The sequence below is a fragment of the Vigna umbellata genome, chromosome 11 (genome assembly GCF_029865625.1).
Source record: "Vigna umbellata cultivar VRB3 chromosome 11, Vumbellata_1.0, whole genome shotgun sequence".
NCBI lineage: Eukaryota > Viridiplantae > Streptophyta > Magnoliopsida > Fabales > Fabaceae > Vigna > Vigna umbellata.
Window position 1 is genome coordinate 9967281 of NC_142175.1, and position 64238 is coordinate 10031518.

The 64238-nt window shown below is 32.6% G+C and overlaps 2 protein-coding genes and 1 pseudogene across 9 annotated transcripts in view; 1 reads left to right on the plus strand and 2 right to left on the minus strand.

Annotated features, from left to right (window-relative positions):
• Nucleotides 1-2369, minus strand: part of LOC124824099 (uncharacterized) — a 4860-nt gene extending 2491 nt beyond the window's left edge. Inside the window, exons 1-3 of one of the 5 annotated variants that reach the window (XM_088101448.1) lie at nt 2095-2369; nt 1406-2014; nt 422-571 (exon numbers count right to left, since the gene is read on the minus strand). In XM_088101448.1, coding sequence (XP_087957574.1) covers nt 422-571; nt 1406-2014; nt 2095-2148 — 813 coding nt within the window. In that variant the 5' untranslated portion in view covers nt 2149-2369. Of the gene's footprint in view, nt 1-421; nt 572-1405; nt 2021-2094 lie in introns of all 5 variants that reach the window. The other 4 variants (XM_088101447.1, XM_088101449.1, XM_088101446.1 and 1 more) reach the window with 4 other exon arrangements.
• A 14105-nt stretch (nt 2370-16474) lies between these two features.
• LOC124824098 (Pentatricopeptide repeat (PPR) superfamily protein) lies at nt 16475-18916 on the minus strand. 3 transcript variants are annotated; one of them, XR_007027691.2, is made up of 3 exons: nt 18679-18783; nt 16936-18162; nt 16475-16852 (listed from the first exon to the last, which is right to left on the minus strand). XR_007027691.2 is itself a non-coding variant. In XM_047296469.2 (2 exons), the coding sequence occupies exons 1-2, from the start codon at nt 18766-18768 to the stop codon at nt 17005-17007; spliced, it is 1248 nt and encodes a 415-aa protein (XP_047152425.1). In that variant the 5' UTR covers nt 18769-18916; the 3' UTR covers nt 16475-17004. The 3 variants fall into 3 exon arrangements, 2 of the variants coding, with proteins under 2 accessions (XP_047152425.1, XP_087958588.1); XM_047296469.2 differs by having other exon boundaries at nt 16475-18162; nt 18679-18916; XM_088102462.1 differs by having other exon boundaries at nt 16475-18523; nt 18679-18864.
• Nucleotides 18917-48711: 29795 nt separating this feature from the next.
• LOC124820718 (serine/threonine-protein kinase PCRK1-like) lies at nt 48712-52755 on the plus strand (annotated as a pseudogene). The gene is made up of 5 exons (XR_015782806.1): nt 48712-48966; nt 49788-50674; nt 51153-51410; nt 51663-51782; nt 51939-52755. The product of XR_015782806.1 is annotated as a serine/threonine-protein kinase PCRK1-like (transcript).
• The last annotated feature ends 11483 nt before the right edge of the window (nt 52756-64238 follow it).

The following is a 64238-nucleotide window of genomic DNA, read 5'->3' on the forward strand; positions in this document are numbered from 1 at the left end:
ACCCGTTTTCTTTCCTCCACTTTTTTAATCAGGGCATCGATGATACAAATAGAACCAACGTCACTGTCTTCAATTCAAACACCAAAATCATGCATATTCATACTAAATCATAAATGACAGATGAAGAGAGATGCTCCAATATTTCAACCATTAACTGTGTGTTTGAATTGCTGTTACGAAGGACCAAACATCCATTTTCACTTTAATAAGCAACAACGTTAATGAATTGAAAACAAAAATGTAGGTTACTTTCAAAGGAACTATAACCCAAACACTCAACAAATAAACAAATAAGGACTTGATATAACTCAAAAATGACAGAGCGTCAAGACAGACGTAAGTTTTCTCAACCTTCTGTTATATAAGGAGTCGGTAATGAAACTCAACACTCAACAGATTTGTAAGCAAGTTTCTAAGTTACCTGATCATCATCCAGCTCTTTAAACCATGAAGTACCCTGTTGTCTTTGGTTAGATTTAATATTATCCCATCGACACATGCGAGGAAAGGTGATATCATGCTCTTGCAGTTGTGGCCTGGCTGCTACGTCAAAATGTTCATAGGACCATGTCTGCTAGCCATAGACCAAAAAAATTAAACTTGAATTCCATCAAATAAGCATACATAAATGAGATTTTACAAGTACTGATCTGGACATCTTTTCCAACCAAAAACTAATGCATACTCATGGTCTTAAAAGCTAGAAAAAAGATTGCGTCAATGGCCCATGATACATAAATTTTAAAATACATATAGCTTCTATGTACTATCTAAATATGAAAAGAAGAGAAGAAAACACTGAAATATGAAATCACCATATCTCCATTTTACTAACCTTCAACTATAATTCAGTTCTTTTTGGGACTAAATTGATACTAACTAAATACATGGAGGACTACAATTCCATCTCTCGAATGAAATTTTGCAAATATAGACGATCAAAATATCAATTACTCAATAAATTAAAAACTGAAAATTAGCCACACCTCATAGATATGATCAAAAGAAAAACATTTACAAATCATTATTTAAAGCATTTTATTGTTAACAAGATTTTAAATCGTGGTTGTAGTAGCAATTCTTTTTATTGTATAAAACTACATAAAATTGCAAACTCCCAAAAACATTGACTTTGCGACCGCAATTATAGTATGTTTATTACTTGCGTGTTTCTTTTCACATTTAACATGTAATTTTTAATTTATTTCACGTTTACTTAAAAGCTAATGGTTATAGCTTCTCAAGCAAAATTTCTTACTTTCAAACACGAAGTACTTCAAATCTCGAAAAACCAATTAGCTTGTCCACAAATATATCACATTTTAATGTTAAGTACCAACACGAACTAAATACCTTGTAGCTAATATTCTTCACATCAAATTATGACATTGTGAAACAAACTTACTTGAAGAAAGATAAGACAACCTCCCACATACTTGACATTCTGCTCCTTTCTCTTATCCAGCCACTGACACAAATCATCAATAACAGCAGCACCCCAAGCAAACCCTGAAACCTCCCCCAAATCCCCGAGAAACCGCAAGAACTGCGAATCCACCTTCCCGTCGTTCGAAGCAAGAAACGTTCCAATTGTGTAGAGCAAAAAGCTCCGCACAAAATCATCACTCACAGCATCCCCAATTGAATCGAGCCTATTCTCGAGAAAACTCATGGCCACCTTCCTCTTCACTTTCGTTGCTCCGTACGACTCTTCCAAATCGGAGAAGGGTTCCTGTTCTGTCAAGTTCACGGGGTTACCGGTCACCGGAAGGCCCAGGATCAGCGCTGCGTCCAGCAGCGTCATTCGGATTTCGCCGCCGGAGCGTAGCACGAACGCGCGGCTCCCGCTGCTCCACGCCTCCATTAGCTCTGTGAGAAACACCTTGTTCAGGCAGTGGTTTGGAACGGATAGAAGGTTCCCGAAGCCGGTTCGCGAAATAGCGGATCTCTGCTCCGGTGTGAGCAGCTGCACGCGCTTCGCGAACGACCTCAGCGAAAATCGAGTGCTGAAAGGCTTCTTCTGAAAGTGAGCGCGGAATTGAACATAAATTCAAATTCAAATTCAAATTGAAAGTGGAATTTGTCCGTTCTTACCGGCTCTGGAGCCTGTACGAGGCCGATGGCGGAAAGTCTGGTGGATTTTCTCATCGGAGAACCAATATTGGCAAAGCGACAGCCAAGGAGGCGGCGACGGTGACAGCGACGAAAATAACAATAGGGAGAGCGACAGCAAAAGCGACGGCGACGGAGAAGAGAAGTGCTGAAAAGAAATTATTGAAAATGAATGCATAGAGATAAGGGGGAAGAGCGAGCAGGCGAACTAGCCCAGCACTACTTGCAGTGACAAAGCTTCCCCAAGAAGCTTCAAAAATAAGATCAGGCGCCAAAATAAATATAAAAAATATATTAATATTTCTCTCTCTCCTTGCTGCTCCACCAAAATATTACTTTATTTTCATTTATAAAATTATCAATAAAAAAGGTTAGCAATGAATAATTTAAAAATTTACTCTAAAAGCTTGATACATTAATGTTTTTTCTCTCTTACTTGTTGTACAAATAAAGAGTTAAATGTTATCCTTTTTTTAAGTTTCTTAATTATCATATCATATATTATTGTATAAGTGTTAATTGTTATGTTTTTTAAGTTTCTTTAAAGATCTTATCCAATATTGTTGTAATATATGATAACCTGTAAGTATTGAGTTTTATTTAAATATAAATTTAAATAAATAGAAATTTAGATTTGCTTTATTTTTATTTTAATAAGGATTTTACTTTTTTTTTAGTGAATTCAAATTTTCCAAATTCTATAAGATTTGGAGAAAAAACAGATTATTAAAGTTTTATTAGTTCATGTTCCTCAAATATTCAATAAGAAGTATAGTTAGTGAATCATAATTGAAATTTTAGTAACTGATTCAATTTCTATTAAGGAGTGTGTATGACTTTCTTTCTTTTTCTTTCCCTTTTAGGCAATTGGTTAAGAAAGAGTCATGTTGATATGGGGTTTGATTTTCTAAATCTATTTAATTTTTCGTTGGTTTTTGGAAGTTTCAAGAGAAAGCTTAAACTTGTAGTCAGGGTGGTTGATGTTTATATCAGTATATTTTAAATGGTTGAAAAAAATGGTATTTTAGATTGTTATATGTATGAAAGAAATATATTTATAATTACTTTTATTATAACTTTGGTGTAGTTTTTATGTTGTGTATTTTTTTATTTTTTTTTTATTTTAATAAATTTTTATATAATAATAAATGATTGATGGTGATGAGTGTATATTTATGTCCATATTTATGCTTTAAAATTGAAAATTTTAATGAAATTTTTGTGCTTAGATGGTTGATTTAAAGTAAACTTGTGACAATTGGATTTATCGGGTTTAGTTGTATAAATTATTTTGGACATTCTAATGTTTATTTCTGCAACTGAACTTAGAATTTATTCATTTAAAGTGCAACTAGAGGAAATTTAAGGTGCTTTTCTACAATTTTGAAAAATTAAAAAGGACAAATAAAATTTTAGAGACAATTCAGTTCATATTTAAAGATAATTAATTTAATTTGAAAATATCAATAAGAAATATCTATTAAATATTCTTAAAAACTGATTAAATCTATTGAATATTTGAAAGATATAAAGATATAAGATAAAAGATCTTATCAACAGAAATCATAATTCATTTATTCACTCAGACTCCTCCAATGGAAGCAATCATCCACCACTCCTCTTACTTTTATTTTACCATGTATTTTACTCCATTCATGGGGGTTAAGCTGCTAGGACTATTCCAATGTAATTTCATTATGGATTCTGAGGTTAAGTTAAATTCATGTATTTATTTCTTTTGATTATTAATTTGAGTTATGCTTCTTTTATGTCTTTCATCTCTCAATCAAGTTACAAGTAATGATTTTTGCATCATAAGGTGTTTGAATCTACATGCATATTTATCATATGAGTTCAAGGGTTTCTAGGTATGATTGAGAATGTACTTTAATTGAATTTAAGAACTTTCATGTGATTAAACGTGTTTTTACTATTAATTGAGAATGTACTTTCTTTGGTGGTAAGAATTTCAACTATAATTAATTGAGAATTTACTTTGATTAATTAACTTATAATTTTGTTAGGAGATTTAAAGAATATACATGATTAAACACAGTAGAATTTGATTAAGAATGTACTTTAGTTGAATTCATTGTGAATAATCTAGAAAGGTCTTGCGAATTGAGAATCTACTTTGGTCAATTGTATGATCGCTCTCAAGTTAATTAAGAATGTACTTTAATTAATTTGAAACCTGGACAATAATAAATTAAACAATCTGTGCAAAACCAATGATGAACATATATTGAAAAAGCAGTGGAATTAGCCTATTTCATTATAATTGTTTCTAAGTTTCTCATTTGTTCTTCAATTAAACTCACGACATTCTTCAACATTAAATTCATTAGGATAGATTTTCATTCTTATTTTTAAGGCATTCCACAACATTTACTAACCTTTTGAGGGTCTTCATAAGAATCAAGTATTGAAAAGCAATTCCGTATTCGTTGGCAAACAACTTAGGGTTACTTTAACTCTATCTACTTTCTTGACTACTAACTTGATAATACTAAATTTGCCTTGTAAAGTAATATTAATTTGATAGCTTCAATGACAGCATATCAAATTTAGTGTCATTGCCAAGGAATACAATTTGTATTTTGAATATTTTATTCTTATTTTTATTTATTTTCTCCTAACACATATACATTTAATTTAGTTTGAGTTCTTTTGTAGTCTTTAGTTATTCTTATTGTTAGCAAAATCTTTGTTCTTGTTTTAATTAAGAATTCTTTTTAGAAGTATTTGAGGCTAGTTTGAAAATACTCTGGCTAGGAAAGACTTGGTAATTAAGTGGTCCATTGTGACGCATCTCTCTTTTCTAGGAGTGGACCTAACAAAGTCTTACTCCCTTCCTCTCTTTCCTAAGAGTGGACCTAACAAAGTCTTACTCCCTTCAACAATGAACAACTTAAATATCAAGTCCTTCCTAACTAAGGTATTTTCAAACTAGCCTCAAATACTTCTCAAGAAAAATTATTAATTAAAACAAGAACAAAGATTTTACTAACAATAAGAATAACTAAAGACTACAAAAGAACTCAAACTAAATTAAATGTATATGTGTTAGGAGAAAATAAATAAAAATAAGAATCAAAATATTCAAAATACTAACTGTATTCTCCGACAACGGTGCCAAATTTGATATGTTGTCGTTGAAGCTATCAAATTAATATTACTTTATAAGGCAACTTCGGTATTGCCAAGTTAGTATTCAAGAAAGTATATAGGGTTAAAGTTACCCTGAGTTGTTTCCCAACGAATACGAAATTGTTTTTCAATTCTTGACTCTTATGAAGACCCTCAAAAGGTTAGTAAATGTTGTGGAACGCTTTAAAAATAAGAATGAAAATTTATCCTAATGAATTTAATGTTGAAGAATGTCGTGAGTTTAATTAAAAAACAAATGAGAAACTTAGAAACAATTAGAATGAAATAGGCTAATTCCACTATTTTTTCAAGATAGATTCATCATCAGTTTTCCACAAATCATTGTTCAATTGATTATTGTTTGGGGTATCAAATTAATTAAAGTACATTCTTAATTAACTTGAGGGCGATCATACAATTAACCAAAGTAGATTCTCAATCAAATGCAAGACCTTTCTAGATTATTCATATTTAATTCAACCAAAGTACATTTTCAATTCATCCTATTGTGTTTAATCATGTATATTCTTAAATCTCTTAATCAAATGAAAAGTTAATTAATCAAAGTAAATTCTCAATTAAATTCTTACCACCCATCAAAGTACATTATTAATTAGTAGCAAAAACATGTTTAATCAAATGAAAGTTCCTAAATTCAATCAAACTACATTCTCAATCAAACATAGAAATCATTGAACTCATATGATCAATATGCATGTAGATTCAAACACCTTATGATGCAAAAATCATTATTTATAACTTGATTGAGAGATGAAAGGAATAGAAGAAACATAACTCAAATCAATAATCAAAAGAAACAAATACATTAATTCAACTTAACCTCAAGATCCATAGTGAAATTATAGTGGAATAGCCCTAGAAGCTTAGCCTTCCATGAATGGAGTAGAATACATGGTAAAATAAAAGTGAGAGGAGTGGTGGATGATTGCTTCCAGTGGAGGAATTTGAGCGAATGAATGAGTTATGATTTCTTCCTCCTCCAGGTCTCTTTATATAGGTTTGATTGGGTCTTGACTCTGAATATTCGGTTGATAAGATATTTTATCTTATATCATATATATTTCAAATATTTAACAGACTTAATCAATTTTTAAGAATATTTGATAGATATTTCCTGTTTATATTTTCAAATTAAATTAGTTATCTTTAAATATTAATTGAATTGTCTCTGAAATTTCATTTATGTTCTTCTTAATCTTTCAAAATTATAGAAAAATCCTTTAAATTTCCTCTAATTGCCCTTTAAATGAATAAAATTATATCTTTAACTGCACAAATAAACATTAAAATATTAAACATAATTTATGCACTTAAAAATTACATTTTAAGCATATTGATTTCTCAAACCCAATAAATCTAATTGTTACAAATTTACTTTGAATCAACCATTTAAGTATAGGAATCTCATCAAAAATTTAAATTTTAAAACATAAATATAGATATAAATATGCACTGATCAATTAGGTTTTGAAAGTTTAACATAATTAAAATGTTAAAGTTTATAATAATATTTAATATGATTTTAATAAGTTAATTGGAATGGTTTTAATAAGTTATTTGGAATTTACTTTTTGCTAAGACGAGGATTTAAATGATTTATAAGAAATGTTGTATAATTGGATTCATTGTAATTTCTTTTAAATTTTTTTAAAATAGGTGTTTTTCAAATTGAATATCAGTAACTTGCTTCCCAAAGAAGTTCTAAATTGTGTTTTATAGCTCAAATTTTATTCTAGTGGTGGTTAAATTTTTTTAAAGTTGCTAGAAAAATTTAACATTTTGAGATGCTTAATAGATTGATTAGGTATTAAGGATACAACTCAATATTACAATATATATTACAATATAGTAATATTATGTAAATTTACATGATTAGTTAGATACGTTGATATAAATATAATGTGTTTAAAGTTTTATTATATATATATGATTTGCTAATTTATGTAACCTCTTAAATTGTATTAAATTTTAGTTGACAAAAATACTCTCGTATATTAAGATTTCTAAGTTTTAAGATTAAGAGTATTTAAATAATTTCTTATTTTTTTATTTTAAATTAAAAATAAAATTTATTAAAATACTCCTCCGTTTAAAGTATGTCTTTTTTTTATGAATATGATTTTTTTTATTAACTAAAATTTGATATACTTTAATAGGTTAAAATAAGTTAACAAAACTCATATATATATATATATAGGGGTTTGCTAACGCGTGTACGTCTGTTTTTCAGTTGGTACATTTTAGCAATATGTATCGGATTTTAGTAGACAAAAATATCCTTATATATCATGTATTCTAAGTTTTAAGGTTAAGGGCATTTTAATAATTTTCATTCTCAAAACTAAAAAAAAAAAAAAACCCCATACCCTTACTCACCTCTCTTATTCCTCTCAACCCTTTCTTTTTTCTGTTAAACAATCTTACAAAAAAATGATTTTATAATGAGTTTTCATCTTATAATTTTTGTCTTATCTAATTTTATCCAATTTTCACAAGCATAAAGGAATTGGTAATTGACCTGGAAAAAATCAGAAATACTCGCTGTTAAACAATTTCTTACAAAAAATGATTTTATAATGAGTTTTTATTTTATAATTTTTGTCTTATCTAATTTTATCCAATTTTCACAAGCATAAAGGAATTGGTAATTGATCTGGAAAAAATCAGAAATACTCGCTGTTAAACAATTTCTTACAAAAAATGATTTTATAATGAGTTTTTATTTTATAATTTTTGTCTTATCTAATTTTATCTAATTTTCACAAGCATAATGACATCAAAGGAATTGGTAATTGGCTAAGAAAAAAATCAGAAACACTCAGTTGTTAAACAATTTCTTACAAAAAATGACTTTATAATAAGTTTTCATTTTATAATTTTTGTCGTATATAATTTTATCTAATTTTCAGAAGCATAATGACATCCCAAAGAATTGGTAATTGGCCTGGAGGATTATTTTAGAGATGATGATTCAACAAATACAGATGATGAAATTAGAGAGGTTAGTGAAGATGGTAAAATTGAAGAGATCTTGAATGAACCTTTGCCTTGAAGGTGAATATATCAATGACTCAACTCTTTGCAAAGGAAAATTTTTTAAAGGCATGTGTTTCTGATTTTTTTCAATTGGGACTACAGTAGGGATGACAGAGAAAAGGTTGGAGTGAGAGAGATGAAAGAGAAAGGATTGAGAGAATGAGAGAGGCGAGTAAGGGTTTGGGGTTTTTTTTTTTTTTTTTTAAGTTTTGAGAATTAAAATACCCTTAACCTTAAAACTTGGAATCCATAATATATAAGGATATTTTTGTCTACTAAAATCCGGTACACATTGCTAAAATGTACCAACTGAAAAACAGGCGTACGCGCGTTAGCAAACCCCATATATATATATATATATATATATATATATATATATATATATATATATATATATATATATATATAATAGGTATTTATTTATATATTAATATACTAGCTAATATACTCATAGTAAATTTGGGACGTTATAATATTATTATCTTGTCATTTATTATATTTTATTAATTTAATTTATTTTCTAGAGAAAGCTGAGTTAGGTTTAATATGAAAACAAATATTTCATTTTATATATATAATACTTACATATAAATAGAACAAAATTTTGTGTGTGTGTATATATATATATATATATATAATATGTATTATGTATATTGTAGTTTTTTATTTACCATATTTATATTTAAAATAATTTTGACACATAAATTTAAATTAAGTTATTTATTTTAATGTTAGATTAAACAATAACTATTTAATTATTTTTTAGGATATTAAAGATAATTTAAAATCTTATATAATTTTTTATAATATAAAATATACCTATATGAATAAAATATAAAAAATATTAATTTATTTAAAATTTACCTTTAACAATTTTCATAATCTATTAAGAAATAGAAGTTAAAGTTTAGAAAGTTATATATAATGTTGATGAAAAACGATAACATTCATTTTAGGAACGTAAAACTAATAAAGTAAAATATTTAATAATAATATTCAAAACAGATAATTCAAAATATAAAATATACTAATATAGTCTATTAAAATATGACATTTATATAATTATACTAAACTAACAAAGGCTTTATACCAAAACTAATCACTTATATTTCCAAAGTATTTTCCTAACTCTAACTGTTAGTTCATCATCCACTTTATTTATTCACACTGATAAGATTATTATTACTACATAAGAAGGAGACAAACACATACAAGACAGACAATACAAGAGGGTAATGTCAAGTTCTATTGCTAAATATTTATAATGTTTGTGGTTTAATTACATGGCTTAGTTTATTTTTATTTAAATAAACAATTGTATGTCACTATGAAACATATATACGTGAATATATAAAATGGTTTTGGCATAAATAATTAAAGTATAATATATATATATATATATATATATATATATATATATGCATTAAATTTGTTACTAAAATGAGAAACATTGATGCTTTAAAGAGATTTTTGATGATGATGTACTTGAAGACTTGAAGAAACATCTACATACATTGTTAAAAGTATTTTTGTAGAAACAATTGTATTAGGCTTTAACTTTTAATTGTAATCATTTAGATGTCATGTAACTTCTCTTAAGCATAGTTTTCTCTCGGCAATAATCGATTATCATAGGGATAATCGATTATCATTAGTAAAATTAAGAAAGGCTTTGTCTCAGCAATAATTGATTATCACTAAGGATAATCAATTATCACGTTTTTCAAAACCCATAATGGTCTAAAATAATCGATTATCACTCTTGATAATTGATTATATCTGGCAGTTAGGAGTTTCCTTTTCATTATGAATAGCAGTCTCCCAAACCTTTTGAAGGTTACCTAAACTATTGAGCGTACATAATTGGTTCTGAGGAAGCTCTTGTGTTTAAGTGATTGCTTGGTTAAGGTGTTGAAGAAGGAGACACTTGGTTTTAGTGTGTCTAAAGGTGCAAGCAGTTCTCTACCAAGTTTCTCTTCATTCCCTCGTGTGTTGAAAGAAGGTGTTTTCTTATTATTTAATTGTTCGTTCATCTTGTAACATCAAACTGAATTTAGTGAAAGGTTAATCACTTTTTTATAGTGATTAACAACTAGACGTATAATCTTTTGATTCAAACTAGTACAAAAATCCTCTGTGTGATTTTCTTCATCCCTTAATCTCTTTACTTTAATCTGTTCAAAGAAAATTTTAAAAGAGAATACGAGAATTTTTAATAGAACCAATTCACCCCTCCCCTCTTGGTTTTGTGTTTGTTTACATGTTCTTAAACATTTCACTGCGATATCAATTCCAACAAAATCATATTCATGCATAGTGTAGTTTTTTGTTCCTTTTGAGTTGCAGTGCAAGTCATTCATTCCCTTACTCTTTACATGGATGTATAGGGTAGGTGCATATTTATTTTATATTCGATGCAGGTTTATATTATAGTGTAGGCGTAGGTCTATTATATGTGGTGTAGTTCCGTCTATTTTCTTCATTAACGGTTCAGATTTTTCCCTATTATATGCGGTGCAGTTTTCAGTTTATATGTCTCTCATCATGTCCTTGTTATGTGCAATGCAGACATTGATTTTCTTTAAACTATTTTTGTGCAAGTGGTGCAATGGTTTTGTTATGTTTGCTTCCATTCTGTGATACTTAATGTTTTTTCTTTTAGGCAATTAGCAATTATCTATGGTTATGCAATGCATGTCTCTTGTCTCATGTTGGGCCCTCTCTTAATTGATCGTTATGTGTGTCTTTCTTTAGATATGCATGCTTGGTCCATGTGGGTTCTCATCCTATTGGACTCAATTCAATATTGTTTTGGTTTTTTTATACAATTAAGTTATTGTTTCTATTTTAAATTAAGTTGTCGTTGTTGTTTAATTCAGTGTGGTTCCATAATTTTGCTATTTTGTATGGGTGTGTTGTCATGCTTATTTTTTGTTGTGGCTGAATTGTTTATTTAAGTTATGAAGCTATTTTTTTTGTTTGTTGGTTGTTTTGTCTCACTGTCTCAATTGTTATCGGGAGACAAGTTTGATTCCTATGTATTTTTTCTGTAACTTACAAATCTGAGTTTTGTCTTTTTGCCTGAGGCTTTGGTAAGTCAGGAAAGAAAGAGGTTCAAGTCCTTTTCCTTTCCGCTTAAGACTTTGGTAAGTCGAGGGAAAGGGAGAAGTGTTTTGTTCGTAAGACTTTTGCTTGAGCTGAGTATAGTGCTCTGTTAATGAGTAATTGGTAAGCAAATAAAGGTTTCACTCGTAAGACTTTTGGGAAGTAGGAGAAACGGGTTATGGTCGGGATGCTTTGATAAATAGGCAGGATGACTCTAACTAGGCTTCTTTGGTAAGCATGACTACTTTGTTAAGCAGGTTGTGTGTCAGTAGGTTACGGGAGAATGACACATTGTTTGGTATCACTTGAAAGTGATGTAGTTTCGTGTGATGTTGTTTAGTATCACTTGGTGGTAATGCATTATTGTTTTTCATGAATGTGATGTGATTTCTTGGATTGGAATGAATGATTTAAATAGTGTAGGCAAGTGAGTACGGTTGTGGTTTATTATCTTGTATTATTTTATGGTTAACTCACTGTCAACACATAACTCGTGTTGTTATTATATTGTATTGTTTAGATATGCATGGAGAAAATCTCATGTGGATTCTTGAAATATATTTGAGACAATAATATAGTTTAATTTGGAAATTTTTTAACATTATCATAATATGTAATTGAATTATTTGTTATTTTTGCATGATTTTAATTATTTTCACGATAATAAATCAAACTTTTAATGTTTCATTATTTTGTGATGGTATCAGAAGTCACTTTTTTCTTAAGTTAATTTATTATACGTGACGTCTTGAAGAGAGTGTTATATTATGCAATTCCAATACTATTATAATTATAATATATAATACTTATGAAAGTTGCAATTTTGTTTTACAAAATATTATATATAAAATAACAATTTGGATACTCAAGACAACACTTGAAATTTGAAAGAAAAGTTTTTATATAGACTAGGTGAAATTAGACACTTTGATAGGAAGAATTAGATAAGTTTAGGAATTGAAAAGATATTAAAGAGCTATAATATAACATAGTGGTATGATTATTAGGGTAGGTGAAAATTATTGTGATTAGTACGTAATCACCAAATTAAGTTTCTAATTTATTTAAATATTGTTTTTATTCATATAGGTGAACTTGACAATACTTGTGGTTATTAAAATGGGAAATGTTAGTAGATGGATTGGTGCAAAGAATTTAAAAATAAATAAATTAGTGTATATGGGAAAATGTTTAGATTTTATAAAAAACTAGATGTATTATTTTATTTTACTTTATTGGTTTGAAAACACATAATTGTTACAAATGCTATTTAGTATGATTGTGATGTTTTACGTTGTCGTAGTGTTTTCACGTGATGTTGTGATGTTGGAATGCATTGCCAATGTGTTAGTATATGTTGTCATGCTATTTTGTATGATTCTTTGTTGTTTGAGTATGTTGTCATGCTATTTTGTATAATGTCATGTTGTTTGTGATGTTAGTTGAGTTGTTTGTGATGATTGTGGAATTGTATGTCTTGTTGGTCGTATTATTATGTTTTGTTGTCAAGTTGTATGGTTGGTTGATTGATGTTATGTTTTAACAATGTTGTGTTGTTGGTTGTTAGTTGTGCTTATTGATGTGACTCATTATCTTAATATGGCATTGAAAGATGAGTTTGTTTATTATGCCTTCTTTCCGTAACTTGTAAAATCGGGTTTTGTACCTTTTCACTTGAAGCTTTGGTAAGCTGAGGAAAAGGGGAAGGTTCGAGTGTTGTTATTTTCTGTTGAGGCTTTGGTAAGTCAAGGGAGAGGGAGGGTTGTTTCGCCCATAAGGCTTTGGCTTGAGCTGAGTATAATGTTCTATCAGTGAGTCTTTGGTAAGCATGTAGACATTTTACTCATAAGACTTTTATGAAGCAGGGAAAGCAGGTTTTGGTGCGTGATGCTTTAGTAAGCAAGACAGGATGACTCAGACTACCTTGCTTTGGTAAGCAGGTTTATGTGATGGTAGATTACAAGAAAATGACATATTGTTGGTATTACTTGGTGGCGAATGTGGTTTAACTTCATGGTTTGAAATTAATGTTTTTTTAGCAATGTGGGTAAACATAGTTTATTGTATGTTATTTTGTATTATTTTCTGGTTAGCTCACTTTTGTTTGTTTGTGTTTGTGCGATGATCGTATAACTCATGTAGTTATATAGGAGCAAATGGTGTTACAAATGATGCTAGTGATGTTTATAGTGAGGAGACTCGTGAAAAAATCTTATGGAAATTTTCTAAATGTATTTGAGACGATTATTTATTTTAAAATATAATTTTTGAACAATATCTTAAGTTTCCTAATTGGAATAATGTTTATTTATGCATGGTTTTAATTTCCTTCATGATAATTAAATAAAGTTTTTAAAGTTCACCATTTCATAATGGTATCAAAGGTTGTATTTTCTTAAGTTAATGAATGTTTACAAACTACATCTGACATCCTGAAAGGAGTGTTATAGGAATCACAAGTGGAGTTCTCCTTATGACTTGTCACCAATAATGGTTAGGGAATGTACCACCTCAATCGACAATAATAGGAAATACAGTTAAACTATCTTAGCTAAATAATATATTCCAAGAATTGTCGGATGACATAACAAATGTTATTATTGCTCAACATGTATGAGCACACATCTTAATGTTGAATAAAAGTGTATTAATGCCAAATACATTTGCTAATAGGATACATTTAATGTATTTATTACTACTAACAAACTTAAACTCTATGTCCAACTTTAGTTGGGGTTTTGTAGTCTTGGCATGTATGTATCGTTCACTAGATCACAACGTTAACTTTAATTAAGACAATATAAGAGGAAACATGCTTCTTTTGTAGTTTTAGGCTTAGAAAAGAATTGCATGCATATATTCACCAACTGAGTATTTAAGTAATGAAGATATTTCTCCAAGGGTTAGTTTCCCCTTAGCATAAAGGTATAATTTTCTTTTCATGTTAACTCTTTGAAAATATACTTGTTAAGAAAATTATTTTCACTTCATTGAAAATATGCAACTATGTTTATGTTTGGTGGTCTCAGACAACTGATATAACCATAAAAAGTTCTACTACAATTAGTCAATTTTGTCGAACTTTTGATTAATTGCTTACTAAAGAAGTACTACATAATACAAATAACATATCATTTTATTTTCTTTTTAATTTATTTTTCATATTAAATACCTTTTAATCCACTTGGTTACAATTTTGTGGACTCCTTATAGGCATGATGGAGTAAGTTGGTTAATTATTATTGATATCTCTCATATGTTCGACAACAATTCCTCTAATTTGGTCTGCAATAGTTGAATTTCAACAAGCCAATTGTATAGTGCGACAATTTAGGTCTAGACAAAATATTTTGTTAAAGCCAATAAACCTCTATCAGACACACAAAGAGGATATGAGAGGAAGAAATGGTAGATATTGGCCAGACTACCAAGAACGATGGATAACAATGTGGAATAATCAAAATAATCGTGTCATTCAAGGAACTTCGTTGAACAGAAATGGCCATTTATACACCATATATGTAGTGGTACAACCACACTATATGCTACATATCACATTCTCCAAATCTTTCGACAACAAGATCAACTTATTTTTATTTAATTATTTTGTTATGAGCCACATTTGTTGATCTTAACTAAACCATTATTTATGTAACAATATGATATCCCACATGAGCCTCTTCAACCTCCTATACAACCCTACAATCGCCATGTTGGGTCTTCTTCGGATTTTCTTTATCATCCACATTAATATTTCAGTCAATCTAGTTGGGACCAAACTAATATGTTAGGATATGTGAACCATCGACCTAACATCCCATCTTACTCTTTCCACCTCACTTAACCTTTGCTGCAAGACCATCACATAGGTTTTCCACCTCCACCATGACACTACCACTTATGTACAATCCAAGTTCTTTACCAATGCCTTTTTATGCCCCAAGAATGCCTTTTCAAATATCAATAGATATTGTTCAATTTTCTGAAACTGAACAGAGTGACATAGACAACAACCCCTTCCAAACAACAAGATCAAAGACGACCAAGGAGACTAAGAAGAACTTATATGTGGGACTTAGTCGAAGATAAATGTATGAAAGTATTATTCAATATAAATTTTATTCTATCATTTTTAGTACAATAGTATTTCTTTCAATTTTACTATTTTCTTTGTTTATCAACTTTTATTCACTTTAAAATTGCATAAATTAAATTTCTTCAACAATAAACATTAATTTAATAACTAAATTAATTACTCATACATCAACCTAACACCACATACCAATAAATTTAAAAAAAAATACCAAAGCTAAAGTTGTTAGAGTCGTTCACGATTGCTTCACATTTTTTTTTCACAAAAGTCATGCCCCTTAAGCACGATTTCTAATTTACAAAACCCAATTGAATGTCATGAGCACTAAGCACAACTTCTTTATTAGCAACAATACATGGAATTCAATCAAGAGGAACATTAGAAGTCATCATGAATGTACACGACTTCAATACTATTCAAATTAAGCCAAAGTCATGCTACTCGAACATGACTTCTACTTTTCATAAATTTAACCCAAAGTCATGCGGCTTGGACACAATTTCAAGGGTGAAGTCGTTCAGTTGACACATGATTTAGTCTATGACTCATAATGAATTCAAAACCCTTGTCGTAATTTTTGCCTAAAATTGTACTAGAAGTGTAAAAAATCTTGAGATAACCTCAAATCCATTAAGATAACATCGTTAGGATCAATCACCACATCTAAAGTATTATTTGTTTTGGAATCAAAACTCTGGTAGTAGTTTTGTCCTAAAAGGCACCTCGAAGGGTTGAAAGAGGAAAGTATATTCATAATTGATGTGAGACTAATGGGTGTATCAGAACAAGTCTTCCAATTGAAATCTAAGAAGAATGAGAATTTGGCTTTGGAACCACTTTTCCATTCCTTTGGAATACGAGAGTTTGTCTTTTGGAACTTCATTTTCATTCCACAAACAAAGCTACTATTCCGACCTCAAGTATGTTGAGATAACATCACTAAGGTTAATCACGGTAAAAGAACAAAATCTATGTTGAGTATGTTTCCATAACAACTTAACGAGTTACAAGGCCAAAAAAAACTAACAGATTTTATATCTATTAACAATAAGATGTGAAATACGTAATCTATTAAGAAATAAAATATGTATGCCGGGACAAGCAATCTCGTAGTATAAGAGTTGCTCACGTGGAGAATGTACAACTTTGTTAAGCAATAATCATTCTTACCAAGTTTCAGTTCCTCCAAGCTTTCTTCAAGATAGGATGCTTCTAATGTTCCATTGTATGCATCACAGTACGCTTTACAACACACTTTTTCCACCTTAACTCTGATCCCTCAAATGCATCCACCATATGTAAAAGTTTGATTCAAGTTAACTGCATAGTGATTGTCTGTATAGAACCAAGGTCTATGTGTAAGACTCAAATTCTATGAAAAAGAAATGCAGAGACAGATAGTTAGCTCTTTGTTTTACCAGAGAACAATTCAGTAAGAGTATCCCAGTTGGCTAGAACTTGAGTGGACCTAAATATCCAGCAATTAGTTAGTAGTTCCAAAATATCTGGTTCCTTCTGTAATGTTTCTTGAGATACTTTTGTATCAAAGCACGGTAAGTCCATTTCCTTTGTGTTTTAAACTCCAAAAATGCTTCAGAACTCATTTGAAAGTCCCCTTTACCTAAGGCCTCATACACAAACCGATCTGTTAACAACATTGGAGAATCATCCGCGTTCATTTTGTTTAGAACAAAGTCCAAGTTCCTTCCAAGCCTTCTCTCCAAGTATGCATCGACTACACACCCAAAAGTCACTAGATCAGGAATGACCTTCTCACGTTCCATATGTTCAATGCTAAGGTGAAGATCCCAGAACAAAGCCATCCTTGAGAAGGCTAAAGCACGAATATTAAAGGTTGTAATATCAGGACGGAACCCAGATTCCAACATTTGCAGAAATTCTTTCTGCAAGCTTTTCATCTTGAAATTTGCAGCATAAGAAAGTAACAAAAGGTTCCATAGAAGATTTCCGACATCTTTCCTACCTAGACCAACATCTCTTAGGAACTCACCCAATTCATAGAATTGTCTGTCCCTTGTATATGCAGAGGCCATTGCCCGAATCACTTCCCTCTCTATCATAAATCTCGATTTCTTTAGGCGGCCATAAGCATTCTCCATTTCTTTCAAAGAACCAAAAATGCTATAATACAAAACAAAAGCATTAGCAGTTTTAGAAGAGATATGAACACCTCTTGAAGCCATTTCCTTTGCCATATCTTCCATTAACTCAAGCTGTCCTTCTCTTCCAAAACAAGAAATAGCCAACGAGTAAACATTAGGTAATATACTGAAATTCCTCATATCCACATAGCGTAGAATATTGACCACTTCATCGAATTTTCCATGTTTTGCATAAGCATCAAATAGTCTTGAAATAAATTCAAAAGAAGGTACAAAAGAACTATACAGGAGCTGCTCCCATGTAGTCTGTGCTTGAGGAAAGAGACCATTTTCTGTGTAATGTAGCATCAAAACACACAAAGAAGTCTGTTTTGGCATATAAACATCAACTTTGGAATCATGAAAAACCCCATCAGATTGAGGAAACATTATTTTCCTACTATTGTTTTGAACCAATGAAGGGCTATCTACACTGCTGTGTGTACCATCAAAAGCTCTTTTTTTATTCCTCCTCCAGATTATCTGTTCAACGCCCATCCCAAAATATATAAAATGCTGGAAAACACTAAAAAGCCTCTCTTCCAATTATAGATTTCTACATAACTAACTTTATAATAATTAATTTAAAAGCCATACATAAAGTGATTCTTGATTGGTTGACTTGAGCATATATGAAAAAAAACTGAAGATTTTATAAATTCAAGAGTAAATAGCTCATATAAAGACTGTTTTTTTAATATCAGAAACGGGTACGTAAAATAGATTTGTCGACTTTTACAACAATTTTCTAAACAAATACCCATTCTAATTTTAATTGGTTAAGTGTGAGGATACTTAAAAATTCAACTCAAATTCAAAGAGCAGACACAGATGAATTTGGTCCCTATTAAAACAGCACAGAGGAAAAATCAAGATCAAATGCAAGTCAAAAGCATATGGGCTTGTACTAAATATGGGCAACTAAGTGCATGCTTGGATAAAATAACAATTATAACATTAATAACAGAATTCTTAATGAAGTGATAAAAAGTGGAAAACCTTGTTCTGTTGTTGAGGAGCTCCACTGGGAGAATCCTTCAGCAGAATGGACATACGAGAAGAGGGGAGTGTTAGAGAATTGATTTCCATTGAAAACGAGGATGTTCTAAGAGTTCAAGGAAGAACAAATCATGTGAACAGTGAGTGAGTGAATGGAAGACGATTTTAGGCAAAAACCTTGTCTTTGTTTTGTGAAAGGTTGTTAGAGTCCAGGCCAACCAATACCTAGGACCCTTATCAGTTCAGTGATGCTTTCACATACCCATTTTATCTATCTTTAATAAAAAGTAAAAGTTAATTTCAAATACTCTCTGGGTAATAATCCTGTAAAGAAACAAAGCTTTTACTTAGAACAAATAATGAAAAAGAAGTTTGCATATAAAAACGGTCAACACCCAAATAAAAAAATAAAAAAACAAAAAATACTATTTATTTTAGTGTTTGTACTTCCAAATTAATTTTTAAACCCTTATTATCACAATGGTCCAAAATAATTTAACACTTTTTTAATTCTTCATCACCTATTTTTCTTATCACACCTCACTCTCCACATCACCTACATTTTCATTATTATTACATTTTTTATATATTTATTTTTTTGATTAATTTTTATCTTTTTTTTCTCATAACTTTTCTAATTTTTTTACTTACTTTTCTTTATTATATTTTATTTCACCTAATTTCTCCACTCACTTTTTATATTATTTCTCTTACTTATTTTTCATATTAACTTTTACTATATTTTATTTCCCCTATTTTCTCCACCCACTTTTTATATTATTTCTTTCATTTATTTTCCACGTTAACTTTTACTATTCACTATATTTTATTTCACCTACTTTCTCCACCCATTTTTTATATTATTGTTTTCACTTATTTTCCATATTAACTTTTACTATTCACTATATTTTATTTCACCTACTTTCTCCACCCACTTTTTATATTATTTCTTTTACTTATTTTCCACCTTAATTTTTTTTATTTTTCCACTCATTTTTTAAAAAAAATATATTTTATTTAACACTTTCTCCATCCTTAACCCTATAAATACCCATATTCTCTTCACTTCATTACACACACACCATTACACAATATCCATCCCAAAATTCTACTTCATTCTTCTCTTACACCACATTTATACTCCAAGGTCATCTTCTTCACCTTCCATCTACCTCTTCTCACAACTTATTACAAGGTTTTCCTCTATCATTCAAATCTTCAACAAGGTACACATATTCTTTCATTCTATTTATATATGCATTTTGATCATTTTTTTTAGTTTATAAATTTATCTTGTTTTCTACCACATTTATTTTATCTTATGCTTTTTTTTTTACATTTTTATGACATAGATCTTTCAACTCATATATCTTCCTTAAAATAAAAACAAATAAGAAAATGACAAAAATATATAAAACTTTAAAAAATATATATTATATAAATAGCAGTACGAGTACTCGTGCAATTGTACGCATCCGTCTAGTACTCATTACCCAAAATATAAAAATAAACAAAGAAGTCATATGAGTACTCGTGCGATCGTACGCATCAGCCTAGTGTTCAATACGCAAAATAATAAAAATAAACAAAAAGTCGGGTGAGTACTCGTGCGATCGTATGCATCAGCCTAGTACTCATTACGCAAAATCTAAATATTATATCAAAATACCAAAAAAAATGTAAAATCTTCAAAAAGCTAAAAAATATTAAATTTTCATGCATTTAATCCTGCCAGAACTACGTGATCCTTGATTCTCCATCAAGAGTGGAGATATGTAGGAGCAAGGTCAATCCTTGTGAGGTTCACCTCCCAAAAATCCAAAATTTTCCAAACAATTTCTCAAACAATTATCCAAACATATTTTCCAAAAGAACTATGTATCCTGCTTTCTCACATGAGAATACGTAGGAGCAAGGTCAATCCTTGTCGGACTTCCTAAAAATTAAAAAATATTTTTCTTTCATTTGTATTGTCTTGCATTGGGGAAAATGACATTTTGAAAACCACATCATCTTTGCACATTTAATTAAAGTTACTTCTTTTGAGCAGGCGTTGTAGAGTGTTACCACATCATCTTTGCACATTTAATTAAAGGTACTTCTTTTGAGCAGACATTGTAGGGTGTTAATACCTTCCCTACGCGTAATCGAATCCCGGATCCATAATCTCTTGTTTCGTAAATCAAGCCTTATTTTTATGATTTTTCCATAGTTTTCCAAAATAAACTATGGTGACAACTCCAAACTCTGATTTTCAAAAACTTTGTATTATTTTTCAAGAGTTTCGTCGTGTCTCCCGTGGCGATCCCGGTTGCGACAGATGGCGACTCCAATGGGGACCAATTTTAAGAGAGTCAAGCCATTTAATTAAATATGCAAAATTGATGTGGTTTTCTTTATGTTTTTCTTTCCCCTTTTCTCATTGAGCCTGTATATTATCGTGTTTTTTTTAATATTTGGAATAATTGTATGTGTGTCTTTCTACTTTAAATAATTGCATGTGTGTATTTTTTTATTACATGAATGTACTTCTTTTATAATTATTGAATATTGAACCCTAGGGTAGACGACATGTTTTATATCTGTTTGGAACCTTCTGGTCATTTTGCTGGTGTTGTTTTAGATATGTTTCATATTCTCCCTTCACAAACACACTATGAATATCATGAGTGGGGCCTATACCCGAGTCTGAGCGTAAATTAGAATTAGAGGGGTTGTGTAGCGGTGTCACTCTGGGATGTACTCTTGTTTGGCTATCGTGAGAACTCCAACCAGAGTCTGTTCTCCTCATTTTTGTCTTCACACCTAGTTGATTACTCTAACTGTTGTGAAGATGCGGTGAAGAGAGCCATAGCTCTGGTGGCCTTGATCTTTAAGTATTAGGGAGCTACCCTTGTGAGTGCAGGTATTCGACCTTAGAACTTTGAGTACCCAACCTTTGATAAGGCACAAAAGGGATATTATTTGTATAGTTTGTTTTACTTTTTCTTTGTACTTTACAATGAATGTGTCATGTTTTTTTAAAAAATAATAATAAAGTAAAAACAAAGAAAAGTGAAGAAAAAAAAACGTAATAAATAACAATAAATAAATAATAATTGAATTCATACTTAATTATTTTTCATTTGCTTGTTACCAGTTCCTCAAAATTTCTTAAAAAAATGATAAAAAATGTAAAAAGATTTATTTTAACACTTTGTCAAATTCATAATTTTCTCATTTTTTTTAAAAAACATTTAGCATACACTTAATTTTGGATTCTTTTTGTATTGTAATTAAAAATTTCATAATGTAACATCCCAAAAATACAGTAAATACCATATAATAGAATTAATTACATTAATAATAAACCAATTCAGTTTTATACTAAACAAACTAACAAACTTTGGCCGAACGGCCTTACATAGGGTTACCAAAAGTAAACTGTACAAGATTAGAGAAACATGACCGAACGACTTACAAAAGTCAAATTACCGATCGGTCAAATAACATTAAAAGGAAAGGAAGTGACCGAACGGTCACTTCATGCTAAACTACTAACTACAGACCGAACGTCCTACGGTTCGGCTTTTACTTCAACGTCTACGAGGTTCGCATCTTCCAAATTTTCTTCTTCCAGCGCCTCTTCAAGTAGCGCGCTTCCATCTGCTCACATCCACACGGATGATCATTGCAATGACAAGACGGACGTACAACAAGACAACACAAGGAAACACAGGGTAAGCTTATGTAATTTAATTCAAGTAATAACATACATTTTCATATGCAAACACATTCAAATACATTTCAATAAACAAATTCAATCAACCCTGATACTAGACCGACTGTCCGGACTGTATGAATTCTGTGTAGCTACGACGTTCATGCACCCGGGTGATGTAGTAACTAGAATTCTCATCAGCTGCCACCCGAGGTTAGTCCGTTCCATCCAAAGTACCCCTAAGGACTAGGACCTCCTGTCGTTCCCACACATGACCTACTCCCCTCTACTTGAGGACGAGTACTCACGGAACATCAGGATGAATCGCCAGCTAAGCTTTGTCCACATTCATACTTTACCAATTCCAATATTCACACAAGAGTCGTTCCTCCCCGGAACGCTCGTTCAAATCCATAATTTCATACTCATCTCATAAACTCTTCATCATTTATAACTTTTCACTTAAGTGTCATTCTTATCATCATTTCCAAGAACATCAGATACCGAACGTTCAGCCCTCTTTAATACCAGGACGAACGACAGGAACGAAACACGAACTCTCTCGTTCTAGAACAGAAAGGGGTTTTACTGAAATTTTAGAAAGGAATTAGGTACACCTATGCAATATGTGACGAACGTCTTCTACAACCTGAATCAGTTAAATGAACTGACTCTCGTGAACTCCAATCGAAACTCAAAGAATACCTAGAACTGGGAACTCTTGATCCGAGACAATAAAGTGGACATATTAGGACGTCAAAGGACCAAACTTAGAATAATTCACATACAGAAATCTCATGTCAGTAAATGACCGAACGAGGAAAGGAAGGTTCTTCTGAAATTGGACGAACGCTATTTTATCAGGGTAGATCTACTGTAAAAATACGAGCGCTTGGTGTAAGACTGAGCACCACTAAAATTTCAGAATAAAAGATTTATAAATAAGATATCATAGGAATGGTGTTTAGAAACAACTACCTATATAATCATATATATATATATATATATATATATATATATATATATATATAGATACCGAATTTAGGTTTACTACTGGATACTCAGAGGCAACTACTCTTGACCGATCGTTCAAGCACAGCATTACGATAGGGAGGCGCTCGTCCTCAACTAGAATTCCTTCCAAATGAAAGAATTCCTTCCAAATGCATGCAACCAGAGCTTGGCTTGCATATTCATTCGGACGAACAGATAAAGACGAGAAACTTACCAGTTTCAGAATCCAGAACTGTTCGGTTCAAAGTGAAGCTTGAGACTCCGGGAATGCTTCTACGGTCTCTGAATGATGATCGGAGAAGAGAAAAGGTTAGTTTTCTTAGAGAGAAGATAGAGTTTCTAGTGAGAAGGAGAAGAAGATGGAGGGTTTAGAGTTATGGGGAAGAAGGTGCATGCAGAGTGAGTGAAACGGGTTTTTCAGAAAATCAGGTTTTGCTTCTCTCGTTAAAACGAACGTCCGCATCTTCGCTGCTTGACACCTGGCGTCCGCGCAGAGGGTTTTGGATGCGTTTTAAATGACTGACAAGAGGTTTTTGTTTGCGTTTCCGAGGTCTGACACAAGGGATTTTGGTTTTCGTTTTCCGACGTCTGACACATAACATGTGCATAAATTTGTTTTCTTAATATTTTCGGATTAATGGTCAATTTCATTCTGTCGCAACCGGAATCGCGACGGGACGACGGTCCAAAAAAGGAAGCGGGTTTTGAAAAGAGATTTGGAGTCGCCACCATAGTTTATTTTGGAAAACTACGGAAAAACCATAAAATGATAAGACACAGTCCGCGAAAACCAGATCCTGGGTTCGGGAGTCGGTTACGTGTAGGGAAGGTATTAGCACCCTACAACGCCTGCCCTAAGGCAGTACCTTTAACTAAATACGCGAATTTGATGTGGTTTTCAAAATGTTTAACTATCCCTAAAATAAAATTCTAAATAAACAAAATATATTTTTTAGTTTTTTTGAGCCCGACAAGGATTGACCTTGCTCCTACGTATTCTCATTCAAAATGAGAAATCAGGGTTACGTAGTTCTTTTATAAAAATGCTTGAGAATATTTGTTTGAGAAATTACTTGAGAAAATTGTTTGGAGAAATTTGTTTGAGAAATTGATTATGGATAAATTTGGATTTTTAGGGAAGTGAACCTGACAAGGGCAAGCCTTGCTCCTACGTATCTCCACTCTTGATGGAGAATCAAGGATCACGTAGTTCTGGCTGAAAGACTGTTTGTTTGTTTGAAAGTGTTGATGTTTTTAGCTTTTGATGATTTTATATATTTGTTTTTTTTACATTTTCGAGAAAAAGAAGGTAATGAGTACTAGGCCGACGCGAACGGTCACACGAGTACTCATACCTTTAGAATGGTGTTTAAATATTTTTAATTATTTTTTAAAAGAGAAATAACGATATTAAGCACTAGGACGATGCGAACGATCACACGAGCACTCATACCGTTATCTACTTATTTAGGCAGACTTAAGAGTATTGAGTGCTAGGCTGATGCGGACGATCACACGAGCACTCATACCATTATTTAATTTTTTAGATTGAAGATATTAAGTACTAGGCTGATGCGGACGATCGCACGAGTACTTATATCATTATTTAACTATAAAAGGTATTGAACACAAGGACGATGCGGATGATCTCACGAGTGTTCAACCTTTAAAACATTTTTTTGTAAATTTATTTAAGAAAGAAAAAAAAGTTTTTAGCACAAGGACGATGCGAACGATCACACGTGTGCTTAACCTTAACCTTTGAAACATATTTTTTTGTAATTTTATTTATGAAAGAGAAAAGGTTTCTAGCACAAGGACGATGCGAGCGATCACACGTGTGCTTAACCTTTAACCTTTGAAACATATTTTTTTTGTAATTTTATTTATAAAAGAGAAAAGGTTTCTAACACAAGGACGATGCGAGCGATCACACGTGTGCTCAACCTTTAAAACATATTTTTTTATAGTTTTATTTATAAAAGAGAAAAAGTCTCTAGCACAAGGACGATGCGAGCGATCACACGTGTGCTTAACCTTTAAAACATATTTTTTGTAATTTTATTATTTATTATTATTTTTTTATTATCGTCTTTTTTCGTATTTAAAGTGCAACAAATAAACCAAAATAAAAGACAAGATCTAGGAGTGGGGTTATCATACAAAGGGGTTTCATACAGTAAAAACTAATAACCAAACAAATACTAATAAAAATAAAGAAACAAAAGCATAAAAATGAACCAAGGGAAACAACCCAACAAAAATAGGGGTGTAGAGATTAAAAACCAGAGGTGCGGAGTAAAGTTGAGACTCTTTAGTTTGGGCCAAAACCTTTTTTTCTCCAACTTTGTATCTGTCAGGGGTGCAAGGATGAAACTGGAGGTGCATCCCGAAATAGTGTGCACAGGCCCAATTCTTCTTTCTTCCTTTTTTTTATTTTTGTTTGTACAGAATGGGCTTAAACCTGAACGAAAATGGAGTGTGAATGGAATTGTGCGTGTGGCAGGAGGAAAAGGACGCGGCCCAATAGCTAGGTCCAAAGACTCTTTATTCAGAATCCCATTAGGGGTCTGCTCACACCTTCTTCATTCTTCCATTTTCCATTTGCCAACTACGAAACCAAATCTCTCTTTTCCCAGCCAGGAACTCCGATGAAGGGGCGTCGCCTCCGCACACACACTGCCGCCTCCGCCAAATCGGCCGCCGCCAGCCGCAAACCAGGACGCCACCAGTGCGCTGATCGCCGCCACAGACCCCACTGGTTGCTGCGCCAAGCTTCTTCGAACCAGACCACCGTGAACCGCCTTCGTGGCGTTGCTGGTAACCACGCGCACCGCCGGAGTCAGCGTCAGCCCAAACTCCAGTCCGTCAGTTCCTTCTCTTTCCGCGTGGCGACAGCCGTCCGTCGAGCTAACGCCGCTGCTCCCGGGACACGTTCTCTCCGACACCGACGAGGTCTACTGCCGTTGATGCAGGGATGGTTTCTGTGAGCAAGTTGTTCTGTAAACTGAGGATTCAGAGTTGGTCCAGTCGCGTGAGCGTATTTGGGGAAGAAGCAGTGGTCGCCGAGAAAAATGATAGGTGGGAAGGCCTGGCCGAGAGTAAGAACTCGTAGAAGGGCGCGACAAGGAGCGGCTCACGGTGGCTGGCGAGGGGATCAGTGGATTGGATGTTTCGGAGCTTGGAGGCCACGAGCGGTAGCTCCCTCTTCGTCTCTCTCTGTGATTTGTTTTGTACTTGTTTTGTTTGGGAATGAGGTGTGTTGTAATGGTGATAGGAAGCACGGTAGGGGTTATGAAGTGAGTGAATTCTTCCTTGTTTTTCCAATTGTTGAAGAAGAGGAAGGTGTTTCTCTATGCGATAAAATAGAGGAGTTGAGAGTTGTGGTGTGTGGCCAATGATGCATGATGGGTGTTGGAGGTGAGGAACTTGGAGTGAAAAGGAAGTGTGGTTGGGATGGTTACGGGTGAGGAGTCAAAGGTTGGAGTTTGTATGCTTACAGTAAGCAGAGAGTAGGAAAAGAAAACGAGTGAATGAAGATGGTGGTGACGGGTGGATATGGGTTGTCGGTGTTGAAGGTGTCCCCTTGGTGGCCGCCCCCTTCAATTCAATGCTCAATCCCTTATATATGGTGGCTGCCCCCCTCGAGACCAGACCATGTGCCCTACTTAAATTCAAAAAATGAATGACCTCTGCCTCATTTTCGGTGACCGCTGGACCTACCTCCCAAGCTGCTGGACTTGTGTGGGACTCTGGACACTCACCAAAATCCTTGTTACTGGACCGTGTGAAGGCTGGACTTGTTTTCAAGCATCTTGCTGTATGTAACAAGTATATGTTGCCCATGGGCTGTAACATGCTGCTGGAAGTAACTCTTTAATTTGTTGGACGTGGCAGCTTCCTCTTTGCTGGACGCTACATGATGTGTAGCCCATGTTAGACGTGTTGGATGCTAGCGCGTTGCCGCCCTCCAAAATAATCTTTTTTTCTTCAGCTCGTGCACACCTCTGTTGGACGCTGTAGCTCTTTGCTATTACTGGGTCGTGGGCTTCTCATTCTCCAGCTTCAAAGACATGGCAGACACTCTTTTTAAAAGCCCATAAATTCCTTCAACCCGTGACACCATGTGCTTTTTATTCCCCCACGCAAAAATATCCTAATCCTACATCATGAAGCACCCTCACAGCCGTAACCTAGTGTGGCTTTAATTGCTCATGTACCATTTTTCCAAGAAATAAAATCCAATGCATCACCGTGCAGCACCTCTCCAATTTAATCACCATACTTTTTTTCTTTTTTTTTTTTACCCCTTTTTTTTGTTTCCCTTTTTCATTTTTTTCTTTCTTTCTTCTTTTTCATTTCTTTTTGTTTTGCTTTTCTTCTTTTCTTCTTTTTTTTAAGAAAAGACTAAATAAAATACAGTGAAATAAACTAATATAATAATATAAAACGAAATAATATATATAGTAAAATAAAATTAAAATAATAAGATAAAATAAAGTAAAATAACCTAATAAAATAACCTAAATTAAAACAAGTATCATCATTTTCACTTTACATTACATTTCTTCATAAAAAATAAAGAAGGGGTGTATCATCTTTTGGTACCCATTTTATTCTAAAAAAATGTAAAAAAAATAAATCTTTCAACATTTCTTAAAACAATTTGTGAGTTCAATTTGTTGCATTTGAATTTTGTTTTTTTCATTTATACTAAGACATCTGGACAGTAAATGATGATAATTTGAGATGATTGCGAACACGTTTCTTTGCTTGTAAAAATTATATCATCTTTTTGTAATCCAGTTTGGGTCAAAAATATAAAAAAATCTTTCAAATTGCTCTGCACAAGGATTACTTTTTCTTGAAGGTTGGTATGCTTTTTGCCTCTAATTTATGTAATAAAATTAAGAAAATTGCAAAAAAAAAAAAAGAAGAGTAAGAAAGGAAATGTTTTAAAATGAAAATGAATGAAGAAGACGAAGCATATTGTAGATGAAACATTGTCCACACATCCTTGTTCCAAGTAATTATCAAACCATTTTAGTACCTTAGTTGTTTTACAAGTTCAATAAAGTTTGCATACATTAAAGATTGGTCGTTAGTTTTCTAAAAGTTTTAATTTAAAGGAAAATATTTAAATGTGCTAATAAGTTTCTATCAGAAATAAAAATTTTAAAAAAATATATTGGTGTTAAGAGATTTGCTTGCAGAGCAACTTTTGGGTTGTTTTATATAATGATCAGCATATTTCAATCCCTCAAAATTCGTAGTCCATTCATCATGTTAGGGGCATTTTTCTCTCATTCGTACTCCGTGTTTTTCCTTTGTCACCCGCTGTATGTGTCATACATCTCCACATCATTCATGTCTTAGGTTCACGAATGTTTTCTTTTATTTTTAAACCCTCTTGAACCCAAACCATGATCCACTGTGAGTCTAAACCTTGTCTGACTTAACCCAAACCATGTCAAGCTTTGCCCATCATTCGCGTCTAAACCCGAACCTTGTCCAAACTGTGTTTGTCATTCAGCCCATATCTTAACAAAACCTAAACCTTCATCCATTAACATGTCTCATTTTTTCGTTAACCCTTATGTGTCTAATCCCGATTCACTCTCCTGTTAACATGTGTTATCCATTTTTTTAATGGTTATTAAGAGTCAATCCCATTATCCATTTTCACCCGGTTCAGGTCATGTCAAGCGTGTGTTTTTCATCTTAAAGTTAATCAACACTTTGACATTAGGGGATATGTTCATGTCTTTGTCTTAACATGAGTTTATACTGGTTAACTTTGAGTCTTTGGGCGCATAAGTTTGTTTTAGATTGGGACAAATTCATGTTCATTTTTGTTACTTCATCAAGGGTTGAAGCATTTTTTTTTAAAAAATCTAGAACAATTTCATACATGTCATTCAAATGTTGTTTCAAACTCGATGATAAATTAAGTGTTTTTCTTTTGAACCAAGTAAAACAAAAAGAGATAAAAAATTGAGAATAATTCCACGAACCGAGATTGCAAAACCAATGTGTAAATTAATTCGTGTGGATTTATGAACGTGTACATAAAACAAAAACTAAAAAATATACATTTTCTTTTATAGCATTTGAATTATTACAAATAAAGGCCTCAAGTGGCTGACAAAGACAAATACAAAAGAAAAAAAAACAAAAAACATAAAACCAATAAAAAGGGAAAAGTGAAGGTCAAATCTTCAAAAGTCGTGTCTCCAACCGACACTTTCGGGTTTGGTAGGTTGACAACCTATATATAATCAATAATTGATACGTCTGAAATTTCACAAAAAAAAAAATACCAAACAAACAAAAAAATCACAAAATAAAACAAGCATCAAAGTACATATTACAGACTTCGTTCAAGTTTGGCCACAAGTCGCCAATAAAAACATCAATACAAAAAATAGACAAACAAACTTAGTGTGCATATTACAACCCTTGTTCGGACTTTGGCCACTTATGGCCAACAGAAACATAAAAAAAACATTAAAATAAAATCTCCTCAAGGAGACTCTTGATTGGGTAGTGGTAGTCTCAAGGAGACCTTCGTTGAGAGAGCTTTGGTGCGAAATGGTAGGGGTTGATTGACCTCTTTTTCTTGATCAAGTATAATCGAAATTGAAGAAAGGTTCAGGAGCTTTGGACTTTTCATGGTTACCCAAGAAAGATCTCCAGAAAAAGAAGAAAAGGTCAGAAAAAGAATAAGTAATAAAAAGGGAGATAAGGTCAAAACAAGCTTACCATACATGAACTGGGATAGGAGGGAGTATATTGTGCCAGTAGGGTCTAGCTCTAAGTGTAGACGTGTCACTCGGTTTCCGTGATTCTGAAACCAACATTGAACATTGTATTCCCCAACTTCTCCATAATCCTTGTTGCGTGGTAATTTCACAAATTTGTGCCCGAGTAGGGTGTGAGATTCCATAGTTGAAGATATTCGTCATAATCTTAACCCGATCCTTTGTCGGCCGCCATCGTTAATAGGTTGGTCTCTCCATCTCCTTTCTTTTTCCAAGGTTTTGGTTCATTTTTCTTTTGTAAATAGTCTAAAAGCAAAAAAAATAATAATAAAACTTATTATGTTCATAGTCAAGTGTCTTCTTCCATTGTGTTCTTTTCTTTTAAATTAATTATGTTCTTTGTCCAATCTTGAGGTCTAGGAGTAGATCTGTTTCACGGTCCTTGTAATGGATCTAAATAAATTTAAGTCCAAAATGTCAATTGTTCATAAAATAAAGATTTTTTCCATTTTTGAGTTTCATTTTTAAGTGGGGTACGTGGCGTTGTTCTACCCGAATGTCTCTTTCATACCTTCAAACGAAGGGAGATTAACAACAATTTTCTAGCCTATATACCTCGTGCTTTTATGACAGTGTGTATTTTGAGTTCAAATAAAAGAAAATGTAGAAGGTGAAGAGAGAAGCGGATAAAAGCAGAAACAAAGTAAAGATAAGAGCGAAAAGCAAAAAAGAAAAACAAAAGATGAAGCAAAAGGAAAGCAAATAACATAAAAAAGATTAAAGAGTAAGGAAAGAGCGAGCAAGAAAAATAACAAGAGTAGATAAGAAGAATGTGAGTAAAGAGCATAAGAGACAAGAAAAAGCATATAAAAAAGGGGCAAAAAGCATAAAATAAAGAATGAATCTAGAGAAGAAAAGGAAGAGATCAAGGGAAAGAAGACTTACAGGAAGGGAAGAGAAGCTGATTAACATAGAAGCGGAAGCTCACCTAGAAGGCGCTCAAGTCTCACTCACTCATCTCAGAAACTCAGAAGAAAAGTGTTTTGTCTCTCTCCCACTCTCTCTTCAACATGTTTAGATTGCAAAAGGAAAATGTCGCTCGACGCGTTCCTAGTCTCCTTTTATAAGCGAAAACTCCACTGTGTAAATAGTTTCGGTTGTTGCTACCAAGGCTACAACAATTCTGGTGTTAAAAAAATAAATAAATAATAAAAAAGAAAATGTGAAAGCGGGAAAATTTTTCTTGGGTCGGTCTGGCCTAATATGGAAGTTTTTTTTGGATGATTCAATTTACTAAAAAATAATAATAATAATAAAACAAAAATAAAAAAAATAGATAAAAGGGAAAATTTTCATGAAAAATTAAGAGAAGTGATGTAAAATTTGAATTATTCAAGATTGTTTTTCTTTTGGATGACAAAGAATATCTTTCAGGATTATTGGGCCTCGTTTCCATATTGAGCTCCTTTAAACCCAATTTTTCTAAAGCTAAAAATGCTAAAAAAAATCTTGTCGCATGTTCATAATTTTCACATCACATCATTTTGTTTGATTTTATTTCTTCTTCTTTTTCATTTCAAATAAATATAAAAATTAAAAAAAAGAGTGAAAAGAGAAAGAACAGTCCTCGAGCCCATTAAGCCCAATTGCTTGTATGGTTTTCCTGGAGTCCACTTTTTGAAAAATGTGATAAAATATGTTGTTTTGATAATTTTCTTTTGTATAATGTTTACATTATGAGAATTTTTCAAAAAAAAGAGAGAATCAAATTCATTTTCAAGAGTTGTTATTGTGAGAGTAGAAATAACAGTTCCAAAAAAATAAAAAATAAAAAAGATTTCCTTTATCGTGTTTCATAATTCTCAAAAACTATAAAAATTTATTCTTCAATTCCTTGAGTTGCACTGGTAGTTAGATCCGTCTGGCCCATTAAGCTCAGACCGGTTTGCATTCAATTCAATTTGCTTCAAGCCCAAGTTCAACCTAATTTTCTTTGTAGTCTTGTAAAATAAAAGTCAATCAAAACCTTGATTTCAAAATATCAAATTTTCAACATTTTCTTTTTACTACATTTGACCAATTTGTCATGCATGATTTTCTTTCAATTCTTTGTGTAAAAAATTGAGAATGAAAGATGAGTAGTTTTCGAGCCCATTAGGCCTAGTTGCCATGTGTGGTTTCTCTTGAGCCCAATACATCTGAATTTCTGGAAAATAGAGGAAAATGCATGTTTATGTTTGTTTTGTGTTTTCAAATTCATAATTTTCCTTGTGTAGAAATGTGTTGGTGGTAAAAAAAAGATGAAAATTTGAGGAATTCAAACTCTATTTTAAGATTTTTGTCATGATAACAACAGGAATAGTTCCTTAGCCCATTGGATCGAGTCGTGTTGTAAAATTTTTCTTTAGCCTAGTTGTTTGAAATCCTTTGATAATGAAAAATATAAAAAATTAATTTCTTTTAGCTTGTTCCATAAAACATGAAAAATGAAAAGTGTTTTCTTTATCATTTTCATATGTCAGAGTTGCACAGCTCAAGCCATCTGATTCATTGGGCCAACCCATCTGATAAGCACTACTTCCTTCAATCCTAATTCCTTCCAAGTTCAATTCGATCTGGTTTTTATAGTCTTAGAAAGTAAGAAGGGATGAGTGAGAATTTCAAACAAAAAATAGAAAGATGAAAAAAAAAGGAGTTCAATGCATTTTTAAAGCTTTGCAGTGTAATAAGTGAAAGAACAATTTTTTAGCGCATTGAGTCCATTTGTCATAGTTTGTTTTTCATTAAACTCAATTTCTGAAAAAGTAGCACAAATAAGAAAAATACAAAAGATTTTCTTTCAGTAAGTTGCATAATTTCCACTTCTAACACATTTTTCATTCATAAAAACAAAAAGTAGCATAATGTGAAAAATACAAAAAGATTTCTTTGAGTAACTTGCATCATTTCCCTTCATAGTACATTTCTTCACAAAAGCAAAAAAACACAAATTTCAAAAATTCAAAAAGATTTCTTTCAAAAAATACATCATTTTTCCTTCATGGTACATTTGTCCATTTATAAAAATAAAAAAGGGGTAGCTCAAATGAAAAATACAAAAAATTTGTTTAAGTGATTTGCATCATTTCTTCATAAGAGAACAAGGACACAAATGAAAAATAAAAAAAGATTTCTTTTAATAAGTTTCATCATTTCCATTTCATATTACATTTCTTCATTCATAAAAGAAAGAGAAGCACAAGTTTGAAAAATCCAAAAAGATTTCTTTAAGCAAGAATCATTTTTTTATTTCATATTGCATTTACTAAAAAAAATGGGACACAAAATATCACATGTTGAGTCAATTATTTTCAAGGCAAGTCATCAAATTTATGATATTCTGAGAATAAAAACATAAAATAACGGATGGCATTCTTTGTTGGGTCAAATAAATGGATCACATTTGCTATTGGAATATAGGTGTGTGCATTACTTGAAAACACCCACATCTTCAGCCTTCATTGAATCATTGTTTGTAAACATCTACTCGTTGGCCTTCATTGTACAAAAGGATTTACCACAATCATGGCCCAAGATGAACATAAGTTATACAATAGGGCAGATTGGCCTTGCCAAATTTATTTTTGTTTATGAGGTGATCCTTGAATCCATGAAGAAATAAAAAGAATTTAAAAAAAAAATAAAGAAAAACAACTCATGTTGAAGTCATTTGATTTGTCACAAAGTTAATCTTTTGAAAATAAAGTGATCAGAGTTTAAGATGATGTGTAGCCATTTTTCTTCGTCCAAAAAATAAGTTCATTGATAACCCCATTTGAGCTAAAAAAAGAATAAATTCTTTGTCAAAATTTGCCCGAACAAGGGTTACCATTACAATAGAAGTCAACTAAAGATGAAAACCATAGATAATTAGTGATCAAATAAAGAGAGTTCATCAAGAAAAATAAATAAAAAGAGAAACCACGAAGTGATGATAAGTGGAAAGAATGAGAAATATAATTTTAGAAACAGTAAATCACTAAAGAGGTTGACAACTAACAGAATTCAAGACCGGAATGATAACCCTTGTTTCAAACAAATAATAATAACCTTGAAACATTTGTTTGGGCCTTATCATCTCCTTGAAAATCCTTGAGCCCATAACCTTGTTACAAGCCCAATAAAAGTCTACACTGATTGAATGATGATTTCTTCAATTTTGATAAAGCTTAATTATGTGATAAGTTTAAATGACTTACAATGTAGTTGTAAAAAAAAAAGAGAAGGTAAAAACAAAGAAATGAAATGTCTTAGGAAGAGGGGATTTTCTTGCTAGCTAGTAAAAAAGAAAGGTCAGATCATTTGGGGGCATCCTTTTCATTCAATCCTTGCCAAACCCATTCACAAACTGGGGGCAGCCATGTTGCGCCTCATTCACCCTGACGTTCATAAATCCATTCTTAAAATTGGGGCAACCTTTGTGGGCCTCTCATGATCTTGATTTGTCCATTCTATCAAAACTGGGGCAGTTGTTGTAGCTTTGCATGATTCTAGTTTGTCCTAAAATTCATAAATCCATATTCAAACCTGGGGCAACTATTTTTGGGCCTTGCATGATGTTGGTTCATCTTATCATTCGTAGGCCCGAAACGGGGGCAACCTTTTTGGGCCTCGCATGATAATGATTTGGCTTGACATTCATTGATCCATATTCGAAACTAGGGGAAATTTTGTGAGACTCATATGGATTTCATGTCCTGACAATTCATAGATACATTTGTCCATACCCAATTTTTTCCCAAACCCCAAACTGAGGAAGCTTTTTGAGTATCTCTTATCTCACATTGGCATTTGCAATTGTTTTGAGGAGTGACAGGCCCACATGGTGATCTTGGTACCCTCCAAACCCTTATAAACATCTTTCTTACCATTTTAACCAACCTCTGATATCAAGCACGCATACACTAGTATTTTATCAGAAAATGTCTAGCTCACAAGCTTCATTTTGAACATTTGACTTTAGAATTTGTGACATCCATTGTAAAAAAAAATGAAGGTCTAAATCTTCATAAATTTGATGACTTCAAAGAAAACAAATTGACTCAAGAAAAAAAAAATAATGTCAAATAGTTTCACAGTCTCACATCATGCATAAAAATAAAAACAAATTGTTAGCATAAAACCAACATCATATACATATCTTCATAAATTATGAACATGTTTTCCATGAATGATTATCAAATCTCCTTTCAAAAAGAAAAAAACAAAAAACAAAAAAAAACAACAAGTCAATATGCATCAAAGTTATCTCCTTCAAATTTAAAATTTACATCAATTATGTTTCTCTTGCATATCGGGGTTTCAACACCTTGATCATTGTACAAAGTTTCAACACTTTTTTTTATCACATTTAAGTCACGGTTTCAACACCATGCCAAGATTTAACAACTTTTCTATATTATCCTCATACTAGGACATTTCCTCGGAAATTCTCATTGATTTCTTTTTCAAAAACAAAACAAAAAAATTTAAGAAAATCATAAAATTCAAAAATTTAAAAATCAAAACAACCAACCTATCTTAAATTTTTGTCATTGATGTCTTGAACCCCTGTTGTGCAATGATCGAGTCAATTTTTATTGGGATCTTGACCCTCTACTAAGTAATGGTCAATTTTAGGTTCTCCATTTGGATGTTAGTCCTCTGCTAAGCAATGATCGAATCCAAGTGACCTCTCTAAGGCTAGTTTGTCTGACACTCCAAGCCCAATTTTGTCTGGCATTGCTATTGGTATTTCTGCCCTTTGCAAAACATTAGTCGAACCCAATTTTTTCTTTGAGATGTTGGCCCTCTGCAAAGCATTGGTCAAGCCCAATTTTAAAATTTTGTCATTGGTATCTCGGCCCTCTGCAAAACATTGGTTGAGTCCAATCCTTTCTTTGAGATGTCGGCCCTCTGCAAAGCATTGGTCGAACTCAAATCATTGGTATCTCGGCCCTCTGCAAAGCATTGGTCGAGTCCAATTTTAAAATTCTGTCATTGGTATCTCGGCCCTCTGCAAATCATTGGTCGAGTTCAATCCTTTCTTTGATGTCAGTCCTCTACAAAGCGTTGGTCGAGCCCAATTCTTTGAGACTTTGACCCTCTGCAAAGTATTGGTGGAACTCAAAATCTCCACGAGGTTTGTATACCTCACTTCAATCATCCATAGGGTCAGAATACCCTCAACGAGGTTTGTATACCTCAATTCATTCATCCATAGGGTCAGCATACCCTCCATGAGGTTTGGAGACCTCAATTCCTTCATCAATAGTGTTAGTACCCCGTCCACAAGGATTACATAGCTCAAGTCCTTTATCTCGTGTATATTTTGTTGAAAATGTCTTGCTATTTGTTTTTTATGTTTATTTTGAAACCCGAATAAAATTAGTGTTTCTACCTTTACTTATCTTTTACTACGATAGTATGTAAATGGTAAATTTTCATATCATCTAGTAAAATCTAAGTAAAGAGGGGCAACTGTCAATACCCAATTTTATCCGGGTAAATTAAATTCATCAAAAAAATGAAAAAATAAAAAATAAAAAATAAAAATAAAAAATACTATTTATTTTACTGTTTGCACCCCCTAATTAACTTTTAAACCCTTAGCCCAATGGTCCAAAATAATTCAACACTTTTTTACTTCTTCACCACCTATTTTTCTTATCACACCTCACTCTCCACAACATCTTCCACATCACTCTTCACATCATCTACCTTTTCATTTACTATTACATTTTTTACATGTTTATATTTTATTTATTTAATTTTTTTCGTCACTTTTCTAATTTTTCCACTTACTTTTTTTTATTATATTTTATTTCACCTAATTTCTCCATCTACTTTTTATATTATTTCTTTCATTTATTTTCCACATTAACTTTTACTATTTACTATATTTTATTTCACCTATTTTCTCCACTCACTTTTTATATTATTTCTTTCATTTATTTTCCACATTAACTTTTACTATTCACTATATTTTATTTCACATACTTTTTCCACCCACTTTTTATATTATTTATTTCACTTATTTTCCACATTAACTTTTACTATTTACTATATTTTATTTCACCTACTTTCTCCACCCACTTTTTATATTATTTCTTTTACTTATTTTCCACCTTAATTTTTTTTTATTTTTCCACTGATTTTTTAAAAAATTATATTTTATTTAACTCTTTCTCCATCCTTAACCCTATAAATATCCATATTCTCTTCACTCCATTACACACACAATTACACAATATCCATCTCTTCTCTCTCACACCAAACTTCTTCATTTCATCCCAAAATTCTACTTCATTCTTCTTTTACACCACATTTCCACTCCAAGGTCATCTTCTTCACCTTCCATCTACCTCTTCTCATTACTTATTACAAGTAAGGTTTTCCTCCATCATTCAAATATTCAACAAGGTACACATATTCTTCTCATTCTATTTATATATGCATTTTGATCATTTTTTATAGTTTATAAATTTATCTTGTTTTCTACCACATTTGTTTTATCTTATGCTTTTTTTACATTTTTATGACATAGATCTTTCAACTCATATATCTTTCTTAAAATAAAAACAAATAAGAAAATGACAATAATATATAAAACTTTAAAAAATATATAATAATATAAATAGCGGTATGAGTACTCATGCGATCGTACGCATCTGCTTAGTACTCATTATCCAAAATATAAAAATAAACAAAGAAGTCGTATGAGTACTCGTGCGATCCTACGCATCAGCCTAATGCTCGCTACGCAAGATAATAAAATAAACAAAAAAAACGTGTGAGTACTTGTGTGATCGTACGCATCAACCCAATGCTCATTACGTAAAACAATAAAAATAAACAAAAAGCCGTGTGAGTACTCGTGCGATCGTAGACATCAGTTTAGAGCTCATTACGCAAAATCTAAATATTATATCAAAATACAAAAAAAAATGTAAAATCTCCAAAAAGGTAAAAAATATCAAATTTTCATGCATTTAATCCTTGCCAGAACTACGTGATCCTTGATTCTCTATCAAGACTAGAGATACTTAGGAGCAAGGTTAATCCTTGTGAGGTTCACCTCCCAAAAATCCAACATTTTCCAAACAATTATCCAAACATATTTTCCAAAAGAACTACGTATCCCTGATTTCTCACATAAGAATATGTAGGAGCAAGGTTAATCCTTGTCGAGCTTCCTAAAAATAAAAAAATATTATTTTTGCATTTGTATTGTCTTGCATTGTTATTTTCCGGGAAAAATGATATTTTGAAAACCACATCATCTTTGCACATTTAATTAAAGGTACTCGTTTTGAGCAGGCGTTGTAGGTGTTAATACATTTCCTACGCGTAACCGACTCCGGAATCCATAATCTCTTATTTCGTAGACCAAGCCTTATTTTTATGGTTTTTCCGTAGTTTTCCAAAATAAACTATGGTGACGACTCCAAACTCTTTTTAAAAACTTTTTACTATTTTTCAAGAGTTTCATCGTCTCTCCCGTCGTGATCCCGGTTGCGACAAAAACTAATGTGAGAGAAACTTATGATAATTTTTTTTTTCATTGGGTTTGAATTCAAATTCGGTCAAATGCTTTATATTATGTTTTATTGTTTTATTACCCTCTTACACTTTAATATATATATATATATATATATATATATATATATATATATATATATATATTCTAAATAAAATAATTAAATTCTTGAAAGTGGTTTTATATTTTTATATTTTGAAATAAGTTTTTTATATAATTATTAAAATGTATTTGTTACTGAAAATGAAGAACAAATTTGTTACTTAAAATTCAATTGAAATCATTAAAGAACCAAACCAGAATATAATAGTTTAGTTTCCAATGTGGAAGATAAGAAAAAGAATTACAAAGGACAAAATATAAAAGTCAGCATGGAAGATATTCTTTAATAACATACATATAGTAAAAGAAATATCACATGTTTAATATTTATATATATATATATATATATATATATATATAATATGTTATTATAATTATCTAAAATATAACTATAATGTTAAATATATACATTATCGTATTGTACAACTAAAAAGATAATATTACATTTCTTAAAACATTATAAAGTTTTTCAAAAAGAAAAATTATGCATAACAAGGTTACTCTAACATTATAATGTATTGCCACCATCTTCTCGAACTACAACAAGAGCTACATCATGCTCTACCCACACCATTAACATGATCATTGAAAAAATAATATATAAAAAAAATAACACAGAAATATTTACTTGACTTCATATATTAAAGGATTGGTTTTAATAATTGTGATGTTTTAAATTATGATAATTATTCAACTAACTTTTTATCGTTCATTATTGGTCTCATTAGTTGTAATTACACATGGAGATTATATTATAACGTGATTTTGTTAGCTTCACACCAAAACCCAACTAGAAATTGTTTTTATTATTCTTTGTAATTATACCTAAGGATTATAAGACAATTATGACTAACATGTTAAGAAAAACTCACAATACACACTTTGATATTTTTCTGGAATTGAGTCTTATTATTCATTGATAATTGAAGGCTTTAAATAGCCATGACACTTACAATATTAAGGGAATAAAAATAAAATCTGAAAATAAAATATCAACTATCTTAAAAATAAAATCTGCTTAATCTATCATAAAATAATATTGTACCTATATAAATAAAAAATCATAACTATGTATCCCTATTTTATCTTTATCAAATAAAATTAAATATTACTAGACCCAAAAACTAATAAAATAATATTTAAACAAAATTATTAATAAAACCTAAAATTTAAGTTTATCCCAACAAACTCCTCCATAAACTTAAATTCTTTCTTCCTTCATTCGACTTTCCATGTGCATCATCTCACACCGAGTTTGCTTCTTTCAATCATATTTGAGTTGGAGTTATCCAAGCTCTTACTAGTCATACCTTGCTTCAAGCACCTTCTCTCCAATATTTTCAACTCTAGTTCATACAACCAGTTCTTCTTCGCTTTTTCTTGGGTTGCTAGACGACCATGCTTATCCTTTAAATACAGTACCTGGTCCTTCATAAAAATTGAATTACCTTTTTCAACTATCTGACCCATGCTTAAAATATTTCTCTTCAGCTTCGGAACATAATAAACATCCCTAATCTCTCCAACTCGTCCATTGTTCTGCATATGCCGAATTGTTCCACGCCCTTTCACGGCCACCTTAGAGTCATCTCCGAGAGACACAAATTTGGCCTCCACCTTGGTGAGTTTATAAAAAAAGTCCTCGTTTCCACACATGATTGCTTGCCCCAGTATCTAGATACCATACCGAGTTGGTAGAAATCTCATAAGTCTTTGATTTCAAGCATGTTCCAACATCCGCCTTCTTTAGCTCCTCAAGTTCAACCCCCTATTTATTCATAATCTCATTAGCTTCATCCAGAAGCCTCCATATCTGCTAAGTCTCTTCATTTTTTTGTTTGAGTTCCTTTTCCACGTTTGTCGCACCTTTTACCGAGATCAATTCATCCATTATTGAGACCGAATTTTCCATGTCCACTACATCCGAGCTCTTTACCAGCAACAGTTCTTTTGCATCTTCAATAAGGAGATTATTCTCCCCCTTTGTCTCGGTCTTGCAATACTTTTCAATATGGCTAGCCTTGCCACAATTGTCACACTTGATTGATCTACACTCATTTGCATAGTGGCCATACTTGTCACACTTAAAACACTCAACTCCTCACAGATCTTCTTGGCCTTTCCCTTTCCCTCGGTCACGTCAATTTTGTTGACCAGTTTGCTCTTCATTATCATTCTCAAAATTACCTCGGTCACATCCACCTTGTCCTCTGCCACCAGGACCTCGACTTTGAGTAATCTGAGTTTTATTTGAGTCAAATTGTACCTGTAATGCTTGATCGTTGGGTTCAACCTGATCATCCCAACTCCTTATCCTTTGTTCGTGGGCTTCTAATGACCCAACAAGTTCATCCACTATGAGAACCGACAAGTCCTTCGATTCTTCGATGGCGCACACAATACTTTCGAAATATTTTGTAAGGGATCTCAAAATTTTTCCCACAACCCGGCTAGATGGCATTTGTTCTCCATTCTTGCCGAGTTGGTTGGCCACCTTCTCCACCCAAGTTATGTACTCGGTTATATGCTTTTTGGACTCCATCTTCAACTATTCAAACTCTCCTCTGAGAGCTTGTATTCGAACTTGTCTAACGTGGTTGTCACCTTTATACGCAACCTCCAATATCTCCCAGGCTTCCTTTGTTGAATTAGCATTCGCAATTTTTTTGAATCCCGACTCATCTACTAGATAAAATACAATGTTGACCCATCTCTTACATGAGTTTTCTTCAACGCTGTCATTTATGCCACCATCTGATGTTCATTCTCATTAGGTTCGACGTACCCGTCTTCCACCATATCCCAAACGTCTTGGGATCTCAATAACGCCTTCATTTTTAGGCACTAATTATCATAATTGGTTTTTCTTGTCAATTGTGGCACAAGCATACCATTGACAACCTTTGTCATCTCTCTCCAAAAAAATCAAGCACTCACTTTTTCTCTCACGGTGTTTGACTCTCTCCTCTCTCTTTCTCTCTCTAGGTACTCAGAGCATAAAACTCTGATACCACTGTTAAGAAAAACTCACGATACACACATTTTGATATTTCTCTGAAATTGAGTCTTATTATTCATTGATAATCGAAGGCTTTAAATAACCGTGACACTTACAATATTATGGGAATAAAATTATAATCTGAAAATAAAATATCAACTATCTTAAAAATAAAATCTGCTTAATCTATCATAAAATAATATTGTACCTAGATAAATCAAAAATCATAACTATGTATCCTTATTTTATCTCTATCAAATAAAATATCAAATAAAATTAAATATTACTAGACCCAAAAACCAATAAAATAATATTTAAACAAAATTATTAATAAAACCTAAAATTTAAGTTTATCCCAATGTTTTATGTTAATTAGCCTTATGGATAAAACAAATGTTTTATGTATTGAATGAAAAGTTATAGTTTGGTAGGTATTATTGGCACTTGGACAGAGATAACAAATTCTAACATACACTAAAATATATTTTATTTTTATAATTATTTATACTAATGTAAATTAAATGTTTTGGATCATCAACTATTAATCTCCATTGCCATAATAGAACATCGCCCAATTAAGAGAATAGTGGACAAGCTTCCTCGACTAGCATATATAGAATAATTTAGGTTTATGATTACGTTGTTTATAGGATAGAGTAGGTATTTTTGTATTGAAATAGTTGAAAGTTATATTGTGTTGATAATTTTCTTTATTTTAGATTTTCATTTGAAGCCCAAAGGAAATGGTTTTTTAGTAAGTATTTAAAATTTATGTTGAACCACACCCTAGTCAACATAAATTTACATAGGATTTGGCTAGGTTTGACAGAAATTTACATGGTATAAAGTATAGTTTGACAGAAATTTTGGATATTTTTTGCCTTTTTATGTACTTATTATGACACATATAGAAATAAAAAAAATATGAATTTTTATGTAAGTTGTTTTCAATACATATTTAGATAATTTATATCTAAGTTGGAGTATTACTTAATATAAAAAACCAAGAATTTATTACATAAAAAAACAAATTATATATAATTGAAATCATCAAATCTAAATTCTTGAAAACTTTAAATCAATTTTCCAAGTACTTGCTTAAAATTTCAGTTTCAATTTCAAACAAAATCCACAAAACAACCCAAGCTTATAAAAGATGATAAAGTGTGTAAGATCCTAGAAAATTATTTTAAATGAGATAGAGCTTTTATAAGATGCATTTGATTATTTTATTATTAAAAGACTTTAATATAAATAGAAAATCAGTTAAGTAAAGTTCATTCTTATAAAAGCTATTATCTCTCTAGAAAGAAAAAAATTCTCCCCACCTCTACTTTCTCTCTAGGAATCTGACCTTCTACCTATATGTTTGAAGATCGAAAAACACTATAGAAGATGTCAAGGCCAACCTTTTTATTCGATTTAATTATTGAATAAAGTAAGTTCTTTTTTTCCTCCTTTATAGTAATTTAAGTTTTCGAATGTTGGAGAGATTAAGTTTCATGTGTGGTTTAGGGGGCATTAATGCACATTTGTTCAATTAGGATCATTAGGGTTTGATCGAATCATTGAGGTGCATCTTCTTTGTGTAAATTTTGCTTATCATAATGATTAAGGGTACTTAGTGTCAAAGGACCTCGGTAGTTCTCTTTAGTTATATGATTGATCATGATCTGAGTTATGTTACAAATGAAAGTATGTGGTTTCAAAGTATGGTTGATGGACGTAATTCCATGATCCTCACGGAGAGGTTACATGGTCGTGCCCTGTGTAAGTTTAGAATGATTGCAGGAAGCTCAGTCTTGGTGGTTATCCTGAAACTCCAATGGTCTTTCACTCTCACGTAGAGAAGATTGATCAATATCGTGAGGAGTAGCAGGATGTCCTAGTCTTGGGTGCTTCTTGTATGATCCAAGGTGAGTGATAGCGGACTAACCTCGTGAGTGTGGTAGGGTGACACCTATTGACAATGACTTTGCAAAGAAGTAGAGGCCACCACGAGTGCACGACTCGCCATAGCTCAACAATCATTCTAAGTCTGAACAGTCGGTTTAGGTCTTTGCATGTTAAGATGTTTTGATTGAATTAAATTATAGATGATTCTTATATGAAATGCTTTAAATTTATGATGTATTGTTTTCTATCTAGCTTACCCTTGATTTTCTGTGTCTGTCTTTGTATGTTGTTTCTCTATTGCGATGATCACCTAATGGTGTAAGCTTAGGGATTCACCTTTTTAGTTGTTCCAACTAGAGATGAGGAAAGAAACAGATGAGTTGTTAGATAGATCTACAGAGTAGATCTCTTCTTTGAACAAGGTTTGTTTTATATAGTCACTAGTAAAAAACATAGATTATGTTGCGCCATATATGCTTCGGTTATGCGAAAACCAAAGTGTACAACCATATATACCTCGGTCACAACTTAACCCGTGGCGGAACTAAGATATTGCCTCGGTCAACATGAGACCTGAGGTCTATACCCCTACACAGTGCTCCTATTGCTTCGGGTTGACTGCAACCGATGCTTAAATCACTCTCTATTGCCTCGGTCTGCTTGGGAACCGATGCCTAAACCACTGCTCCACCTGCCACTTACCTGCTACGCCTGTTCCACTTCATTTTTTTCAAAACCACTTACCTGCTACGCTTGCTCCACTTAATTTTTTCAAAACCACGTTGCACAACTTCTTCTTCCTCTACATATACCTTCTTCTTCCTATGCATAAGTTCGTCTTCCTCTGCGGGTTCGTCTGCGCCACCCTTGTGCTGCCAGTGGTCTCGCCACCCCTGCCTCCGTCTTGCGGGTTCGTCTGCACCACCCTTGCCTCTGTCTTGCTAGTGGTCGCGCATTCCACTACTCTTCATCATTCTTGGCCGCGCCTCCTGCCTTCGCCGTTGCACCATTGGTGCCCTGCCAGTGCTACCTTCGCCACTACTGCCTTCGCTGCTGCTGCCTCCACCGCTGCTTCAATCTTACTACCTTCAATCTTCAACGACGGAGGCTCCGTCCTCAACGTCGCCACCAAAATAGTCAAGCTTCCCCCTTTTCACTACGATTCTAGGGTTCAGACCATCCCTAATAGGTTTACCTTGATTTTACAGGTTGAAAATTGCTGATGAGGATGAATGGAGGTTGAACAGGGTTGCGTGAATTGAGGTTGGGGCATTTGCGATCTGCGTGGACATTGGCGGTGGCTACAGCGGTGGTGGTGCAATACGTTGGTTTCCTTTCTGATTGTAGGTTGTGCGAAGGAGAGAGAGAGCTCTCACGGTGGTTTTGTGTGGCCGGTAAAGGTGGTCCGATGAATGGAGTGTTAAAGATTGGTGGAGTCGCGGCGGCATCCTGGTTCTTCAGTGGTTCTGTGGTGGTCCGACAATGGTTGCCTTTCTAGTTCCCTTATTTCTAATCTGAGTCACGATATTGTGCGACAGTCGAGGCGGCGGCGTGCTGGTTCTGTGGCTTGGTTCTCTAGCTGTGAAAATGGAGAATATCGGTGGTTCTGTGGTGGTCTGTGGCTTGGTTCTCTGGGTTTGAAGATTGGTGGGACTCAAGAGTGAAAATGCCAATGTTACCTTCTTTAACCTGGGAGAATCCGAACAGACAATAGCAAAAAAAAAAAGTAATCACCTTACTAACTCGGTTTAGAAGGAATCAAAAGTCCTTAAAAAAATTTAAGAAAAAACCTACTGTTTCGGTTACTGTGAACTGAGACCAAAAGTCCATCCCTTTATGTCTCGGTTCTGAACCGAGGCCAAAAGCACACCCCTTTTTACTTCGCCTGTATATGCCTCGGTTCAAGAACCACTGTCTATGGGTGAAAATGACCGCTGTTGTTTCCCCTGACTGCATTAGTGAGTGGTTCTTTTATCATCTATGTAACGTTTCATTTTGATAATTTTATACTATTTTTTTGTTACAAATTACACATTTATTGATTACATAAAACATATTTGAGGTTGAAATATCTTTTATAAATACAATCCTCTTTTATCTCAAAGAGAACAAACATTTTAAAGATTAATGATTAAAAGCATTTGGAAACTTTTTAAAATACATTTTCGGTTTTGTAAGAATATTATTTATAAAGATGTTTTAAAGAAAAAAAAATAATAACCTTAGATCTATTAATTCCAAAGATCAATAAATATTTTTCTTTGAATAATTTGAGATAAAAATGGCATGAAAACTTATTCCAAAACCGTCTCAGTTTTTTTCTTTGTTAAATTGTAATTTTAATCCCCGTAAATTATTGATTCACTATATATCTCTTTCATTTTTTTATGATTTTTGTTTCTGCATTTTTTTAAATAACATTTTAATTCAATTCAAATTTCGTCTACATTTATTTATTTTTATTTAATTAGGTCTTGAATCTAACATATTCATTTAAAATACAACAAACAAATACTTCAATTAATTAAAACATAAAATTTAAAAATAAACACTTGCGAAATTTAACTTAAACTAAAATAAGAATTTCCAAAATATGGAACTAAAATAATAGAAGAAAGACCAAAACTAGGAACACAATCTAAAATAGAGAAAAATTACAAATAAATATTTTCTTATTCAACAAATGGTATTCACAACTTTCTCTACCAAAAAAAGTGGAATAAGAAATTCACAACTCTCACGTGGTTTGAGTCAAAGATCAAGCTTCCTTCACGGGTCTAGTTGGAATCATTTTTTATTATTTTTATTTAACTAATTAATTAATTAAATCAAATCAAATTTCAATCTTTGACTGTGCTTGTGCACGCACTTCGTTGGAAATGCCGAATTCTGTAAATAACGAAACAGTTTTTTTTTATACAAAAAATACTTTTTAACATTTTACCCCTTGTACCTTTTAAGTAAATTCTCTTTTTTCTATTCCGTTACATTTTTTTAAAATTAATATAAATAAATTTTCTTAAAATAAGGGTCGAGTTTGAATTATGTAGTTATATTTAAAAAGGAGAAATAGAAACAATAATTAATTATTTTTTATGGAGATTAATTTTAAAAGAAATTGACAAGAACTTTTTTCATTAATAACACATTTAAAAAGATAAAAGATAAAATTAGTTTCTCATTCCATCAACCAAATCTTTAATACTATTTTTTTTATAGTTTTTTTAGGGATTAGGGGATATAATTGAAAGAAACATAGGTATGCCTAAAAATTAGGTCCAAGTTAGAGTATCAATGTTAGATCACAATATAGAGATGCTAGAATGAGAATTAAATTTTTTTAATTTATTTCACTATGTATAATTTTAATTTCAAAATTATTAGTTTACTACTACTTAACCCCAACTTTGATAATTTGTAGTTTGAATTTATTAAAAAAATTAGAAATGTGTTATTTGTGTAAAAAAAAATGGAAGAAAATGTAAGATAAATTAAAATAGTTTGAACTCATTCTTCACGGTCAAACGAAAGAAAAGAATTAGTCAAATTAAAAGCAAGTTCGATCTGTGGAATGTTAAAAACGGCTTTGACGAACGGTCACGCCCATTCGAACACATTTCCAATGCATGGAACCAAATTTGGCAGCTACATTTTTTTATCATATATCTAATATTAAATATAGAACGTCATGTAACAACAAAATTAAAAAAATATAAAGGAGTTTTACATTATTATTATATTACATGTTTAAATAACTTATGTAACATCGAATATTTTCAAACGAGTCTTTGTTGAATGTTTTTATTTTCTTAAATAATTAAAATAAAATTTATTTTTATTTAAGCATTTTGTTTTTTGATTTTTTTCTAACGTGATGTGATAATTATAGTTATTTTTTCTTTAATTAATTAGAAGTAGGAGATGTTTGACAATAAAATTAAACTATAAGATATTTAGGTGAAAGTAAAAAATATATTAATCACTCAATATCATAACTTTGTTTATAAAAATTTAATATACGTCTAGAAATTAAAATTAAATTCAATTATGCGATTTTATATTTAAAAATAACTATTATTTAAAATTTTTTAAATTTTTTCTCTCTCAAATTGTGATAAAATATCTTTGATCTAATATAGAGTCCAGTGAGACCAATCTTTTGTCCTTTTGCGTTATTAAAATTATATATACATATATATATATATGTATATATATATGTGTATATATATATATATATATATATATATATATATATATATATATATGTATATTCCAACATAAATAGTTGTAGTTCTTTTAATGAATGAGATTCTTTTGAAAAATCCAAATCTAGAATAGATATAGCATTAAAAAGATTCTATCTGACGGGTTTAACATCTTCAATTAAAAAAGGTTCTACGAATAAAAAACAGTTTTATTAGAGTAAAAAACATAAATTTACTAATAGAATTAAGAAATTCTTCAATGAGATTTATTTAAAATATAATTAAATCAAAATAAAAATACAATGTTTTTTTATATTTCTGAAAATATTTCCAACAAAATTATATTGAATTCCTCAAAAATTACGGGAGCTGTAAAAATAAATATTATTAAAGTAAATTATTTTTCAGTTTCTCAATACATTCTTTCTTATGCAAATTCTATCATTAGTTAAAGTAAAATAAACCTCATATGCATTTTGAAAAAAAAAAGTTTATTAGGTTATAGGATGTATAATACAATAAAAAGAAGATAAAAAAATTATTTAATAAATGTATATATCAGAATCATTATCTTTAGTTAAAATTATTAAAAAAAAAAGTGATCATTAGAGAAATCTGTTATGATTATGAATTTTAATAGACAGTAAAAGAAAAAATTGGTTGAGAAGATATTAGAAAGTGTGATGTGAATGAAGATTTGTGTTGAATTAATTCCATAAAAAAGGGTCATAGAATTGAACACTTTCATTTTGACCACTCATTGATTTCCCCACCAGTTTGAGACCAATTCTCTGTTTTTTACCATTCCAAATTTCCACATACATACTCTTCATTTTCAAAGAAACATCACTTCCCACCACTCAGCTTTTCCGTTCTGCTCACATTCTTTGACTTCATAAGCCTTTCTTCGTGGTCCAAGCACAACCACATCTTCTACCCATTTTTAGTTTCACTCTGAGTTGCATGAGCTTCTATCTCATATCTCTCTCAACTTCCCTCCTTTTCGTTTTCTATATTCTCATGATTTGAATCCTCTTGTGTTTCAAACTTTCTTGGTAGGTCACTTTTTTTTCCCTTTTAATCTTAAAAGCATTGCTTTGATTGTGTTTTTGTTTGATTCATTAGCAGTTTTTCTTTAGTTTTTTAGTTGAATCATGGAATCATTGCCTTTTCTTTGTTTTTCCTGGGGTGGGGTTTGTTTTTGGCTATTTCTATTGGGGTTGAAATCTCAGGGCCTTGAAAATTGTTTTGAAATCTGTGGAAGTTGTTTTTGAGATTTGTTTCGTGTTATGGATCTGGATTGATTTTCCTGTAGTAGAATGAGTGAGCATTTGTGGGTATCTTGCTATTTTCTGAGAATAATTGGGTGCATGGAGTTTATAACTCCATATAACAGAGTAGTTTGGTTTATTAGCCACAAAGCATTTATGATATTTACTGTGAAGATTGACCAATGACATAGGAAAAATGAAGTGATTAATTGCTCTGTTTTGGGAGTGTGCTTGACGCAACACAAGCATGTACAGCACAGGAGATTTGTTTGGGGACCAGTTCATCCATTCTTATGATGTCTACTGCTGTACGTTTACATTTTATCTGCAATCATTGACCAGTAATAATGGTCTCTGAGAGCAAAGAATGAGATTGATGAGAACTGAGATGGGGGAAAAGAAAAATGGAAATGAAAATGTGGGGAAATGGGAGATTGCTGTTTGTATTCATTTCATTGTTTCAAGTTGTGTGATCACTAGAGAATCTAAATAAAATGAAAAACAAATCTAAATACACATTTCTTCTTGGATCTATTTTGAAATTGAAGGTAGCTCTTTATGTGGAAATTCTATGATACCATTGAGGTTCTATTAACTTTGTTTAGGCCTTTTCTTTTGCAGCAAAGGCAATTTTATTCAACAACTGAATTCTGTACAGAAGATGGGGTGTTTCACTGTTCTGAAATACAAGAAGGAAAAGATCAATAAAATCCGATACACAAAATGTGTGAGCCATATTGAACATGTTCCTACAGTACTTCCTGAACCTCAAATTCATACTCGTTCCCTGCATTCTGCACCTTCTAGTTTTAGGAATAGAGTGAAATCCACTCACCCCATTAATAAAGTTACCAATCCCAGAACACGGACATTATCTGCTCCATCAGCTCTTGATGTGGCCACACAAAATACTCTTACCACAGTCGAGTTCGAGGATCAAGAGGAATCAAGATACAATGTTGGATCACTGAAGGGGCAGCATTCATCTAATCCACTACCTTTACCACTTCCTTCACACCAGGGTGGTGGTGAATTGAAAGCTACTGGAAGCTTTAAGTCAGGAATAGTTAGTGGTTCTGTGTATGGTCCTGATGTTGCAGAACAGGATGCTTTGGCCTCGGTTGAGTATGAGGAACAAGAAGAGTCAAAACACCGAGTTGGATTGGTGAAGGATCATTGTTCAACTAATTCACAACCTTTGCCTCTTCCATCTCGTCAAGGTGGTGGTGCTGCATTGAAGGCTAAGATCAGCACTAAGTTGGGAATGGCTACTGCTCCTGCATATGTCTGCGGACCTTTGCCTCTTCCACCTACCGGGTTGCTTAGAAACTTACCGTTTGAGGAGATTTCTGCTGCTTGTCACAACTTCTCTTCAGATCGATGCATGTCTGAATGTCTTTCTTCTACCATATATAGCGCTTCATTTGGTGATGATGCTTCAAGTGCAAAGAAGTTTGAAGCCACTGTCACTCGCCTTCATTCATCAACACATGTACTTTTCTTCATTCTGCATTATTACTCTCATCTCTTGATGGTATCCTCATGCCTAGTACAATGATGTTTTATCATCAATTATATATGATGCTTCTGTTTCTATATATAGAGAAGTAACGAGGTCTTATCTTAAAATGGCTAGAGTCAACAGAAGATTGTTATGCCTTTTGAAAACCATTTTAAGAGGGGCATGAAAGAGTTTAGGTTTGTCAACTGCTGTCATCTGGTTCTAAACCTTGTTCTTCTTGCTGTCCTTCTTCCTCTGTTACTTCTCACAGCACATTTGAATGTTTTCAAACCATTTTGAAATCAAACGAGGAAAGTTGTAAAAAATTTCCCTTTTACTGTTCCAAACGTAAATATGAATTATTGTTAGTATTGCATCGAGAGGTTTATGAATTTTGGTCCAAGACAAAAGTTTGAAAGCAGCTGAGAACTTTCTGACATGGTCTATGTGACTGTAATGTATCTTGCAGGGATTGAAGGAATTCATAAATGATGTCAATACCCTTGCATCTTTGCAACATCCAAACCTCTGTAAATTGCTAGGATTTCATGCCCGTGATGGTTCTGAACCAAGGATGTTGGTTTATGAGAGGCTATACCATGGAAGCTTGGACCAACAGTTGTTTGGAAGATCTGATGGCCATTCAATTGATTGGAACTCACGAATGAAAGTTGCCATATGCGCTGCACAAGGTCTTACTTTCTTGCATGAAGAAGGGCCTTTCCAGGTAATAAATTTTCTGTTTTTGCTTAAGTGGGTGTAAAGTGTATGTCTTATATTCAAAACTGAAGCAGCCTTCCGTGCTCATGTCTGCACTGTTTTTCTCCCTTCTTTACTTGTGGCTTTTGGACCACATTAAATGCTGTTGGACTCGAGCTATTTCTTAATATTGGAGTACAATTATATTATGAGAAAATATTTTTCTATGTTCCTTGTACATTTATATCTCTGCTGACGAACCTCTGTGAATTAATTGTAGGCAATGTATAATGAATTTTCGGCAGCCAACATACAGATTGACAAAGATTTCAGTGCAAAACTTTCTGGGTATGGTTGTGTGGGACGAATTCCTGAGGAAGAGATTTCCAGCAGTACATGTGTAAGTTCATTTACTCTATAAAATGCTGTATGTGTATTATTATAAATCATGAACTATTCATCTGACATTTTCTCGCTTTGAATCTTTTTTGACATGTAACAGTATTCCATAAGTTTTGTCCTCATTCATTTGGTTCTTGAATTTATTATTGTACAGGCTGTTGGAAACCTGTCTGTGGAGACACTGGAAAGAGGAATTCTTACTCCAAAGAGCTATGTTTGGGGTTTTGGAATTATTCTTTTGGAGCTACTTACTGGCAGAAAGAATGTGGATAGTCATCACCCCAAGGAAGAGAGGAACTTGGTGAAGTGGAGCCGGCCTTTCCTGGCCGATGATTTTCGACTGTCGTTGATTATGGATCCTCAACTTAAAGGTCGATATCCTCCCAAGGCAGCAAGAGCAGTAGCTGACATTGCACAAAGATGCCTCCAAAAGGAGCCATCAGAAAGACCCCCCATGAGAACCATTGTTGAGCATCTCAAAGTGGTTCAAGATATGAAGTACTCATGTTGGTTCCCACTGCAAGAGCCAGCAAAACAAATGTCAAGATCACCGAGTCTTAATGGTGTCAAATGTCTTACTCCTACACTGAGTTTCTCTCCCTCAACAGCACCAGTTACCAGACCATCTGTTTCATCTCCAAGATGGTGTGCTGTGCCCACACTGCATCTTCCTCTTGGCGCTTGTTCCTCCACTTTCTCCATGGACGACCATGTTAGGCCGGAAAGCCGGAAGTCAATCCTCAATGTGTAGGAGAGCTAATGTTGAAGGATATTGACTGTCTATAATGCTCATTTTTATTATATTTTGTTTGTTGCTTTGATCAGTTTTAGGGTGATTCAACACAATTGTATAGGAGATTAAGGTACGGTTCTTCCATATTTCTATTTCTTTCCATGAGAAGATGTTCTTTTGTAGATAGTGCAAAGGTTGCTTATACTGGGGATCTTGATATGAAATTTTGCATTGTCTCTGCCCCTTTCTCCTCTCTACACTTATTTTTTTTCCCTTAAACACCATTCCTTCACTCAACACTAAACATGGCAACAAAAAAGAACAAAACTAAAATATATATCACCAATTCTGACAAGAAAATTGACCTGATTGGGTTCAGGGTGATAATTAATTTATTATTTTTCTTGAAATAAACCAGATTTTATTAAAATGTCCTTTTGTCTTATTTCATTTTTTGTAATTATTATACATTTAATTTAACAATAATTAAACTTTTTCGTAAACAAATCTAAACTAACATCCTTTTAACGAATATGAGATATTTGTCATGTATACTTACATCCTCCTCGTTTAAGTTTTAATTTTAAATTTGTTATTCAACTTTTATGCTTAAAAAGATTGATTTAAATATAATTTTTTATGATTAAACTTATTAAGTTTATGAAATAAAAATATTTAAAAAAATATTTTTAGTCGTATACATTTTTTTTAATATTTTAATGTTTAGTGATGCATTTAAAATTAATTTTTTTTATTAAAAATATAAAAATAAATTGGTTTAAGCTTCTCAACAATAAGACCTCATTTAACAATTTTTTTTTTAAAAAAATTATTCTACATTCTTAGCTTTTAATTATAGAATTTTTTTTTTCAAATAGGAAAGAAAACCTAATCTTTATGACAGTGGCCATCCTCACCTTAAATATTTGTTAAACCTCATGTTGTCATGTTACAACATTTTAACACACAAACAAATCAGCCAAATGTTGTTACGTCATCATCTTCAACCTCTCACCAACCAGAAACTCTAACAACCATTGGGTCCCCGTAATCACCATGGCCTCCTGTATGCCATCCACCACGCACAACATTGCACCTGCAAACCATAACAATGTTAATGTCTCGCCACCCAAATCACAACAACTTTGTTTCCACCATCAAAACCCTAATCACAAACCAATGCATCACGCTTCAACACCCAAATGCAAATCAAAACCCATACTTCAGTAACCATGAAGGAGATGGAAACCGCGAGCCACTACGAGCCTCCACCACAAACGATAATGACGAAGGTCGCATCCAGACCTATTCAACCACCATAGATCGACTTCTTCGCCACATGAGGCCAAATCATCTCCTTCACCTCTAGTCAAAATCATATTCATGTTGAACAGTTTCGTATAACCACTCCATTGCAGCATGGAAACCCTAATTTTGGGTAAAAGAGAGAATTTGTCATGTGACAGTCCCTCGTCAGACAATCAAAAAGTCAAATTCGGTCAAATAAACAAAAGCATAAGGGTTCAATTGGAAATTAGGCAAAATTCTGTTAATAATTTATTAGATATTTTATAAGATAATTAATTTAATTATATCTAAAATTAGGAATAGAAAATATTTTTCTAATATTTGTAAAAACTGACCGAATCTGTTAATTAGTTGGGAGGTATTACCGTACTAGATAAGATATTTCATCAACAGAATGTCAAGAATGCATTCTTTAATGGAAGAAAAGATTTATTTGGAGCAACATCGAGGATTTGTTTCATACAAATCTCTTCTTGCAAATCTCCGTTAAGAAATGTATTTTTGATATCCAATTGATAAAGATGACATATGGTCATTTATTTATAGCTTAAAACAATATATAACTTAAAGCAATATAATGTAGATAGTGATTACGAGTATAATGTATACCTTTTTGGAAGGCAATCAGAAGGGTAAACTCAGTTGTCAAAGCCGAAGGAGACAAGGTAGTTGACATTTGAATTGAGTACCAAGTGCTTCTCAACAACAACCAAGTGGCTGACTTCACTTTCCACGTTATATTTCTTTAAGTTATCATAGACTGACTTCACTTTTTTATCCCTGCCTTTCATATATTTCTTTCGTGGTCATCTTAAAATCAGTTACTGATGCCTTAGCCCATCCTGTTTGACGTCAGGCCATGCTAGATGAACTAAATGCTCTTCAGAATAGTTGAACTTGGGATCTTGTCCCACTGCTGTATGGAAAATTTGTTGTTGGTTGTAGGTGGGTTCTTACTACCAAAGTTGGTACTGATGAAACTATTGATCACCTAAAAGTTCGTGTTGTGGTCAAAGGTTACACACAAATTTTTGGGTTGGATTATAGTGATACTTTTTCTCTAGTGGAAAATATGGCTTTTGGTCGTTTATTTATAGCAATGAACACTCTTCAACAATGACCTCTTTATCAACTGGATGTTAAAAATGCATGACTTAATGGAGATTTGCAAGAAGAGATTTATATGGAGTAACCTCTAGGATTTATTGCTTAAAAAGATTTTTCTGGGTTGCTATGTCGTCTTCGCAAATCCTTGTATGACCTAAAACAATCTCTTAGTGCTTGGTTTGAAAAATTTAGTAACATTGTTCAACAATTTGGTATGACTCAGCGTGAAGTAGATCATTCACTCTTTTACCGTCACTCAAGTGTTGGATGTGTCTACTTGATAGTATATGTTGATGACATTGTTCTTACAAGCAATGAAAATCATGGCATCTCTTAAATGAAACAATATCTTTGCAACCATTTCAGAGCAAAGATCTTGACAAACTTAGATATTTCTTGGGTATTGAGGTGACACAATCCAACGATGGTATTATTATATCTCAAAGGAAGTATGCATTAGATATTTTGGAGGAAATTGGGTTGATGAATTCAAAATATGTAGACTCACCCATGAATCCTAATACTAACTTCTATTAAAAAAGGAGGAGCTTATTTCAGACCCCGAGAAATATAAAAGACTAGTTGGAAAATTGAATTATCTTATAGTTACTCATCTTGATATTTCCTTTGCAGTTAGTGTGGTAAGCCAAATCTTTAATTCCCCGCTTGAAGATCACTGGAATGCAATTATTCATATATTAAAGTACATTAAAGGATCTCTTGGAAAACGGTTGTTATATGGTTCTAATAACCATACAAGAGTGATTTGTTATTTTCATGCTGATTGGGCAGGATCTCCTTCTGATACAATGTCTACATCTAGATATTATGTCTCCATTGGTGGTAACTTGATCTCTTGGAAAAGCAAGAAACAAAGTGTTGTGGCAAGATCTAGTGAAAAAGCAGAATATAAAGTTATTGCCTCAATCCCTTGTGAGTTTGTTTGACTTAAGCAATTGCTTAAAGAATTACAATTTGGAGATGTCACTAAAATGATGCTTATATGTGACAATCAGGCTACTCTTTTTGTTTTCGATTTAAGACCTATAACCTTTTACCAAAACAAATTGGCGCTCACCATGGAGAAATGGTAAAATTTGTTCCCTATCACACTCAATGAAGAATCAATGATCACCAGGAATATCATGAGTAACGGTAGGAAGGACCGTTTGTGCAACACATCGTGTAAAACAAGTTTTCACGTAAATGGGTGTGGCCATATCACATAAAAAAGCTGCTCAAATTGGGAGCTTACATGTTGGAGACTTTGGATGGAGAAGACACTCCGAGAACATGTAACGCCTCAAACCCTCAATTTTATTTTATTTGAATTGTTATTATGTCAATTTATACCTTCCTAGTTGATCGAGATAATGATTTTCTAATTTAATGAAATAACTTGACAATCTTTTTTTCTTCCCAAAACGCAATAAGGTTTTTTAACGAGGTCCTGATTTAATGATTGTGTTTGCAATATAATATGCTTTCATTACCAAGTTTGTTGGGACCAAGGTGTATCTAGCTAAATAGAACTACCCACGAATTATCTTTAAATTGTCTTATCTTTTCCGCTTAAATAGGGGTAAGACCAATGTTATCAAACTCATGAGTTAACTCATTAACTCGGACGAGTTTGCGTTTCCAGTCCTGTTTTTCAAGTTAACTCAGAAGCAAACTCGGTGGAATCGTAACTAGACTCAATGGGATTGTGTAAAATCGCGATTTTGGAGCAATTTTACGAGTTTAAAATAGGGACAAACGAGAAAAGGGGAAGTCGTTTTGAGTTTAGGGTTTAATGACCTGATTAGGCTCCAACATTGTTTTTCTTCATTTTCATTGTGTTTTTCTCCACCATTGGGTTCGCTGTCGTGGGCCTCTACCTATGGCCTTCTCCTTTGCCCTCGTTGTTGCGTTCCATTAAGTCATTGTTGCGTTTCATGGTCACACTTTGTTGGCTCGCAGTCGCACTTTGTCCGCTCGCCGTTCACTTTGCTCGTGGTCGTGTTCCATTCGTTGTTGTGCTCGTCGTCGCAGTTCCTCGTGTTGCGTCATTCGAGTGTGTGGTGGTGAGTAAAACGAATTTCATTTTAATAGCTTGTGACCACTGGCCCTGCAACTTGCTTTTATTATATAAATGAACCACTGTGTTTTTATGATATAAACGAACCACTGTGCTTTTATTATATAAATGAACTAATGTTCTTTCACATTCATGGCTGAAAAAGATGAGTAATACCACTGATTTCATTATAGAAAATAAACATGACCACTATCTTTACGACTGTTCTTTTATTATATAAATGAATCCTCATTTAATTAAAGAAATGTAAATCCCTATGGGTACCAAGCAGTGTTGTTTTTTTCCATTGTTTTTTCAGTGAAAAATTTAGAGCATTATGTCTGGAAATGCAACAAATTCAATGGAAATTAATCCAACTGGATCTTCAACCTTTAAAAGTAGAAGTAAAAATGGTACGGGTAATCGATCTATGAAACATGAGTTTGATATTAACGGTAATTGAAGAAAAGTTAAATGTAACTATTGTTCAAAGATTGTGAGTGGAGGTATATTTAGATTTAAACATCATCTTGCTGAAGCCAAGGAGGATTCTGAATGCTTCTGTTTTGGATGAAATAAAAACTTTGATGATAAAAATAGTTGTTGAAGCTAAGAATGCTTCATCAAAGAAAAGAAACTTAAATATCGGTGAAGACGAGGAAGAAAGTGAGAGTGTTGAAGAAGGACACAGGGTATTCGGTTTTAAAGGAAAACAAAAAGTTCCTACTACAAGTAAAGGGGAGTCTAAGCAACTATAACTCAAATGATGAAAAAATGATACAAAGAAGAAGTTGATGCTCAAGTGGCTAAACTCTTTTACACCAATGTCATTCCTTTTAATGTAACTAGAAATTGAGCATTTACAAAGATGTGTGACATTAGATAGAAGCTCTTGAAACAAGTTGTGAATAAAACATAAGCAATCATTGCGGATTATAAGGAGGAGTGGAAGAGAATGGATGTACAATTATGTTTGATGGTTGGACAGATAGAAAAAGACGTTTTATTTGCAACTTTTTGGTGAATAGACTTAAAGGGACGATTTTTCTTTATTCACTTAACACTTTAAACATATAAAAAACAACTGATAAAGTTTTCAAAATGTTAGATGATGTTATCGATTTTGTTGAAGAAACTGTTGTTTAAGTTGTCATTGATAATGCTGCAAATTTCAAGGCAGCTGGAGAGTTGTTGATGCAAAAGAGGGAAAAATTGTATTGGACTCCATGCACAATACATTGCATTGATTTGATATTTGAAGATTTTGAAAAAAATTTAAAGGTCCATGAATTGACAATTAAGAAGGGAAGAAAGATTACCACTTACATTTATGGAAGATTAATATTGATTTCCTTGTTGAAAAAGTTCACTAAAGGTAGAGACTTGATAAGACCGGGTGTGACTAGATTTGCAACGACTTATTTAACTCTTGCTTGTCTTCATTAATTGAAGGCATCATTGTTGACCATATTTAGCTTTGAGGAGTAGAAGACAAGTAAGTTTGGAACTTCACAAGAGGGGAGAAAAGTAGAACATGTGGTTAAATAGTTAGTTTTGGAAGAATGTCTCCACATGCCTAAAATTTGTTGCCCCTCTTATGGTGGTCTTAAAATTAGTGGACTCAGATGTAAAACCCACAATGAGTTTTATTTATGAAGATATGGATTGTGCAAAAGAGAAGATTAAGTCCAACTTGAACAATATCCAAAAAAGGTAAATTGTCAAACTTTTACTCATTCAAAGTTTAATTACTTATTATGTATGAAATTTATTCTGATATAGCATAATTAGTTTGGTAATTATATGAAGTTATGAAGAGGTTTGGAGAATAATTGATGCTGGATGGGATAATCAATTTCATAGGCCTTTGCATGTAGTTGTCTATTTTCTGAACCCTCATTTCCACTATGAACCTAAATTTAGATATGATGATGGTGGAGGGTGAAATAAAGATTATATATGTGAATGAGAAGATTGGTACCAGATATGACAAAAAGAAGAAAAATCAATTTACAGATTGTTGAATTTAATTATCCTAGAGGACTTTTTGGAATGGAAGATGTAAAGGAGTGTAGGAAAGAGTTAAATCCTCGAGAATGGTGGGACATGTTTGGTGATGAAACTCAGGAGTTGAAGAGATTTACTATTCGAATTCTAAGCTTGACTTATAGTTCTAAGCTTGACTTATAGTTCTTTCTTCTTTTATGTGAGAAACCAATTTTCAATTCATTCCCAACTTTCCTTTCATTGAGCTTAACCTTTTCTTTTCTTTCTTTTCTTCTCTTTTTCTTTTTGCTTTTTCTCAATGCTCTTTAATGAATTTCACAAAGTTCTTTCTGGTTTCTCACAACCCCAAACTTGAACCATTCTCCATTACCATATAAACATACTCTGGTTGACTCAAGGTGAGGATTTCAAAAAGGGTTTTTCAACTTTCAACTTTAGGCTCAAGGTTCAAAGGATAAAGAGAAACATTGTTCTTTGTTAGGTTCACCTATTGGCATTGGCTCTAAGGGAGAAGAAAACATGGCCTTGATCATGTGTAACAAGCAAGCAAGTGGTTCAATCATAGAAAATCAGGCAAAATCAATTATGATTCCAAAGCAATAGCATTCAATCAATCAAAAACTATGGAGCCTAATCTCTCACAGGCTAAATCAAGTTTCATAATTTAATAGCATCCTGCCCAGCAAATTAATCACAATTGAAAGCATGCATCTGTTTTTAAAACAACTATGAGCAACCACCATCTATGCTTAAAAGCCTCACCAATCATTAACTCAACATGCATCATAGAACAATAGAGCAAACACAAGAATATTAATCATCACAAACAATAGTTTATCACATCATACCAAACCATTGCATCACAATTCATTAAACCAAGTACATAAACAAGCTAAAATAAAAACAAAACAAACAAAATTCAAATAAGCATATAAAAATCCTGATCCAGCAGCATCCATCAATAGATGCTTTGATCTGAATCTTCCAACATCCATCAGTAGATGCGAATCCTTCTCATCAACATCCATCAGTAGATGCTTAATCACATAGCATCCATCAGTAGATGCTTAATCTAGTAGCATCCATCAGTAGATGCTCTCATCTGAATCTTCATCATCGTAGCATCCATTAGTAGATGCTTTAATCTAGTAGCATCCATCAGTAGATGCTCCTCTTCATAGCAGCATTCATCAGTAGATGCTCTCATCTAAATCATCCTAGCATCTATCAGTCAATGCTATCATTTGAGTCCTCCTAGAAACCCTCAGTAGATGTTGTCCAGCATCCATCAGTAGATGATGTCATTACTGCAAAGCAAAATCAAATCCAAACCACAAAAATAATCAATTAAAAAGAAAAAGTCAGAAATTGGGTTGCCTCCCAATAAGTGCTTGTTTAACGTCACGAGCCTGACACCATTAAGCACAATCCGGATTTTTTTATTGGTGCTTTTCTCTCTTTCATCACACCAACATAACTTCAACAGCTTCCTAGTTACCATCTTTTTTCTCCTTGAATAAGGAGCCTCAATCTCAATAACTCCATTATCTTTAATATCTTTAATCACCCATAACCTGTTCTTGAATTTCACTAGTTTGCCAAGGTAGGGTTCATTATTTTCATGCACAAAGTCTTGATGAACTACTTTGTCTTCATTATTTGCCTTCTTCATCTACTATTGGCAGTCTTCTCTACTTCCAGGCCTAAAAAGAAAGATTTTGATGATCTTGTGCTCATAGTACAAATTTTCAGATTTCATCATTAAAGAACACTGTACTGCAACACCCAATTAGCCCAAAAAATTAAAAAAAAAATAAAATTAAAGATAAAACAAAAATTAAAGATAAAAAAATAAAAAAATAAAAATTAAAGATAAAAAGATAAAATTAAAGATAAAGTCTAATCAATTAAGAATCACACAAAAGTATAGTTTAAACCAAGAGTCCCCGGCAACGACGCCAAAAACTTGTTAGCATGTCGGCAAGTGTACCGAATCGTATCAAGTAATATAAAATGGTAAGACCAAGTATCATATCCGAAAGGACTCACGACACTAAATAGTTATGTAATTGCTTAACTAATTAAGACTTAAGAACAATTTTTGGGGTTTTTGAATGCAAATGCAATAAAAATAAACATGAATTCAATTTGATCAATTGAGGCTAAACACTAGAATGGATGGATGAAGTTGATAATATGAGATGAATATGTTGTTAGGGTTTAGATTTCACCTAATCACTTTCATGCATATGAGAATTCATCTTCTTCATTAAATTGTTAACGTCACACTCTAAATTACTTAAAATCTGATCCCTCGGCGAAGAAAGCCTGTCCTTAATTACTAGACCACAATCGCTTGCATCCCTAATAATTAATTCTGCATTACGATTAGGAGCTTAAGACGACCAATCCTCCTATCCTTATCCTTGGGCAATATTGCTCTTGGGAGAAATTCTCCAAATCTTGACTCGTAAGATATCTCCCGATACTCAGACAAATCATAAAATATAAGAATTTAACAAAGGAGAAAATCTCTAACAATTAATGAAAGAAGCATATAATAATTCAGAACAAATTCAAATCCATGAGAGCTTAGAGGTTACATCTTCCCCTAACAACAAATATGATTAGTTCTCCATCGTCATGAAGAAACTAGATGAACAATGGAATGAAAGAGATAGAAAAACCCTAGAAACTGAAGAGGAGAGCTCTCACATCCCCAAATCTGCCTCCAAGAGGAAAAGAGTGTGTTTCTATGCTCAAGCCGTCAAGAGATACAATCCATAGGACGTCCAAGTCCTTAAATAGAACAGAAAAATAACATAAAACGGGTCCAAGCCCACGTCGTTGGCGCTCAGCGCCCTAAGTGGGGTGCCCAGGCGTGCTGCGGCACATGAAGACTAGAGCTCAGAGCCTTGTAGGGAGAAATCAGGCAAATTTCCACGAAGACTGTCGCTCAGCGCCCCTAAAAGGATGCTCGGGCGGTGATGCGGTGTAGAGTGACATTCAGCAAGTGTCATGGACCGATCGATTTTACTTTGTTAACCGTTCGGCCTCACACTGTTGACTGTTCGGCCTCTCATTTCTCAAATCGTTCGGTTTGTTAACCTTTCTCTCAAATCGTTCGGCAATTGTCTTCTTTCTCACACTGTTCGGTCTGCATTCTATTTAGAGCTGTCAAAACGGGCCACCCGGCCCGACCCGACCCGGCCCACCACGGGTTGGTCATTTAGTGAGCCAACCCAACGTGGCTCATTTATTAGCGAGCCAGAAAAATTCGAACCCGGCTCGACCCACCACAGGTTGATGGGTAAACGGGTTGGTTCACTTAATTACAATTTTTTTTAAATGAAAAAAAATTACAAACTTTTTATAATATAAATCTAAACAAATTTCACTCCCAAATTTCACTTCCAACATGGGTGTTTAATTAATTTTGAAAATAAGAAACTTAAATAATTTTTTCAAGCAAAAACAAAATAATAAATATTTTTTTATAAAATTAAAATTAAATTTTAATAAAATAAAATTAGGTAGGTGGGTTGGTGGGCCAACCCGGCCCACCACGGGTTCAACCCGCATGAGCCGGGTTTAAACAAGCCGGGTTGAAATCTGACCCGCATAAAAAAAATACAATTTTTTCTAACCCAACCCGGCTCAAACCCATGGTGGGTCGGGTTGGCTCGCGGGTTGTGACCCATTTTGACAGCTCTAATTCTATTACACTATTTGCTCTATCTCATTTCACTGATCGATCTGCATTCTCCTCTATCATACTGTTTTGTCTATCTTCTTGAACCGATTAGTTTATCTTCTTGAACTGTTCGGTCTTGATTCTCCTCTTTCAAATCATTCCAATTTCCTACAAAATCAAGAGAATTTAGTGATAAAATCATTAGGTATATCCTCTACTCACTTATTTACAAACTAAACTAAAAAAAATGAGTTCAAGCAAGCTTCTAAGTCAAAAAGGGTTGATTTAGTTTCAAAATTGCATCACAGATAACGATATTTTCAACCGTTATCAGTTAGACAACAGAAGAGAGTGTTCTTGTTGTTGTTCTTGTTGTTTACTACCTATATTAGATTAGATAGTTAGATAGGTGTTTTATATTTTTGACGTGAGGTCTCTATAAAAACCTTGTTGTAAAAACCTTGATCTTTATAGTGCATTTGCTTCCTGTGGTTGGAAGGACACTAGATGTAGGCTTGGCCAAACTAGTATAAAAACACAACCTTTGTATTTTCTGATCGCTACTCTCTTTTATTCATTCGATTAAGTTCTTTGCATATTCGATTATGTTTTCCCTGCATTGTTAATCATGTACCCTTGCAATTCAAGAAAAGTCTAAAGACATCACATTTTGTGAAAAAGGTTTTAAAAGCTTTTGTTTTTACCCTTCACCAATTCACCCCCCCCCTCTTGGTGTGAGAATATGAGGTATTCTACTTTAACAATTGGCACCAGAGCTGGTTTTCATAAAATATTTAAAAAAATTAATTGATTATTGTTTCCGTTTAATCGATGGATCCTGGAAAATGGCTTTTATTTCTCAAACAAGAAAGACAAGTGAATCTGTGTTTGAACTTATGCATGTTACTTGTAATGCAAAGTCAAATTCCATTACTAATGGCTTTTATGAGTCTCTTGAAACAGGTCTGTTGCGAAACAAGAAAAATGGTGTAGATGGATTAAAATACATGGCTGAAAGGATAAATCTGCAGACTGAAAAGTTTACAAGATTTCTAAATGCAAGGAAAAGTCACAAGCATAAAAGAGATAGTAAAGAGAATGTGTCAAGAAGTAATCTCATCATGATGGCAAAATCTGAAAAGGCAAAAGCGTGTTTGGAACAAGGAGCAAAAGGTTCCATGTGGTATCTGGACAGCGGATGCTCAAGGCACATGACAGGAGATCCAACAAAATTTACCAGCATCTCTTACAAGGCGATTAGACACGTCACTTACGGTGACAACAACAAAGGAAAAATCATCGGTATTGGTAAAATTCAAACTCCCTCTGCATATGAAATTGACAATGTTCTGCTTGTTGAAGGATTGAAACATAATTTGCTCAGCATTAGTCAGTTATGTGATAAAGGGCTAAAAATAACTTTTGAACCAAAATATTGTTTGATTAGCAATGGTAAATTGATGAGTTGTTATTAATCGGAAAAAATATAACAACATTTACATAATCAATTTTAGAAAAACTTCATTCAAATCTGTTGTTTGTCTCA

Coding starts and splice junctions, on each gene's coding strand:
- LOC124824098 (XM_047296469.2), bottom strand. CDS start 18,768: ATGGAAATCAATTCTCTAACACTCCCCTCTTCTCGTATGTCCATTCTG. Junction 18,163..18,678: donor CTCCTCAACAACAGAACAAG/GTTTTCCACTTT, acceptor GGCGTTGAACAG/ATAATCTGGAGGAGGAATAA.